Source organism: Erinaceus europaeus, chromosome 18 (assembly GCF_950295315.1).
Source record: "Erinaceus europaeus chromosome 18, mEriEur2.1, whole genome shotgun sequence".
NCBI classification, from domain to species: Eukaryota; Metazoa; Chordata; class Mammalia; order Eulipotyphla; family Erinaceidae; genus Erinaceus; species Erinaceus europaeus.
In genome coordinates this window covers 18,695,003-18,755,950 of record NC_080179.1, presented here as the reverse complement: position 1 = coordinate 18,755,950, position 60,948 = coordinate 18,695,003, and the positions used below count along the sequence as shown (strand labels likewise).

The 60,948-nt window shown below is 41.6% G+C and overlaps 1 protein-coding gene across 2 annotated transcripts; it reads left to right on the top strand.

Annotated features, from left to right (window-relative positions):
* The first annotated feature begins 1,445 nt into the window (after positions 1–1,445).
* Positions 1,446–41,591, top strand: PDK1 (pyruvate dehydrogenase kinase 1). 2 transcript variants are annotated; one of them, XM_007527209.3, is made up of 11 exons: positions 1,446–1,783; positions 5,398–5,539; positions 7,554–7,625; positions 11,746–11,930; positions 12,205–12,300; positions 13,998–14,075; positions 15,850–15,926; positions 21,591–21,689; positions 32,549–32,659; positions 37,522–37,635; positions 41,198–41,591. In XM_007527209.3, the coding sequence occupies exons 1-11, from the start codon at positions 1,582–1,584 to the stop codon at positions 41,336–41,338; spliced, it is 1,317 nt and encodes a 438-aa protein (XP_007527271.2). In that variant the 5' UTR covers positions 1,446–1,581; the 3' UTR covers positions 41,339–41,591. The 2 variants fall into 2 exon arrangements, with proteins under 2 accessions (XP_007527271.2, XP_060033693.1); XM_060177710.1 differs by lacking the exon at positions 21,591–21,689.
* Positions 41,592–60,948: the final 19,357 nt, after the last annotated feature.

The window sequence follows — 60,948 nt, the reverse complement described above, 5'->3', positions numbered from 1 at the left end:
AGGTGTTGTAGTCAGGAGGCTGTAACCATTGAAAGCTTTTCTGTGTGTCCCTACCTTCCTTCTCTCCCTCCCTCCCTCCCTCCCTCCCTCTATCTCTCTCCCTTTTTCTTTTTTTTTTTTTTTAATTTTTTAAAAATCATCTTTATTTATTTATTGGATAGAGACAGCCAGAAATTGAGAGGGAAGGGGGAAACAGTGAGGGAGATGACAGAGAGACACCTGCAACCCTGCTTCACCACTTGCAAAGCTTTCCCCCTGCAGATGGGGACCAGGGGCTGGAACCTGGGTCCTTGTGCATTGTAACATGTGCTCAACCAGGTGCGCCACCACCACTCGGCCCCTCTCTCCCTTTTTCTATTCTTTTTCTTAGAGAGAGAGAGAGAGGGAAAGTGATAGAGATATAGATAGATAGGCAGAGAGAGAGAGAGAGACCACAGCACCAAAGCTTCCTTCAATGCAGTGGGGGCCAGGCTTCAACCTGGGTCATAACATGGAAAAGTACCACACAGTCCAAGTGAGCTATTTAGCCATTATTTTAACAACAAGCCTCCCACCCAGCCAACCACGGTAACGTGCACTTAACCCTCCCTTCACGGGACATGCTAATATGTATTTGAAAATATGATATAACGCTTTAATGCCATATTGGACCCCACAGTATATTTTGTAAGAGAAGATATCTCATATCTGAAAGAGACACTACTGTGTAGCATGTGGCGTTTTTTGTTTCCAGTCACCTGGTACATGACCTAGTATGTACAGCAGGCACTCAACAGGTAGTCGTAGGATGAACTACACTTACCCAGATTGATAGGGATCAAAATATCGTTGGTGGTGTAACACACATACAAGAGACACCAATCCTGCTTTCGAACCCATCACCTCAACCTACACATGCTTCCAGGTAGTCAATGTCCTCTTTGAGGTTAATACACTAAAATACAAATACAAATACAAATACAAATAAACAAAAACAAAACATCTCATTTTTTCAGCATATTTTCACATATACCACTAACTGCTCTGTGTGTGTTTATACACAATCAGCTTCACATTCTTAGAATAGTAACTGTTTAGTCTAATTCATGACAAAGCTCTGACTTTTTCTGGGGGGAGGACGAAAGCGCCGATTAACAGTGCAGCAGCTGACACATGGGTACAATTTCTCATCTCCCCAGAGCTGCTTGCAGCACACTCTCACGCACAACTCAGGTCCCTTAGCAACAACCAGAACGAGGCCCGCAAGGTTCCGTTCACCTCTTCCCGCCCCCTCGTTGCCCAGCCTCGGTGTATGGGATCAGCAGAGAGGACCCAAGGCTGGGCTTCCAAGGCTGGGGGAGCGTGATCCGGTCCCGCCCAGCCACGCGGAGGCCGCGGCGCGCTCCCCGCCTCTCTCCTTCCGAGCCCGGGCTCCGCCCCGGCGCGGGGGGCGGGGCCGGGCGGCGGCGAGGGGGCGGCGGCCGGCGCGGTGACAGCGGCTCCCCGCCTCCGCGGCCCGCCACGTCCCTCACGTAGGCCCGGCCGCGGCGGCGCGGAGCTGCGACCTGCGCCGGAGCTGCGGCTCCTTCGGCGGGGCTCGGCATGAGGCTGGCGGGGCTGGTGCGCGGAGCCGCCTCTGCCGGGCCGGGCCCGGGGCTGCGCGGCGCCCGCTCCAGCGTCAACCGCAGCCTCACGTCGGGCTCCGGCGCGGGCGCGGCGTCCGAAGGGAACATTCCGGGCCAAGTGGACTTCTACGCGCGCTTCTCGCCGTCCCCGCTCTCCATGAAGCAGTTCCTGGACTTCGGTGAGTGCGGCCCGGGCCTCGGGCCTTGTGCGCGGCCCGGGGCGGGCGGTTGTGGCCGCCGACTCACTGGGCCAGACCCGCGTTGCTGCCCGGTTGTCTCGGGCGCACCCCCGCTCCTCCACGTCGCCTCCTCCCGCGCCGCAGGTGCTTCCTTCCTTTCTCCCAAGTGCTGGCCCGGGCAGGCCGGGTAAATAACCAGGGGTGTGTGCCTTACTGCCTGTGGCTGAAAAGCAAACCCTGGGCGGCCGAGGGCAGAACGGCCGCCGGCTCTTCAGCTCTGGGGGCGCAGATCTCCAGCTCTGGGGGTGCAGATCAACTCTGGGGGTGCAGATCTTCAGCTCTGAGAGTTCAGATCAACTCTGGGGCGCAGATCTCCAGTTCTGAGAGTTCAGATCAACTCTGGGGCGCAGATCTTCAGCTCTGGGGGTGCAGATCAACTCTGGGGCGCAGATCTTCAGCTCTGGGGGTGCAGATCAACTCTGGGGCGCAGATATTCAGCTCTGGGAGTTCAGATCAACTCTGGGGCGCAGATCTCCAGCTCTGGGAGTTCAGATCAACTCTGGGGGTGCAGATCTCCAGCTCTGGGGTGTGCAGATCTCCAGCTCTGGGGGTGCAGATCTCCAGCTCTGGGAGTTCAGATCGACTCTGGGGCGCAGATCTTCAGCTCTGGGGGTGCAGATCGACTCTGGGGCGCAGATCTTCAGCTCTGGGGTTGCAGATCGTTGCTGGCGGCCAGCGCCCCACGCCGAGTCAGGGTTAAGAGGCACCAAGTCGTGTTGCGATTCAGAGGAAAGGTGAGAAATGCGCCGTGTTTGCGTTAAGTTAATTGCATAAAACTAATGTGAGACGGGAAACAGGTTTTAACTGTCCACGGATTTCGTAGAACGCTTTCTTTGCCACAGGTGGTTCCACCAGCCTCTCATTTTTTCAACAAATTAGTCTTGAGCACGTGTGAAGTGAGTGAGGGCAAGATGTTGTGAGGTTTCATACCACCCCCACCCCCACCTTGAAGCACAATCCACTTTCTTGTTGTCCTGATAATTGCTTCCTGTTCTCTCTCTCTCTCTCTCTCTCTCTCTCTCGGAAAGATGCAACTGTTTGCAGAGGAAATCAAAGGCATTCATTTAACTTTGAGCTCTGATACGGGGTTGGGGGGTGGGTTGGGAATGGTCATTGAGGGAAAACCGTATACTAAAGTCATACAGTTGCAGCAATAAAAGTATCTTCTGCATTGAGTGCTGTAAAGCCACAAAGGGATCACATTCAGGCCAGAAAGATACCTGCTGGCAACTTTTAACTAAGAATTGTGGTTTACAGTGGCAACTGATTTTAATCACTTAAAGTCTTCAGTTGTGTTTTTTTAAGTTTTAACACAAAAATGTGTTTCTTTGATATTGTAATTACTTTTATTGACAACCTCATCGCTTTTTTCTTCTTTTTTTCTTTGTTTTGCTCTGCTTGCCTTTTTTGATAAAATAGCAAGATTATATGGTTGAGTTTTTTTTTAATATTTATTTTTCCGTTTTTGTTGCCCGTGTTGATGATTGAGTTTTTATATGCGTGGAACTGCTTGCCAGAAGACATTCCCCAGCTGTTTTTTTTTTTTTTTATTGTTCTAGTTATTATTGTTATTGATGTCCTGGTTGTTGAATAGGTCAGAGAGAAAAGGAGAGAGGAGGGCAAGATAGAGGGGGATGTGAAGCGACTCTTCTACAGGTGGGGAGCTGGAGGATGGAACCGGGATCCTTACTCCAGTCTTTGGGGCTTTGCACCACATGCGCTTAACCTGCTGCGCCACCGCCAGACTCTCTTCCTAGTTGTTCTGTTGAGCAGCTTGATGTCAAAGTGGAAGAAGGAGCAGGCTGCTTTCCAGGAATCAGACAGTTGAGTGGGAACTGCGGGTTTGGAGGGTTTTGAGGTGTGGGGGATGGAGGCTCCAGGATGGTTGGTGAACAGGCCATTGGTATTATATGCCTGAAAGCCCCCTTGCACTTTGACTGTTTGTGGTAACTAGTATAATGGTTCTCTCTAGACCCTGAATTTCCCATAAGTATGCAGAAGTTCTGGATTTCTTAGACATGCTTTCTGCCTTTTATAAGCCTAGAGTTAAATAGATTTGCGGGGGCCGGGTGGTGGTGCACGTGATTGAGCGCACATGTTACAGTGTGCAAGGACCCAGGTTTGAGCCCCCAGTCCCCACCTGCAGGGAGAAAACTTAACAAGTGGTGAAGCAATGCTGCAGACGTGTCTCTCTGTCTCTCACCCTCTCTATCCCTTCCTTCCCTTTCGATTTCTGACTGTCTCTATCCAATAAATAAATAAATAAAATTAAAAAAAAGATTTTCAGGGGGCAGGCAGAAGCACAGCATGACGGAATCCCGGTTAGAGCCCCTGGCTCCCCACCTGTGTTGGGGTGGGGGGTTAGTGTTCCCCTTCAAGGCCAAGGTCTTGAAGCAGGTCTGCAAATGTCTTTCTCTCCCCTTCTTGGTCTTCCCCTCCTCTCCCAATTTCTTTCTGTCCTATCCAAAAACAATGACAGCAATAACAATAGTAATAACAAGGGCAACAAAATGAGAAAAATGGCTTCCAGGAGCAGTGGATTTGTGGTGCAGGCACTGAGCCCCAGAGATAACCCTGGAGGAAAAAAAAAAAAAGATTTTCTTGTACAATATATCTCCATGGCTTAATTTTTTAATTGAGGGGGTTAATGCTTTACAGTGCATTCATTGACATAAACATACAATTTCATTATGTACCAGGCCCCCAAAGTTTTTCCCTCCTCCTGCCTCCTCAGAGTCCTTTGCTTTGGTGCAATATACCATGTCCAGTCCATGTTTCATTTTGGCTCTCCCTCTCCATCTCTACTTTATTAACTCCAGCTGATAAGTGAGATCATTTGGTCTTTAACATGTTATATTGCTAATCTGAAAAACTTTTAAGAGTAGTTTGGAAATTGGCCTCATTAGGTAATTGTTACACATTATAAACAAATGTGAAATCATTACATTGTAAACATGGAACTAACATTATAAACAAATGTGAAATCACTACATTGTAAACATGGAACTAACACAATATTGCATAACAATTAAAATGTATTTTGTGGGGGAAAATGAACATTATGTGTATATGTAAACATATTTATGCTCACAACTTACTCACAAAGTGTATATAGAATGAACAGCATGTTGAATTTCACCAATTATAAAATCAACTACAATAATAAGGATTTAAAAACCAAAAGTGGAAAAAAAAAAAAAAGAATTGGATTTTCTAAATGATAGCGGCAACAGGTCATAGAGGCTCTGGGGGCCTTGCTGCTAATAACTGCACCTTGATCAGGCTTGTTTGAGTTATCTGGGTTCTAAAATGGGAAATTCCAGTTTGGGTTTTAGAAACAGATGGGCAAATAACTTCATTGCTTTATAAAGTCATTGGAATATCAGGAGTTAGAAAGCCATTCAGGATGCCTCTCAACACTAGAGACTTATCTCATTCCACGCTGCCTCTTCCTCGCCCTGTTGTTAAGGTGACCTTGTCAAATAACTGCCTGCCTCTTGGCATCTGCTGTATGGTTTTTACTTACTGCCGTGTTCCACCACGTCTGCTTTCAGGATCTGTGAATGCTTGTGAAAAGACCTCCTTTATGTTTCTGCGGCAAGAGTTGCCTGTCAGATTGGCAAATATAATGAAAGAAATAAGTCTTCTTCCAGATAATCTTCTCAGGACTCCATCAGTTCAGTTGGTACAAAGCTGGTAAGAGCCCTTGCAATTTCAGTGTGCTTGTTGACTCGGGGTTGAAGCAAATACGTTTCTATTCTTTAGCAGAATTTTCTAGGGAGTAGGGAATTGTCGGCTGTTAAGTAAAACTGAGTATCACCACTGTATGGATAAAAGAAGGAAGCTAATCTTTTTTCAGATGTAATGCTAAGGGGTAGTGAAGAGGAAACTGTAAGCCCATAAGTTCTAGTTGACGTGCTTGGACACATGTGACACACAGGTACTCCCAACAGAAAAAAAAATAACATTAAAGGAAGAGAATATTTGTCTCTGATGAACAGCAGACAAGTGCTAGCATCTTGACTAAATAAGAAAAAGCGATTTTTGAATCCAAGAGAATGCTCTCTCTGAGACAGAAACCATTCTGAATCAGAGAGACGGCTCAGTCTGCAGGTGGGGAGATGGGGGTTCGAACCGGGATCCTTACGCTGGTCCTTGCGCTTTGCACCACGTGCGCTTAACCCTTTCTTTCTTTCTTTATTTTATCAGATTACTGCTCAGCTCTGGTTTATCATGGTATAGGGATTGACAGTTACTTTGCATAGCCACTATGATATCCACCTTTGCCCCCATGACATATTTTTCTGTGCAAAAAATTCATCATGACTTTTCTAACAACCCAATATTTTTTTATAAGCTGAATTTATTTATCTTGAAGTATGTCTTTGTAAATCACTAAGTTAACATCTGTAACCTATCATTTAAAAAGGAGTATCTACAAAAGTTGTTGGCCTTACATAGAAACTTTGATCTCTTCCAAAAATGATACTAGAGATTTGAGTTTGCACATATGTATGCGGACCTAGATACAACCTTTCTTGCTAATGTTACTGATTTAAATGTGTTATTTTCTTAAATACTGTACACTTAAAGCAAGAGTTGGCCAAGCTTTTGGAATTAGAAAAAAAGTTAAGCTGAAAGGCATTAATTACCCAGTCATGAATCATGGAAATCCTTTTAGGCATTATAGTTTTTGTTTTATATTGAGAGAAACTAATCAGACATTAATTTTAAAACATGATCCAAAGGAGTATATAAATCTAGTCTATAAGATAACTAACTAGATGTTCTGTAGTCTGTGTATAGTGTAGTTGGAGACACAGTTTATGTAAGAGGCATTTCTTTAGGAACTGTGATGAAATATTAAGAACATAATTTTTTTCTGAAAATTTATTCTTATTTTTGAATTTTTCATTAGAAGTAGAGTATGCTGCATTTTAAAATCTATGTCCAGTATGTCTTAGATACTCAATTATCTCTTGAATAAAGAGCCTTCTTTTTCCTGCCAGTGAAGAGAGAATGAAAGGTTAAAGCAAAAGAGTGGACACCAGAATCCCTTGACCTTGGAAAGGTTAAAGCAAAAGAGTGGACACCAGAGTCCCTTGACCTTGGAATGGTTAAAGCAAAAGAGTAGACACCAGAGTCCCTTGACCTTGGAATGCTCGAGAAAGCAATGAGGCATGTGGGTTATCAGAAACTGCATTCCAAACCAGTCTAAGGCTTTACAGATTTTGAAGATAATTTCATTGTCCCTGATCAGCTGCTAAACTAGGACCATTGCCGATAACTTGCCAATAGACAAGTGAGAGCATATCTTGGAATACTGAAAGTCACTGAATATGGTGGTGAGGTGTCTTAACTTTGGTCTTTTCTACATTTGTGATTGAGAAAGTCACTTGGACTGGACACATAGCTCACCTGGTAGGGCATGTGCCTCACCATGCATGCGACTCAGCCTCTAGCCCTGTCACCACATGGGAGATGCTGTGGTACATGTGTCTGTCTCTCTATGAATAAGCAGCCAGGAGCAGTGAAATCGGGTGTGACGCTCTGGCTTTGCAAAAGAAGGGGAAAAAAATGTTCTTCAATCATACTTCATAGCACCACTCTAAATTAAAAATTCAGAAATGTAATGAGAATTTTCACAGTAATGAACTTCCCACATATTAAAAAAAAAAACACCTATCTATCCTATTGGTTGGCATTTTAGGTATATCCAGAGCCTTCAGGAGCTTCTTGATTTTAAGGATAAAAGTGCTGAAGATGGTAAAATAATTTATGAGTAAGTACACTATTTAATTTTGTTCAGAACATGATTTTTATGTCTTTGACACAGCACATAAAGATGTAAATGTATTGAGTTTGAACCTGCTATTGGGCTACGTTAGGACAGTTGGTTAACTTTTAGTTTCCCAATGCTCTAGAACATATAACAGTATGTTTATTCATAGCTGCTTCTAAGGTAATAGCACAGGTCAGTGAAGTATGATAATGAGTTCCTGTGTGATAATCAGTGGAAATACAAACTGGTCTGCAGTTCCACATGGACAGTCGGGGCCGGGTGAGCACTAAACTGGAGAGTGCATGCTTGTACAGGGAAAAGCTGTTCAACTTTAGCTGATCATTGCCATGTAGAAATGCTACTCAGAATGTCTGATTTGTTTGTGTATTTATTATATTATTATTCCTTATTATTTTTCACCAGAGCATTACTCAGCTCTGGGTTATGGTGGTGCCGGGGACAGAACCTGGAACTTTTGGTGCCTCGGGCCTGGAAGTCGTTTTGCATAATCATTATGTTAGCTCCCCAGCCCTGTGTGTATATTTAGAGAAAAGCTACAAGTCTAGTCTTAGTTCATTAATTTATCAGTAGGTATGGGGAAAAAGGCATACCTCTGGCATGTGAACTAGAAACCTCACTTACGCAGTCCTGTCACTTTTCCTTATCCTTCACAAGTCAAGCTTTTTATTTTATATTTTATTTATTAAAAAAAAAAAGAGTTATAGAGAGAAAGGTAAAGAGAGATAGCTCTGACTTACAGTGGTGCTGGGAATTGAACTTGGGACCAGGAAGCCTCAGGTATGAAAGTCACGTAACCATTATTATACTTCCCCAGCCCATAAGTATAGATTTTTTTAAAAAAAGATTTTATTTATTTATGAGAAAGATAGGAGGAGAGAGAAAGAACTAGACATCACTCTGGCACGTGTGCTGCTGGGGATCGAACTTGGGACCTCATGCTTCAGAGTCCAAGGCTTTATCACTGCGCCCACCTGCCGGACCACAAGTATAGATTTTTAATGTAAAATCTTTCAATTTTGAAAGATGAGCAACTAAAAGAAATTAAAAACACTAACTACTTAACAGCAAAATTTCTAGTATATGTCTTGCAGTTTGTAAGATAAAATAATATAACCCAAGTTAATATAACATGCTTACCAGAATTGATAAATCCAAGTAAAATCCCTTTGGATACTGTTTTATTTTTATTTTTTTAACATTTATTTCTTTTTGTCACCCTTGTTTTATCGTAGTTATTATTGTTGTTATTGATGTCCTCGTTGCTGGATAGGATAGAGAGTAATGGAGAGAGAAGAGGAAGACAGACACCTGCTTCACCACCTGTGAATTGACTCCCCAGCAGGTGGGGAGCTGGGAGCTCAAACCAGGATCCTTATGCCGGTCCTTGCGCTTTGTGCCACCTGTGCTTAACCCGCTGCGCTACCGCCCGACTCCCTTGGCTACTTTTCTTAACTCTACCAAAATTATCGCTGGGGTCATGCTTCCAATGAGTGTTAATTAAATTATAAAGACCACAGCTTTTTTTTTTTTTTTTTTTGTCCTCAGTCTCCTACACATTTCAAAAGCTGTTTTATAGGGGGCTGGGTGGTGTTATACTCAGTTGAACACATAGTTACCATGATCAGGGATCTGGCTTCAATCCCCCAACCCCCCATCCCTAGGAGGGAAGCTTCATGAGCTGTGAAGCAGGGATGCAGGTCTCTCTCTCTCTCCCCACCCCACTTCTCCATCTCCCCCATCTCTTCCAATTTCCCTCTTTCCTCTGTCCTATCAAATAAATAAATTGAAAAATTAAAAAAAAACAATAAGGTTTACAATGGCAGTTCTCAATCTGGAAGTATTGTCAATAATTTGGGCTGTTAAGATATTGGGTTGTAAGAAAAGTCATAATGAATTTTTTAATGTCTTTTCTATGCGAAAATGTGCCATGACTTTTTACATCAGCCCTAATAATTCACTGAGGTAGTTCTTCTGCTTTGCCATGCACACACCCCTAGGTCCAAGCCTAATTCTTTTACATTGTAGAAAGGATTTTTGTCTCTACTTCTGTCTCTCTCTTTTTTTTAAAGAAAATCTATTTATTTATTCCTTCTTGTTGCCCTTGTTGTTTTATTGTTGTTGTTATTGATATCATTGTTGTTAGATAGGACAGAGAGAAATGGAGAGAGGAGGGGAAGACAGAGAGGGCCAGAGAAAGATAAACACCTGCAGACCTGCTTTATCGCTTGTGAAGCAACCCGCCCTGGAGGTGGGGAGCCTGGGGCTTGAACCAGGATCTGTCTCTCTTTCTACCTGAAAAAAGGCCAGAACAATGAAGCCCCAGTGAGGACCAAAAAAAAAAAAAAAGTGCTAAGTGCCTAGGTATGGAACAGACTTTATGGAAGTGATGACATTTAATTTTAAAAACAACTCTTGAGCAAAATAGAGTATAGTATTTAGGCAGCAAATGTGACAATGACAGATATGACAATAATTCTTCTTATTTTTTTTTTCCTCATGCAGCTTTATTCCTGCTCGTCCTGGGGTGGCCACTGCTCGCAGCAGCGGGGCGACCATGCCTGCCCTTAAGAAACAGTCCCCCAGGCAGTGGACCCCCCCCCCCCCCCAGAACGACAATAATTCTGTAAATCAGTAGTCCCTCTAAAGTGGCAAGTTTAAAAAGTACCGCTTTCTTATTCCCAGTTACCCTCTGTCATATCACCCAGTTTTTTGTCCGTGTACATAAGCACTACCTGTTTAAAAAAACAAAAAAATCTTAAGGCAGCATTAAGGTCAGGTAACCATCAAATGACAGAGTCCAGGATTTGGATCTTTTAGCCATACTTACTTAAAAGCAAAACATTATACAAGAAAATATAAAAACAAACAGTGGTCATTCATAGATGAATCTAAATATATATATATATATATATGGTGAGCAGTTAAGGAGAATAATACGGTTTGGGTTTTTAAAGAGAGCTAGGTATAATAAAAAGAGTGACTAGACATGATAACTGGTTTCTTTCTTTTGTGTTTGTATTTTGGATTAGCAGTTTGGGTTTGAAACAGATTGCTAACTAGGAATTCCAAGAATGTTTTGAGCCAGGACTCTCACTGGAGTGAGTTAATAGTGCTCAAGATGATGCACTCTGGGAAAGCACTCCTTGGAGAGAGTTCTGATGGATGCACATACAAACAAACTAGTTTTTGTTACTCTGCAGTTGACTATTTTTCTCAGTTATAAATGCACCACATGCTAATGTCTTCCACATGACAGAAATGGGATGGCTGAATGATCTCAATTTCTTCTTCTTCTTTTTTTTTTAATGGTCTACATTTTTCTTTCATCTCTTAAACTCAAGATAAATGAAATTGGAGCCATTCTCTAAACTTCTGTTATAAGCGATACTTTCTGTCTTCCATCACTAGGGGATAGTTATAGAAAACAAACAGGATTAGGGGCTCATTCATCTTTATTCTTTTCAGAGCATGTGTTCCCTAGAAGTAAACACTCAGTATTCGCTTTTTTTTTTAATTCCACTGGAGTGAGCAGATGAACTCAGCTGGTACTTGTTAAAGGGAGCCTTCACATTTTTAGGAATGTGCTTTGTGGAAGTCTTATTTTTAGAAATTTCAGAAAAATAATTGAATTTTAAAAACTTAATTTTTATCCACATCTATCCACTTTGATAGATGTGGTGTATCTTGTGATCAAAATATTTAAGTAAGTACTAGAAAACATAAACTCATGCTCCCTTTGCTGGGAATTTCTTGATGAGTATAGCTGATTAAATCTAGATTGCAGGGCTGGATGGTGGCGCACCTGCTTGAGTGCACATGTTACAGTGCGCAAGGACCCAGGTTCAAGCCCCTGGTCCTAACTTGCTGGGGGAAAGCTTCATGAGTGGTGAAGCAGGGCTGCAGGTGTCTCTCTGTCTCTCTTTCTACCATCCCCTTCCCTCTTGATTTCTGGCTTTCTCTATCCAATAAATAAATAAATAAATAAAATTAAAAAAATAATAATATGTGAGTGGTGATGTGACTAGCAGAAAGAACCACATCTCCCAATTATTTTTTTTTAAAAAATCTAGATTGCAATGTTAAATATTGGGCCATTTAGCTTTACAGATACTGTGATACGGATCAGGAACCGACACAATGATGTTATACCCACGATGGCCCAGGGTGTGATTGAATACAAGGAGAGCTTTGGCGTGGATCCTGTCACCAGCCAGAATGTTCAGTACTTTCTGGATCGTTTCTACATGAGTCGCATTTCAATTAGAATGTTACTCAATCAGCACTGTAAGTGTCTGCAAGTCAAGAGAAGTGTTAGTATATTTGAACTCTGTATAAAAGCTTCCCTTTGATGGAAACATTTAATTTGACTTTGTTGTAACTTAAAGTAAATAAACTGTCCTATTAGAAGGGATTTTATATTTGATATGGAACATGCTGCATGCCTAGGGAAGATATTTGTTCTACTATTTGGTACTGTTTAGAGAAATAGTATTCAAATCTGGAAAAGGGCATTGGCTATTTCACTTACTCTGTTTTTTCTTTTTCATTTCTTTGATAGCCTTATTGTTTGGTGGAAAAGGCAAAGGAAGCCTATCTCACCGAAAGCACATTGGGAGCATTAATCCAAACTGCAATGTTGTTGAAGTTATTAAAGGTAAATAGTCACATTTATTTGTTTCAGAAAGGATGCAAAAATCAAAGTTGTCAAATGTTACTTCTTGTTATTAAGACAACAAATTATATAATGAAACAAGATGGTTAAGGCAAGTGCTTGTAAATGAGTAATATACTCATTTAATGAGTAAAATATTCAGACTATAATTATAAAGTAAAAGCTTTGTAATAACTATATATGGGGTGACTATTATGCTGAGAGAATGCTTTGTTAGGTAAATTTTGGTGACACTGTGAGGTTATCTGTTTCACTTAAAAAAAATCCAAGTTCCTACTCACCCTTTGTAATTACCTATGCTAGGAGCTATAATTCATAATATCTAGTTTTACATTTCTCCCTTTTTTTTCTGTCTGGAACATGTGCCTACATACATACATAAATACTAGTCTTACATTGTTGCCCCTTTTTTGGAAAGTCAAGGTATTTTATATCCATCTTCTATATGTTTAAACGCACTATGTCAGGTTTAGTACACAGGGATATACAGTGAGCTTTTGAGTGATAGTATCAAAATATATCAGTTCATCCTTCTACTGATAGGAATGTAGATTTTAATATTTTTTTCTATTACAACTATACTGCAGTGATATTTTTGTATATGTGCTGACTTTTGTCAATAGTTTCATGGTGGTATTGTAGAATTAAAAGCACTTAAGGGAGCTGGGTGGTAGCCCAGCGAGTTAAGTGCACATGGCACCAAGTACAAGGAACAGCATAAGGATCCCTTTAGGGGTCTGTGGCTCCCCACCTGCAGGAGGATCACTTCACAAGTGGTGAAGCAGGTCTGGAGGTATCTGTCTTCTCCTCCTCTCTTGATTTCTCTCTGTCCTATCTGGCAATAACAACCACAGGCAACACAACAAAAAAAAAAGGGGGGGGGGGAATTGGCCTCCAGGAGCAGTGGATTCATGGTTCAGGCATCGAGCCCCAGCAACAACCCTGGTGGCAAAACAAACAAAAAACACTTAAATGCATTTCATTTTCTAATTTTTTATATCTCCCAAAACATATTAAATAGTGATGTCTATTTCTTAAACTTTCAGCTCTAAATATTTACTACGTGTATTGCAAATATTTTCTTCATCTTAAGAATATTTATCTTTGGGGGTCGGGCACAGCCGGTTAAGCGCAGCTGGCGCTAAACACAAGGACCTGCATAAGGATCCCAGTTCCAGCCCCCGGCTCCCCACCTGCAGGGGAGTCGCTTCACAGGTGGTAAAGCAGGTCTGCAGGTGTCTGTCTTCCCCTCCTCTCTCCATTTCTCTCTGTCCTATCCAACAACGAAGGACATCAACCATAACAATAATAACCACAACAAGGGCAACAAAGGGGAGGAAAATGGCCTTAAGGAGCAGTGGATTCACGGTGCAGGCACTGAGCCTCAGTGATTTCACCGTGGAGGCAAAAAAAAAAAAAAAAAGAGTACCTTTAACATTATAGTGTCATTTTTTCATATGGATGGGTTTTTTTAAAGCATATCTGTCATTTTTTAAATTTATAACTAGTCAACCTTGTCATGTCTTACAACAGCCTTGTCCAAACTAAAATTGCTTACTATATTACTTACTTCTCCTATAGAGAATTTGAAAGTTTCATTTGTTAGTACTATTATCATCTTAATTCATGAAAGAAATAAAAACTTATTTAATTCTTTTTTTTTTTTTGATTCACACTAGATGGCTATGAAAATGCTAGGCGTCTGTGTGATTTGTATTATGTTAATTCCCCAGAACTAGAACTTGAAGAACTAAATGGTAAGAGTGATGCTATCTTTTCTTTAATAAATGGTATTATAATTATCAGAGAAGAAATTGGATTCATTTTCATTCATTTTTTGTTTCAGATATAAAAATTGAAAGAAAGCAGTTACGTTAAGTGTGTGTGTTGTGTGTGTTCAGATTCTTTCTGGGAAACATTGTGGCTTTTTCTTCCCTCATCGTCCTTATTTGCAGTTGATAACATTGATTCTAATTTGTTTTTTATTTTCTGGTTAATCTAGGAAAAAATAGTCGCAAGATAATTATGCTTGTTTTTTTGTTAAGGAATTCAGTGTCTTAGTTTATCTTTTTAAATTTCTTTTTTTTAAGAAACATTTTTTTTTTCATCTTTATTTATTGGATAGAGACAGCCAGAAATTAAGAGGAAGGGGAAGACAGAGAGACGGACACAGAGAGACACACCTACAGCCCTGCTTCACCACTTGTGAAGCGTTCCCCCTGCAGGGCTCGAACCTGGGTCCTTGTGCACTGTAACATGTGCACTCAACCAGGTGTGCCACCACCTGGCCCCATCTTTTTAAAATTTCTACTTCCTGTATTGTAAATAATTTTTATTGTCAAGGAAGTAAAAAAAAAAAAAAGGAGGTATAGAAGAGGGAAGGCAGTGAGTGGGCATTTTTCATCTCCTCTCATTGCATTTTTTCTCTGTACTAGATCATTTGAGGCAATAAAGGCTCAGATGCTTCGAAAGGAAATTACTTTTCTTTCTATAGGCAGGGTAGTTTGGTCCAGGGAAAAGTATTTCCAAAGTTAAGATAACCCTTTTAGAAGAATAAAATTAAATGGACCTTTACGGAATCATATTCTAGACCTTAGCATGAGAGAGCTGTGGATGAAATTAACCAGTTGAAAATATTGACTTGCTGGTAAAGTCATGACCCATTTTTACATAGAAAACAGAAAAAAAATGTCATGACTTTTCTGACAACCCAATAGTATTACTTGGTGTTTTTGGTTAGAATAATATAACATTCAGTAAATAAGAATCATAATATACAAATAAGTAAGTTAGAAATTTGAACTGCCTTTGAGCCATTTCCAGATACTCCCTCTATGTTCCCAAGGAGCAATTTATTCAGATGTGAGTCTAGTTTATTAGCAGAATTAAAATACTAAAGCCTAGTGAGTTTTGCTGCTTTGCTGTACTGAAAGTTCTGTTTTACACACTACCTGTCCACCCCTCCTTCCCCCACGGACTCCTTTGAATGCTTCAATATAGAATTAGCATCCCTGGAAAATTGATGCTTCCTAAATATTTAATTCAAAACTGTATCCATGGGGACTCCTGAATAAAACAGCATTCTACTAGGGTAAAATAGATGTTTAAATGGCTTTAAAATAGATACTGACATAATCAGATTCTGAAATTTATAGACTTTAACATTTCTTTTTGGAAAGTAAAAATTTGATGTTAAGCTTAGGTGTTTACAAAACTCAGCATCGGGGTCGTAGCTCGGTGGTAGACCATTTGGCTGCAAAACTAAATATCACGATGAACATTGGGGTGACTGCTGGTCATAGTGTTATGCAGGCTTGTAAGAAAGACTATAGAGCTGGTGTTTTCACTCTTCTTTCTAAGTCTCTGTGAGAATGGGATTCAAGCACTAATATGGTGAGGGACTGGTGTGGTATCTGCCCCTAGATAATACTTTCCTCCATAGTAAATGTTTTCATCACTACCCAATTTATTCTTTAATATGCCTTAAGCCCATCTCTCTGTACTTTTATATTTTTCTCTTCTGCTCTGTAGCAAAATCACCAGGACAACCAATACAAGTGGTTTATGTGCCATCCCATCTCTATCACATGGTGTTTGAACTTTTCAAGGTTTGTAAAATAGTATTACATAACCTTTATGAGTTTTCTTTTTCGGGGATTAGGAGTCTGCTCTGAAAGTTGCTTGTGTAGCTCAGTTTCATTAAAAGTGTCATTTCAGGTTCACTGTCGTGTCTTACTGCTGGAGACCAGTTTTTTGTCAGCATTGGTGGTGGTGGTGGTGGGAGCCCTTTGACATACTAGTATGCTCACACTGTGGAATCGGGAAGACCTGGGTTTGAATTCCACTTCTTCTGTTTGATATGTATTGATCTTGGTCACGCCATTCACTCAGCTTCTCTGAGCCTTCGTTCCCCCTCCCGTTAAACAAAGGTGACACTGTTCCGTTATTATGTAGTGTAGTGACCGTACATTATAGGTGGTCCATAAAATTATTTTCCTGTTCATACAAGAAGGATTCAAAAGGATGATTATTTATTTATTTTATATTTATTTATTTACTTTCCCTTTGGTTGCCCTTGTTATTTTTTATTATTGCTATAGTTATTGTTGTTGTTATTGATGTCGTTGTTGTTGGATAGGACAGAGAGAAATGGAGAGAGGAGGGGAAGACAGAGGGGGAGAGAAAGACAGACACCTGCAGGCCTCTTTCACCACCTGTGAAGCGACTCCCCTGCAGGTGGGGAGCCGGGGGCTCGAACTGGGATCTTTACGTCCATCCGTGGCTTAGCGCCACCTGCGCTTAACCTCCTGTGCTACTGCCTGCCTCCCCAAAAGGATGATTATTACCTTTCCACCTTTAAAAGTTCAGATTTCCACTGTTCAGTGTTCCTCCTTCTCCTTACTCCTCTCCGTCCTCTTCCCCGTCCTCCTCCTCCTCCTCCTCCTCCTCCTCCTCCTTTTTCGTCTTCTTTTTGATGTTGCTGTCACAAGGGCCCCACTGCTCTGGAATTACTTTTTCAGATAGAAGCAGAATCAGGGAGAAAGTTAGCACAGTACTGAAGCTTCTCCTGGTATAGTGGATTCTTGGTTTGAGAATATGACAGCAGCTGGGTTACCCAGGTAGAGCTAGCTTAGTGGGCCAACACTTTTTTTTTTTTTTGGAGTAATTTATTTATAATGACTTATAAAGCTTCCATTGTTGTATTTGATTTCTACAACAAATTTTGAAAGCTAAATAAAGTTAGGTAGTTAATTTATTTTCTTGACAATATTTGTTGGTAGACAGGAAAGTGAGGCATGAGGAGTGGAACAGGTCCCTGTGGCTGAAAGTTACTCCCCAAATCAAGTCTGTAGTTTCTCTGGCTTTCATTGAATTTCTTCAGCCAGCAGCAAACAAGAGCTAGATTTCATCCTGATAATGAAGAAAACTGCACTGCTGGGGCTCGGCAGTGGCACAGCCAGCTGGCTGAGCACACACATCATTACTATGCGCAGGGACCTGGATTTGAGCTCCCCACCTGCAGGGGGGATGCTTCAGAAGCAGTGAAGCAGGTCTGCAGGTGTCTCTCTCTCCCTCCCTCTCAGTTTCTCTCAGTCTCATTAAATAGAAAGAAAAAGCCACTAGGAATGGTGGATTGGTAGTGGTAGCACCAAACCCCAGTGATAACCCTAGTTGCAGTAAAAAAAAATAAAAGGGGGGGAGGGGGCTGGGTGATAGCCAGGTTAAGTGTACACAATATGAAGTATAAGAACCCGCACAGAGATCCTGGTTCAAGCCCCCGACTCCTCACCTACAGGGGCCTCACTTCAAGTGAGGTGAGCAAGTCTGCAGGTGTCTTATCTTTTTCTCTGTCTTCTCCCTCCCCTTCTAATTTCTCTCTGTCCTATCCAAAAAAAAAAAAAAAAGGCTGCCAGGAGCAGTGGATTTGTAGTTCAGGCACTGAGCCCTAGCCATAACGCTGGAGATAAGAAAAGAAAAAGGAAGAAAGAAAAGAAAAATACAATGAACCACAGAGAAACTGACTAAATTTTTTTTTTTTTAGAACAGCAAGGGTTTGAGAGTACTCTTTTAAAACAAAGAAAGGGAAAACACATAGTGTGAAGGACTTGCTGTGGTTAATTGCAGCAGAGCCAAGGACTCTAAAAAGGGGACACAGGAGGGTGTATGTGAGGGTTTTGGGGACCCACTTCAAGACAGTGGAGGAAGACTTGCAGCTGGTCAGAGGAGCGCCACACAGCCGCATCATGGGGAGAGAAGCTATTCATGTGGCAGCTGCCTTGGAAATCATAAAAATCCCCCACTAACGTGATCTAAAGGGGAAAAAATGCCTCAAAAACAAAAGAATGCTCTTTTATTCTAAAAACCACATGAATGTATTTAATACCTTAGAAAAATCTCCCTGAATAGCAAAATAAGTAGGAACACTTAAAGGATTAAAACTTTCCCCTAGGGAGTCGGGCTGTAGCACAGCAGGTCACAAAGCACAAGGACCCATGTAAGGATCCCGGTTTGAGCCCCGGCTCCCCACCTGCAGGGGAGTCTCTTCACAAGTGGTGAAGCAGGTCTGCAGGTGTCTATCTCTTCCCCTGTCTGTCTTCCCCCTCCTCTCTCCATTTCTCTCTGTCCTATCCAACAACGATGACAACGATAATAACAATAAAACAACAAGGACAACAAAAGGGAATAAATAATAATAAAATATTTAGAAAATAAAAATAAAAACAACTTTCCCCTTGAAATTTTAGTTACATAAAGATCCTGTAACCCATGTTGCTTAATAAAAGAGTGTTCTTGTATTGCACAACAGCTTTTCCATTATGTTAAGAGTAACAACCTTCGGGAGTTGGGCAGTAGCGCAGCGGGTTAAGTGCACGTAGCACAAAGTGCAAAAACTGGCCTAAGGATCCGGATTCTAATCCCCAGCTCCCCACTTGCAAAGGGGTCCCTTCACAGGCGGTGAAACAGGTCTGCAGGTATCTGTCTTTCTCTCCCCCTCTCTGTCTTCCCCTCATCTCTCAATTTCTCTCTGTCCTATCCAACAACGACATCATTCATAACTACAACAATAAAAAATAAATAAACAAGGGCAACAAAAGGGAATAAATAATAAATAATAAAAAAAAGAGTAACAACCTTCACATAGAACCTAATTGTAAATGGCCTTTGGTAGAGGTGACCAAAGCTCCTTCTTGGGGATTAATACCACTGAGTGGTGTACCAGTGCCATACACCCATATTTCTAAATTCAGTTCTGGTTTTGCCTTTTTAATTTGATCTAGTCTTATGAATTTGTACATGTCATTTTAGGGCATAACATAGTGTATACTCTGTTTCCTTTAAAAATTTACTGGGGCCAGGCGGTGGCGCAGTGGGCTAAGCGCAAGGACTGGAGTATAGATCCTGGTTCAAGTCCCCGGCTCTCCATCTGCAGGGGTGGGGGGGTCACTTCACAAGCGGTGAAGCAGGTCTGCAGGTGTCTATCTTTTCCCCTTTCTGTCTTCCCCATCTCTCTTGATTTCTCCCTGTCCAACAATGACAACAGCAATAACAACAGTAACGATAACAATAAAGGCAACAGCAATGGAAAAAATGGCCTCCAGGAGCTGTGGATTCCTTGTGCAGGCACCAAACCCCAGTGATAACCCTGGAGGCAAAAAAAAGAAAAAACCTTATCAAAATAGAGCAGGATAAATAGTATAATGGTTATGCAAACAGACTCACACCTGAGGCTATGAGGTCCCCCAGTTCAATTCCCTGTACTACCATAAGCCCCAGCTGGGCAGTATTAAACAAAAAGTTAATCAAAACAGTTTTTCAATGTAAAACACCTTAGTTTTTTTCCACTAATGGTAAATTTGATTCTTTTACGTATCATGATAATTATTGTTGTTAATATTCAGTACAGGTGTCATGCAGTGGTGCACCTGGTTTAGTGCACGTTACCTTGCGCAAGGACATATATTCAAGCCCGAGGTCCACATCTGCAGGTAGGAAGCTTCACAAGTGGTGAAGCAGTGCTGCAGGTCTCTCTCTCTCTCTCTCTCTTTGCTCCAGGGTTATTCTGGGGCTTGGTGCCTGCACTATGAATCCACTGCTCCTGTGGCCATTTTTTTTCAGCCCTTTTTTGGGGGGTGGATAGGACAGAGAGAAATTGAGATAGAGAGGGAAAGAGACAGAGAGACACCTGCAATAGACCTGCTTTACTGCTTATCAGGCAATGTCCCTTCCCCTCTTCCCCTTCACATGGATCCTTGTGCCAGTCCTTACGCTTTATATTATGTGTGATTAACCTGGTGTGCCACTGTGTGGCCCCACTCTTTTTTTTTTTGTCTCCAGGGTTATCGGTGCCTGCACTACAAATCCACTGCTCCTGGAGGCTATTTTTTCCTTTTTGTTGTCCTTGTTTATCATTGTTGTTGTTATTATTGTTGTTGTGATTGCTGTTATTGTTGGTAGATAGGACAGAGAAAAATTGAGAGAGGAGGGGAAGATAGAGGAGGAGAGAAAGACCTGCTTCACTGCTGTGAAGTGACCCCCTCCGCAGGTGGGGAGCCAGGACCTCGAAGTGGAAACCTTATGCTGGTCCATGTGTTTTGTGCCGTGTGCATTTAACCCTCTGCACTACTGCCCGGCCCCCTCTTTTTAAAAAATTTTATTTATTTATTAGATAAAGACAGCCAGAAAGGGACGGGGGGTGGTAGGGAAGGGAGAGAGACACCTGGAACACTGCTTCATCACTCGCAAAGCTTCCTCCTGCAGGTGGGGACTGGGGACTTAAACCTGGGTCTATGCGCATTGGCGACGTGCGCTCAACCAGGTGCACCACCACTCGGCCTCTCTCTCTCCCTCTCTATCCTTCTTCCCTCACAATTTTCTCTGTCTTATCAAAATAAATAAATAAATAAGAAATATATTCAATACAATTTGATTTTTCTTAAAATAATAATAGTTAAAATGGTTCTAAGTAAGATTTCATATAATATTCATCACTTACAGAAATTACACAAGTATTTTGATAGAGATTTCATTTATCATGGAAACTAGTTCTAAAAGTGTCAGAAAGGGGTTTGATGTGGCATACCTATTTAAGTGCACATATTACTATGTACAAGGACCTGGGGTTAAGCCCCTGGTTCTACCTGCAGAGGGAAGCTTTACGAGTGGTGAAGCAGTGCTGCAGATGTCTCTCTTTTTCCTTCTCTATCTCTTACTCATCTATCAAATAAAAATAAATAAAAACAATTTTAAAAAAAGTATCAAAAAGTCTGGTTTTGAGAAAATATGTAGAATTTAGTTGGGATTTTTATTTATTCCTTTTTGTTGCCCTTGTTGTTTATTCTTGTGTCATTGTTGTTGGACAGGACAGAGAGAAATGGAGAGAGGAGGGGAAGACAGAGGGGGAGAGAAAGACAGACACCTACAGTCCTGCTTCACCACTTGTGAAGCGACTCCCCTGCAGGTGGGGAGCTGGGGGCTCGAACTGGGATCCTTACGCCAGTCCTTGTGCTTTGTGCCACCTGCACTCAACCCGCTGCGCTGCCGCCCGACTTAGTTGGGATTTTTAAATCAAAGTATCTCTCAAGTCTTCCAAAAGTGACTAGTAATGTTGTTTTTTTTTTTAAATATGGCTACAAGAATGATAATTCTTTAGTGAGTTTCTGTTGAATTGAAATTTTGTTCTAAATAATAGAGCAGATGTATGTGAGTACTGTAATCACTTTCTCCCTTTTCCTCCCAAGTTGTAGTTGTAGTATGACCCTAATATGTTTCAGAATGCAATGAGAGCAACGATGGAGCACTGCGCTGACAGAGGTGTTCACCCACCTGTTCAAGTCCATGTCACACTGGGGCATGAGGATTTGACTGTGAAGGTAAATGTCTCTCTCTCTTTCTTTCTTTTTCTTTTTTCTTTTAAAATCAGTATACAGGTATGCACATAATTACTATATGGCATCAATTATACTGTTCTTAGTTTTAAAAATTCCTTTTTTTTTTTTTTTGCCTTCAGGGTTATTGCTGGGGCTCGGTGCCTGCACTACGAATCCACTGCTCCTAGAGACCATTTTTCCCATTTTGTTGCCCATGTTGTAGTTGTCATTGTTGTCATAGCTGTTGTTGTTTTTGGACAGGACAGAGAGAAATCGAGAGAGGAGGGGAAGACAGAGAGGAGGAGAGAAAGACACCTGCAGACCTGCTTCACCGCTTGTGAAGAGACCTCCTGCAGGTGGGGAGCCGGGGACTCGAACCGGAATCCTTATGCCAGCCCTTGCACTTTGCACCATGTGCGCTTAACCCGCTGTGATACCACCCAGCTCCCCAAAATTTCTATTCTATTGTTTAATTTATTCAGCAGTTTATAGAATTAAGTCAGTTTTTGTTCTGCTCCTTAATCCAGATGATTCAAGTTAAAGTAAATCTTAGAGACAATTTATCAGTAATCACAAATATTGACTTGGATATCAGCTTCTCAGTATAGTCTATAATGTTTAGGTATTTGCAATGTTATGTAGATAGTATATAATTAAAAGAAATGGTTGTCATCAGGACTTCATTGCTCTGTGGCCCGGCCAGTGGGGCGGTGAACAGGGGCTAGGAACCTCGGGACCAAGAATGACAGGCACAAGAGACATGAAAGAATGACAGCAAGACAGGATTCTGATCAAGCTGCAAAATTTTATTGTGTTCACAGGCATTATAAGGCTTTGGGGAAGGGGGGAAGTGCTGGAGGAGGAGAGGAGGGGGAGCAATCATCAAAAGTGGAATGTTCCTTGCAACATACAATGGCCGAAACCATGTTTGTTACCACAACTATGTGTTGTGTCACTTGATTTCTGATAAATGGTCTACCTGAAGGGAAATGGTCTGCCCAGGGGGAAATGAAAACTTGTCTCGAGGGCTTCCATTGTTTCAAAGCTTATCAAGCAGAGAAATGGCTCCTGGCAGCTCTGGGCCAGCTTATTCAGACTGAAAGAGACAGAGAGAGAAATGGAAAGATTTGACAGCATCTAAGCTTCCCCCAGTGCTGGGGGACCAGGTAGGAACCTAGGACTCATGTATGGCAAAGTGATGCCCAGCTGAGCTATCTTACTGGCCCTCATTTTTCATTTTAAAACACCTTCATTTAAAAGATTGCTTTTTGGGAGTCACACGTGGCGTGAGGCACAAGGACTGGCGTAAGGATCTCAGTTCTAGCCAATGGCTCCCCACCTACAGGGGCGTCGCTTCACAGGCGGTGAAGCAGGTCTGCAGGTGTCTATCTTTCTCTTCGCTCTCTGTCTTCCCCTCCTCTCTCTATTTCTCTCTGTCCTATCTATCATCAACAACATCAATAACAACAACAATAATAAAAAAGACAACAAGGGCAACAAAAGGGAATAAATATATATTTTTAAAAAAATAATCTTTATCTTAAAAAAAAAGATTCTTTCTTTTCCACTTCAGTTAGGAGCTCAGGCCATTTTATTTTCAGTTTTGCAGATAAAAAAGTGCTTGTAGGCCCAATGAACTTTTATATCTGAGGCCCCCAGGGTTTCAGGCTCTGTGTCTGGCCCTACCCTGTGCTCTGAGTCCATCCCCTGCTCCCAACTATGTTTCTTATAAAACCTTAAATCTCTGAAAACAAACAAGAAACTAAACAGTGATTAGCTCACAGTGAGTAAATGCCACAGGACTGAATCCCAGTGCCAAGTCTTTTCCAATACATTATTCAGTTCCAACACATTATTCAGATAACCTAGTTCCTTAGGAAGATGATGGTGTTTCTACTTTTTTAAGAATAATTTTAAATATGTCACTTTGAGTATGATCTGTTCCTTTGTGAATCTCTTCGAGATTATACTTGGAGTTTGATGAGCTTCTATTTCATCACAGTTGTGTGTGTGGATGTGTGTGTATGTACACGCACACATATGAGAGAGAGAGAGAGAGAGAGAAAGTGATATATAACATAGGTCTTCATTACTCCAGGCTGACTTTTTAGGAAAGAAAGATGAGAGAGGAAAGATACTAAGCACAGTGCCAAAGCTTCCTCCAGTGGAGTGAAGAACCAATGTAACCTGGGTTGTGTGCATGACAAAACAGGCACCTTCCCAGCTAAGCTATCTCGCCACCTTTTCAAATATTCTTTTTTATTTTTTAATTTTTTTATCTTTATTTATTTATTGGCTAGAGACAGCCAGAAATCGAGAGGGAAGGGCGTGATAGGGAGACAGAGAGACACCTGCAACACTGCTTCACCTGCAAAGCATTCTCCCTGCAGGTGGGGCTGGGAGCTCAAACCTGGGTCCTTGTGCACTCAACCAGGTACGCTACCACACGGCCCCGTGTTCAAATTTTCTTTCTGCCCCTGCTCAGTTCTCTCCTCTGGAACTCTCAATACGCACATGTTAGTACACTTGATGGAATTACATACATATCTGAGGCCCTGTTTGTTTTTCTCCTGTTTCCTTTGCTTTTCAGGCTCTAGTTTCAGTTGATGATGTCTTCTCTGTTGCCAGTTCTTTCTTACATGGTAAAATCAACTGTTGAGCTTTTCTGGTGAAATTGGACATCTCAGTTACGATACTTCTCAGTTCTTTTAACTTTCCACGTGGTGGTCATACATAATGCTATTTATTGGTTTGTTTGTTTTTGCCTGTGTGTGTGTGTGTGTGCGTGTGCGTGTGCGTGTGTGCGTGTGCGTGTGCGTGTGTGTGTGTGTGCGTGTGCGTGCATGCACGCATGTGCAGGGTGGTGGGGGTGATGGTGACTTTTAGGAACAGAATCTGGGACAGGGACGGGAAATAGCTCACCTGATAGGGTAAACACTTTACCATACGTGAGTACTTGGGTTTGGACTCCTAGTCACCATAGCAAACACCATACAAAGGGACAGCTTCACAAAGCTTTGGAGAGGTGCTGTCACAGAGCTTTCTTCACTGTCTCTTTCCCTCTTTGTCTCTCCCTCTACCTGCACAAGAAGAAAAGAGTCTGCAGGGAGCAGTGGAAGCAGGTAGGCATGGAGCCTCAGAGAGAGCTTCTGCTTTGCCAGGCCTGCAACCCACGTTTGAGCCTCTGCAACGCAACCTGGCACGACAGCAGTGGCAGAATTATCGGCGTGGTGGTGCCTCTTCCTTTCTCCTTTCTTTCTCTTTCTTCTGAGAAAGTTGATCCAGAGCCAGTGATGTTATATAGATGACCAAAAAATAAATTGAATTTTGGTTTAATTCCAGAGTTCTGGACCAAGTTGATTCTGACAATACTCGCCTTTTCTCTTGGTGATGAAGGAGAAACTTTTTGGTTCTCTTTTCTCTCCTAGTTCCCCAGGTACCACCGCTGCTCTTCCTTCTTAACACTTACTCCAAGTCCCATTCCTTCAATATGCACCTAGTCATAGGTGTCAAGGCTTTATTGTTTGTTTTGACTGGAGCTTTGAAAGATCATTTCTTCAATTCTGTTTTTGAAGTTTCTAATGATATGACTTGATTTAGATTTTTTTTTAAATCTTTCTACTAATTGGGCTGAGCCCTTTAGCATGTCTGCTGCTGCCTTGATACCTTCTTCTATACTGTTTCTTTTTCCGATGGTCATATTAGGGGAATCTTCAGCTTTATGGAATGATCCACTGATTTTTAAATCTCTGACCTTTGTCTTGTCATATATTCTCGTTTTAAAAATTGCCAAGTTCTTCTACTGAATTCTTATTTTCATCATCTTACTATACATTTCCCATAATCTCTTCATTTCTTTGTGTGTGTGTGTGTGTTTCACTCTTGACTATTCATTTAAGAGTGAGACACAAATAATTATGTGGCAATACTATCTGTTTGCTAAAAACAATAAGTAACGTGAATGTGTCACTTTTTCTTCAGCTCAGATGCCAGTGTGTGTCTATTTTTGACTGGTTATGTGTCAGCTATTTGTTCATTAAAATTTACTTGACTGGGAGTTGGGCGGTAGCACAACGGGTTAAGCACACTGGCACGAAGCGCAAGGACCAACGTAAAGATCCCAGTTGAAGCCCCCGGCTCCCCACCTGCAGGGGAGTCGCTTCACAGGCGGTGAAGCAGGTCTGCAGGTGTCTTTCTCTCCCCCTCTCTGTTTTCCCCTCTTCTCTCCATTTCTCTCTGTCCTAACAACGATGACATCAATAAAAGCAACAATAGTTACTACAACAATAATAAAAAACAACCAGGGCAACAAAAGGAAAAACAAATAAATGTAAACAAAAAAAATTACTTGACTATGTCCCCTGTTTCTTCTGTGCTGGGGCTTTACTTTTGCTGTAACATGGTATTGCTTGTCCTTGTTTCTGTGCTCCGGCATGCTGCCTGCAGCTGCTTTCCATTACTCAAGGTTAGTAGTCACTATGGCTCAGGAGCCAGAAGACATATAGACTCAGCAGACTCATTCATTGTTGCTGGGCAGGCTTTGCTTAGGGACTCTGTTTGATATAGAGAAAGATTCGTGATGACTCAGCGAGGTTCCACTCCTAAGCATATACCCCAAAGGACTGAAGACAGATGCTCATACAAAACTTATATGCATGTTCATAATAGCTTTTTCCCCCTCTTTTTTGTCTTTTTTTTTTTAAAAAGAGAAATTGAGAGAGGGAGAGACACTTGTAGTACCGACTTTAGGGCTCATGGAGTATTGTACCCTCACCCCCTTTCTGCAGGTGGAGAGTAGAAGCTTGAATCCATGCCCTTGGCATTGTAAAGTATGTGCTTAACCAGGTCATGATAGCATTTTTTACAATATCCAAAAAAAAAAAAAAAGGTGGAAATCACCCAAATGCCATCAAAGGAGTAAAGTACTGGCATATGTTATACCACTGAAAACATTATGCTCAGTGAAAGGAACCTGTCACAAAAGGCCACACGTGATTCTTTTTGTAAAAAACAGCCAGAGTGGTCAAATTTCCATATGTAAAAAGACAAGTACCCTGGTGGTTATTTAGGAGAGTAATCACTGAGGAGTTCACAGTTTGTTTTTCAGATAATGAAAATATTTTAAAATTGTGCTTATATTTATATATATCTGGGACATATTAAAAGCCATGCAGTTGTATACTTGTAAGTGGCTTAATTATTTTGATGCGAATAATATTTTAATAATGACATTAAACTTGAGGGCTGCTTAAAGGTTTGAACAGCAGTAAAAGCCCTGGCTGTCTGGATATTCCTCCTGTGACTCCTCCTCATATCCCAGGTGGTGTTTTTCCATCTACTCTTTGCGTGTTAAATGTTTGTTTTAATCTCCTCAGATGTTTCATTCCCATCATTTATTTTTCAGTCTTTGATGTCAAGATTTGGATTCCCCACTCCATTGCTTTTAGCTTGTGCAGGGTATCGGCATTCTTCACTGTTCCTCCCTCTGTTAAAAATCTTGTACAAGGCTGTTTTTTTCTGTAGTGCAACTCATATAACTACTCTTTCAGCTTTAGTGGTTGGTGTATATTGAATAAACAAGAGTTACAGACACATCTTTAAACTAAAATGCAAATGTGTTGACTCACGAACTTGACAATGCAAAGCTCTTTGTGCCACCAAGATTAATCACTGGAGCTCAGTGCCTGCACAATGAATCTACCACATTGATGACCTTTTATTTATTTATTTTTTTAAATCTTCATTTGATAGAACAGAGAGAAAACGAGGGAAGGGCAAGGCAGATAGGGAAAGAGAAAAAGACACCTGCAGCACTGCGTTGCTGTTTGTGAAGCTTACCCCCGCCAGTGGGGAGGGGGTGGGGTTTGAACCTGGGTCTTTGTGTTTGGTAATGTGTGTGTTTAGCTGGTGTGCTGCCAGGCAGATGCATCTCCTCCACCCCACCCCCCTTCTCTCTCTGTTACCAGAGCAGTACTTTGTTCTTTCTGGCTTATGTTGGTGCCAGGGATTGAACCTGGGACCTTTGGTGCCTCAGGCGTACAATCCTTTTGCATAATTATTTTGCTAGTTCTCCAGCTCCAACCACACAGAGTTCTTGTGTAAGAAATTTTGGGAGCTCTGAGTGAGTTCTAGGTTAGTAAGTATTCTGGCTTCAGAACTGTTGCCAATTTGGTTATGGTTCATTTCACATGGATTAGCTCAGAGTTCATTGAAATGGAGAGCAAGCAATTAGACTTGGCATGTTTGGACTAGGTAACAGTTGAGAAATAGTCATTTCAAAAAAAAAAAGAGAAATAGTCATTTCATGCACTGAAGAGAAAAATGTTGGAAACAAAATTTTGCTGACTTCTCTTCCTCAGTCCTGCTGTTGGTGTGAGTCCCACCACTGCCCAATTTTTTTATAGTCACTTTCCTTTTTTCTTGGTAGTGTAGATATGTATTCCCGTGACTATAGAATTTTCCTTAAGATTGTCTTGACCAGAGGTGTTTTTTTGTTTGTTTGTTTTTTTGTTTTTAAAACCAGAGCACTACTCAGTTCTGGTTTATGGTGGTGCAGGGGATTGAACCTGTGACTTTGGAGCCTCAGGCATGAGAGTCTCTTTGCAAAACCATTATGCTGTCTACCCCTGGATCAGAGGTTTTTAAGTCTGATTTACTCATCTCTCTTCCAGAGAGGCAGCCCTATTGTAAGTACATACAGACCAAATGCATCACTCCCATTAGCATCTCCTCTTTTCTTAAAGAACTCAGGTTTTCTGGTATAGTATCTGCTCCAGCTGTCTTGGAAATTCTTTTAACTGTTCAACAACATCTGCTGGTTTGTTGTGTTTGGACTACAAAGTAGAGAAAATTAAGGTTTTCAGCTGTATGTTTGGTTTTGTTTTTTCTCTCTTCATCTCTGACAAGATACTTCTGTGAGCCCTACTCCACTAGGGAAAGAGAGAGACAGGCTGGGAGTATGGATCGACCTGTCAATGCCCATGTTCAGCAGGGAAGCAATTACAGAAGCCAGATCTTTCACCTTCTGCATCCCATAATGACCCTGGGGTTAAAGAATAGGAAAGCTGGGAGTCGGGCAGTAGCGCAGCGGGCCAAGCGCACGTGGTGCGAAGCCCAAGGACCAGCTACGGTTTGAGCCAGCCCTCGGCTCCCCACATGCAGGGGAGTCGCTCCACAGGCCGGGAAGCAGGTCTGCAGGTGTCTGTCTTTCTCTCCCCCTCTGTCTTCCCCTCCTCTCTCCATCCTATCTAACAATGACGACATCAGTAACTACAACAACAACAAATACACAAGGGCAACCAAAGGGAAAATAAATAAATAAATAAATATATTTTAAAAGCAACTTCTGTGAGTCACTGCTGCACTCTCTGCTCCGTTCCACTCCTTTTCTCACCAGCCGATGACCCATGGGGCCGTGTTACCTTCTGTTTTATACCTGTGGGTTTCTATCGTTTTTCTGTTGAAGTGGTTCAGGACAAGCAGGAAATATTTGTTTATTTACTTCTGCCTTTTAAAAATCTTAAAATATCCCAAAATGATGTTTGCTTGCTTATCAGTATCTCTAAAGCATCCATGCTTCTTACCACTCATGCTACTAGCACAGGTGAAGCAGAAAATCAGAGGTTGGATAAATAAAAAAGTCGATGAATTTCTGGAAATACTCTGGGCTCTTTATTCGTTTACTGAGATCAACCTCTTTACGGGGCTTCAAATTCACAGCTAAGAATAATTTCAAGCGTTATATTGCAAGCAAGTTCTTAATGTCCTTTTATCATCTTACATTGCAATTACCTAATTGTGACTAGATCAGAGTCAAGTTTCCAAGTGACATTTCAGTGTATGTATTTATTTTAAAAATTAAAATAGTTATGTAATTTCTGTTACGAAAATTATATATGTACACACAAAATTTTAAGACTGAAAACTCAAGATATATAAACTATTTGGCCTGTTGACTTTTTAACATACTATACTATAGAAATGATCCCTGAAAGTCTTAAACCTGTTGACTTTATAAGACATACCATTCAATACTATGTTTCTACATAGATATGTTAAAAGCAGATTTGTTTTTGACAATTATGTGAATATTATAGATAGTAAAATCACTTTTTAAAATATTTATCTTCCCTTTTGTTGCCCTTTATTGTTGTTGTTATTGATGTTGTTGTTATTTGTTGGGTAGAACAGAGAGAAATGGAGAAAGAAGGGGAAGACAGAGAGGGGGAGAGAAGGATAGACACCTGCAGACCTGCTTTACCACCTGTGAAGCGACTCCCTTGCAGGTGAGGAGCCCAAGGCTTCAACCGGGATCCTCATGCTGGTCCTTGCACTTCGCGCCATGTGCACTTAACTTGCTGCGCTACTGCCCAATTTAAAAGTAAAATCACTTTTAAATTTGTGACAAAGATAAATGATTGTAGTAGGCCAGAATATACGTTGTACAATAACTAGGGAAATAAGTCCATATTACCCAGGAGGGAAAATAGAATGAAAATCATTTGTAAATAAATTACTAAATAATTTCATCTGTCTTAGTATTTGAGTTTGGAAATGATGTAAGAACAGTAGACCTGTAAATAAGAACTATAAACTCATCAGGAAATTAATTATCTTGCAATCTTTGCTGTAAAATTGCCTCTAGATGATACTCTAAAACATTGTGTAGTGGCTTCACTTTTTCTTCATGAGAATTACACGTTTTTTTCCCTTTCTGATTGATAGGACAGAGAGAAATTGAGAGAGGAGGGGCACAACAAGACAGAGAAAGATACACACCTGCAGACCTGTTTCACTGCTCATGAAGCTTCTCCCCGTAGGTGGGGAGGAGAGTCCGAACCCAGGTTCTTGTACATTGTAATGTGTGCGCTCAGCCATGTGTGCCACTGCCCAGGCCTCCCCTCATTGTTTGCTTAATAAAAGTAATTGTGAATAATATTCAAAAATTAAAAAGCCAAGAGAAGGAACTATTGGAATTCCAAAGAGAATAAAAATTACATATCATTGCAAGTCTTTGTTAATATAATTCTATTAGAAACGTCTCTTTTTCTTTCTTCTATTACCAGAGCGCCGCTGAGCTCTGGCTTTTATGGTGGTGTGAGGGATTGAACCTGAGACCTTGAAGCCTCAAGCATGAAAGTCTCTTTGCAGAACTATTATGTTATCTCCCTCACCTTTTGGAAATGTTTCTTCAAAACTTTTTGCTACTTACCAATATTTTATGTCCATCTCACATACCACTACATACACATTTCTAGGTAACACTCAGTGGCTAAATAGTGTTCTGTTAGAGAATGTATGCTTACTTTAGTAGCTCTCTATTTTGCTTATAGCTCAGTTTTGGTTATTGTACACAGTACTGTGATGGGTATTCCCATGCATACTTTATATACAGTGTTGAATCAGAGTACATGTAATTTTAGTCTGGTTGCCAAACTGTCCACTAGGAAGGAATAAACACGTTTGTTGTTGCATCCTTGATATTTCAAGCTTGTGCTTCTCTCTGTGCTCCACTTACTGTCAGTCTGACTTCAGTAAATAGAAACATAATGCTGAGTTTCTGTCCTGCTGCAGTTGGTTCTGTATTGAGGTCTACATAATAGAAGAGCCGTTTCAAGTCTGCCAGTGAGGGAAATACTTGCATTTTGACTGAGAGTTTGGGGTCTACATTTTTAAATTTTTAATTAAAATTTTTTTATTTTCCCTTTTGTTGCCTTTGTTTTTTTAATTGTTGTTATTGATTTCATTGTTGTTAGATAGGACAGAGAGAAATGGAGAGAGGAGGGGAAGACGGGGGCGGGAAGAAAGACACCTGCAGACCTCCTTTACTGCCTGTGAAGTGACTCCCCTGCAGGTGGGGAGCCAGGGGTTCGAACCAGAATCCTTACGCCGATCCTTGTGCTTCGCACCATGGGCACTTAACCTGCTGCACTATCGCCTGACTCCCACCCCCCCTTTTTTTTTTTTTGAAATATACTGCCTCACAATATCCCTAAGAAACATAGTGACAAAGAAACAGTGATCTCCTATTGGAGGTTATAAGTCAGGTTCAGTGAGATGGCATCTCTCTCCTAGGCTCTCAGCACTAAAACTGAGCATAAACTCTGGCTTGACTTCTGGGACAGTGCCACACCAGAGAGAGCAGAAGAAAAAAAAAATGTAGGAATTTGGGAGGGGCAGGTAGAAAAGATAAAAACTGGCCACGGTGGACCTCCACTCTCCTCACGTACACAGCATCCATGTTTGTCGGCCTCGGCATCTGCTTGCTTTCCATGGAGGCAGGGCTGTTGGACAAGATTGCATATGTGTAGAGGTTCAGCTTTCTGTCTCTTTAAAATGTGCGGCCAGACCATGCCCATCACCAGAGGGTCAAGGTCCCTCCCCCAGCCTCCTGGACCTTCTGCACCCTCTCAGTATCCCCTTTGGTAGCCTCATTACTGTGGTCAGAGTCTGAGGGTTGTTTTTGTTTGACTTTGCCTGTTCCTATGCTTCCCCCCCCCTTTATTGGGGGATTAATGTTTTACAGTCTCCAGTAAATACAATAGTTTGTACATGCATGACATTTCTCAGTTTTCCATATAACAATACAACCCCCACTAGGTCCTCTGTCATCCTGTTATAGGATCTGTACTCTTCCCCCACCCACCCCAGAGTCTTTCACTTGGGTGCAATGCACCAACTCCAGTCTGGGTTCTGCTTAGTGTTTTCTCTTCTGATCTTGTTTTTCAACTTCTGCCTGTGACTGAGTGTGGTCTTCATTTTGAAATGTAGTGCTTTTCAGCTAGCATTCCACACTAAACTCTGGAATTTCTGTTGGTATTCTGGAAATTGGTCATAGAACCTGATCCTTTCTCTCATCTCAGATGAGTGATCGAGGAGGTGGTGTTCCTCTGAGGAAAATCGACAGACTCTTCAACTACATGTACTCCACCGCGCCCAGGCCTCGTGTGGAGACCTCCCGAGCAGCACCCCTGGTAGGTAAACTAGTGATGATGAAGCATGTTTCTGTGAGACACCAGAAAATAAATCCCCTGGCCCAAATAAACCAGTGAAGCCAGTGTGTAGGGTCCAGCGCAGAGAAGAAGAAACGCTATCAGGGGGGCAGGCACTGTCCCCTTCATGGAAATAACCTGCGACTTATTTTCACTTGAACAGAACACAGCAGGTAGGGCTGGTGAGAGCTCACTTGGTCAGAGTGCTGCTTTGCTATGCGTATGACCCAGCTTCAAGCATAGCTCCCACCTCACTGAAGGCAGCTTCAGTGCTGAGGTCTCTTTCACTCTCTTTCTCTACCTTTCTGTCTCTAGCCAAACAAACAAACCCAAGATCCAGAGTATTGTTTCAGAGTTCCTGTTAACAAGCTCCATAGTAGTTTTCTTAGGATAAGCCACAGTTTGATAAGTCGTTTCTAGTATAAAGACTGAATGGCCCGTTTGACTAGTATTTCATCAACACTGCTTTACTTTCAGTGTTGTTGTTTTTTTTTTTCCCCCCTCATGTATTTGTTAATAGGAATATCTCATATTTAGACTCAGAAATAAAACTTAAGTACTGACCAGTTTGATCATCAACTGGAAAACAACTCAGATATAATTGCTTTGATAGGGAGTCGGGCGGTAGCGCAGTGGGTTAAGCGCAGGTGGCGCAAAGCGCAAGGACCGGCGTAAGGATCCAGGTTCCAGCCCCCGGCTCCCCACCTGCAGGGGAGTCGCTTCACAGGTGGTGAAGCAGGTCTGCAGGTGTCTATCTTTCTCTCCCCCCTCTGTTTTCCCCTCCTCTCTCCATTTCTACTGTCCTATCCAATAACAACCACATCAATAACAACAACAATAATAACTACAACAACAATAAAAAAAAGACAACAAGGGCAACAAAAAGGAAAATAAATAAATAAAATTAAAAAATTAATAATTGCTTTGATAACATTTTTATTCCTCATAGCCACCCCTTTTAAGTTTAAGATTAATTAATTAATTTTTGCCCTGCAAGCCCTACCCCCAGAACAGATGAGTGACCCCTGAGTGCTGCCCCACCATCCTGGGGCTCCCCCAGTGCCATCCAGCTCCGTGTGTTGCCAGGGCCTTCTTTACATTACGGCTGTGCTCTTGGTCTTCCAGGTGATCTATTTCCCAGCTCCTAAAGATGCTTACAGTCCAACACATAGTAAATGCCATGTAAGCACTGAGGATGCAAAGCTTATATGAATTTTTAAGCCCATGAAGGCTTGACATGATGCAGACTTTCATGCGCATCTGCAGAGGCTTACCAGGGCAAAGACTGTTACTAGCTGTGCCGTAGCCTTCTTCCCAATGTCATGAACACTTTGCAAGTGGCCTCAGTAAGCAAACACTGGGGAAACAGTGCGGGTCATCCTATTTCTACATGCCCCATTCAGAGAAAACCATCTACATTTACTCCCAGACCTCCTTTTCACCAGTCACACAGTTTTTGTTTGTTTTTGTTGTTTTTGCCTCCAGGATTATTGCTGGGGCTCGGTGCCTGCACTATGAATCCACTGCTCCTGGAGGCTGTTTTTTCCCATTTTGTTGCCCTTGTTGTTGTTTTTGTTGTTGTTGTTGTTGCCATTGATGTTGTTGTTGGATAGGACAGAGAGAAATGGAGAGAGGAGGGGAAGACAGAGGGGGGAGAGAAAGATAGACACCTGCAGACCTGCTTCACCACCTGTGAAGCGACTCCCCTACAGGTGGGGAGCCGGGGGCTTGAATCGGGATCCTTACGCCGGTCCTTGTGCTTTATGCTACGTGCGCTTAACCCACTGCGCTACCGCCCGAATCTCCACCAGTCACACAGTTTTATCCTTTTAGCTCCAGGGCCAATGAGTGTATTTGCCACTCCTCACGAGTCCATGTAGGTGTACCACCTCCAGCTCTACCCACTGGGAGGATTTATTTGCATGCCCATCTTTTAGGCTCACTTGGGAGCGAGGGGTGGTATAGTGACAGGGCTGTCTACCCTGTTTGCGTGCTGACATACTGTTAGCATTGGTGGGCCAGGACATTGCTGCTCTTCTTCCCTGGTAACTATCTAGTAGGGAGTCTTAGGAGATCAGAGACTGTGGGTCCCGAGCCATCTGCTCATGCACTTTCCTTGGGGCATTTCTAGGACTAATTAACTTATCAGTCTCAGTCCCACTGGGCAAGAAGAATTAGCTCACACGAATAATGACGAGGAATATTTATTCAAGAAAGGTGTGTGTGTGTTTTTTGCCTCCAGGGTTGTCACTGTTCCTGGCGGCCATCTTTTTTCCATTGTTGTTGCTGTTATTATTGTTGTGGTTGCTGCTGCTGTTGTTGGATAGGACGAGAGAAATTGAGAGGGGAGAAGACAGAGAGGAATAGAGAAAGATAGATAACCTGCAGACCTGCTTCACCACTTGTGAAGCTACTGGCCTGCAGGTGGGGAGGTGGGGCTCTAACTGGGATCCTTGAGAGCGGGTCCTTACACTTCACACTATGATCACTTAACCCGGCACACTATCACCCAACCCCGCAAGTAAAGGCTTTCATTCAAAGACACAAATTAATATGAGAAGCTGGGGCTAGCAGCAATAGAATTGCCATCATTCTGAATCAACAGGATAAAGAGAAGTTAGCCAGCCTGAGATGGGTAAGTAGTAAGGTAGCTGCTGACTCTCCTGGCCCAGCCTGCCCAGGGGAAGCAACCTCTGTGTGAAGGAAGCAGTGGAGAGAATAACCTGGGTTCTTACTGAGGTCCACACCTCTCAGACGCATTGGAAACTGAAGGTGTGGGAAATCATGGATGCTCTCCATTCAATAGCCAGGAGAAATGTGGAGGATGGATGATTGCTTTGGAAGAGCCAATAGAAACTTGGTTAGAGAACTCTAGTAACATATGGTGAGTCTGGAACCTGGGGTGGTCAGTTGGTTAGTGGTTAGCACTCTAATTTCCAAATCCCTATAAACTCTTAAATAAAGTTTTATATGCAGTGCCATAAGAAATCTCACTTGGTAATAAATGTTTTGCATTTATCTAAATGTTTCGCTTTGTATTAGAAATTGGTAGGATTTTTCTGGGTAAAGAAGGTCATCACCCCATGGCTGTCAAAATCGTTCACCTGGATATGCAAGTCCCAGGTTCAAGCCCAGCCCCTGAGGCACTGAAGAAGCTTCAGTGTCATAATTACTTCCACACTCTGCATCTCTGTTCCTATCTAAAAAAGAATAAGTTCAAGGAGTCGGGCAGTAGCACACAGACTGGCATAAGGATCCCGGTTGGAGCCCCTGGCTCCCCACCTGCAGGGGAATCGCTTCACAGGTGGTGAAGCAGGCCTGCAGGTGTCTATCTTTCTCTCCTCCTCTCTGTCTTCCCCTCTTCTCTCCATTTCTCTCTGTCCTGTCTAACAGCGACGACAGCAATAAAAAGTGACATGCCGTGTTTGAGTAACTGAACATGAGGAGATTTAGTTCTGCTGGACTAGAAAGTGGGAGGTAGGGCTGGTGAAATGGTTCATTTGGATAGTGCACTGCTAGCTATGTATGTGGTCCAGGTTTGAGGCTGGCCCCCCACCACACTGAAGGAAGCTCCAGTGCTTGGTGGTGTCTGTCTCTCTTCATATGAGGGAAAAAGTCTTATTGGATCTAGACAAGTCTTTTTAAAAGCCTGAATAATATTTTTTCTGTCTCTAAGGCATGGATTGATGAGGTTGAAGGATGGGGTGGGATGTGCTTTGAAGATGCCTTTTTTTTTTTTTTTTTGATAGGACAGAGAAAAACGGGAGGGAGGGGAAAGGAAGATAGACTGAGAGACAACTGCAGACCTACTTCACTGCTTGTGGTGGGGAGTCAGGCTTGAACCAGGATCCTTGCTTGTGTCTTTGCGCTTTGTACGGTGTATGTTGAACCCAGTGTGCCACCGCCCAGCCCCCTGGAGATTTCTAAACAAAGGCAGTAAACTGTCACTGAAAATTAGGAAAGAAGTCCTGTCACAGGTCTCTCCTGATGCAGAACACAGGCAGGAAATATATGTTATGAATTCATGAGACCTATCTGTTGTGTTGCACTGAGAGGTTTTTCGCTCATTTTATAAGTCATTTTTCTTATATTTCATAGGACAGAGAGAAATTAGGAGCGGGGAAGATAGGGAGGAAGACAGAGAGACACCTGCAGCACTGCTTCACCACTTGTTAAGCTTCCCCCCTGCAGGTGGGGACCAGGGCTTGAACCTGGGTCCTTGTGCATCGTCACATACACAATCAACCTGATGTTCCGGCACCTAACCCCCTACTGAGGCTTTTTTTTCCCCCTTTTTTCTTCCTACTGTTGCTTCTAAAAGAATGTGTTATATGCCATCACCTAAAGCTTTATTTATTTATTGGATAGAGACAGCCAGAAATCAAGAGGAAGAGAGACAAAGAGACATCTGCAACACTGCTTCACCACTCACAAAGCTTTCCCCCTGCAAGTGGGGACTGGGGGCTCGAACCTACCCAAAGCTTTATGTGGATACTCTGGGGCAGACCAGTGAAGATAAGCAACATGTTTTTTCCAAGCCCCCTCCCCTCCCCATCAGGTCATTTTACAGGGGAAAAAAAATCAAGAGTTTGAAATGACTTGAAGAAAGTCATGTGATGTAAGCTAAACTTATATTCGATCCATTCTTTAGCACAATCATTAATAATACTTAGATATTCACTAATCTCTTAGATGCAGACTCAGGTTTGAACTCTTGATAGTTCTTATAAGTACCGCGCGCTAACCGATTACTCCACTACTCGAACAGCTGATAGTTCTTATTTTAACTAGGAAAGTATTTCACTGTGTGGCTTTCTAAGTCAAATTCATGTTTCTCACCACAGGCTGGGTTTGGCTATGGATTGCCGATATCCCGTCTTTATGCACAGTACTTCCAAGGAGACCTAAAGCTGTATTCCCTAGAAGGCTATGGGACAGATGCTATTATCTACATTAAGGTAAAAACTATAGACTTCTTGACTTAGTGATACTTATTTGAACATAAGAAAAAATGCCAGTATTTAACTAATAAAATGTTCTTCTGCCTCTATACTATTAAGCTATCAGAACACACACGCGCACACACGCACACACACACACATGCTTTCTGTAGGATCTCATCTGTTTTGACACACTATCTCTTTGATGGTGGGGGAGTATTCTTAATTGAAATGGTCAAGACTATGGGTATTAAAAGAAAAAAATGGGCAAAAGTCGGGAATCACAAGTTTTATATCTTACAAATTTAATTTTGACACGAAGTACATGAGTATTTGCTCACTAATTTTTTGAAAACAGTCAACACTTCATGGATCAGCAGATTGAATTTTTAATTACCTTCTTTCTAGACATTCTCTGTACTTACAGTGTACCATGCTGGTTTCATTGAACAAAGAAACCACCAAGTGTATAATCCTTTTGGATTTTAATGCATTCTTTTAAAGATGTCTGTCAACTGATTTGACAGAATTATTTTTTTTCTTTATTGGGGGATTAATGTTTTACAGTCAACAGTAAATACAGTTATTTGTACATGCATAACAGTTCCCAATTTTCCACATAACAGTACAACCCCCACTAGGTCCTCCTCTGCCATCATGTTCCAGGACCTGAGCCCTCCCTCCCCCCTACCCACCCAGAGTCTTACTTTGGTGCAAGACTCTATGATTTGACAGAATTTTTTTTGTGACCTTCCTTCATGAGTCTTCCAAAGTATTCATCTTTTTGTAAGTGTATTAAACAGACGTGGGAAGAAATACCCATGACTCTTGATTTGCATTCCTCTTACTTATTGGGAGCATAAGCATCTAGTTCACTAGTCTGGGATGTCCCATGCACTTATGGAAAGATTTTATAACAGTGGAAAGCCAAGGACTCCCAGCAATCCTCTGAATTAAACTCAAGTTGGTTTGTGACATTACTTTCTTGTGCTGGCCACTAGATGGCACCAGTTCTATAGAAAATGCTCGTGACTTTGAGAAAAAAAAACTACTGTCTCTGAAAAGGTTACATTCTTAAATTTCTTAATAATTACTTTTATTCTTTAACCTAAATTACCAAGAACTTAAAAGGGCAATGTTTATTGATTATCAAAAGTGTGACTCTTTTGACCCAGCCTCTTCTTTAGCACCTCTAGATGAAGAGGCTCTAGCAGTTCTGACATACTTAAGAGGATATAGAAGTGAAGTATTTTTAGTTCCATTTTGGAAAAGTAGAAGGCAGTAAGTTTTTTTTTTTTAAATTTTTATTTATAAAATGGAAATACTGACAAGATTATAGGATAAGAGGGGTACATTTCCACACAGTGCCCACCCCCAGAGCTCCATATTCAGTCCTCTCCCTTGATAGCTTCCCTATTCTTTTTTTTCTTTTGATCTTTATTTATTATTTTTTTGGATAGAGACAGCCAGAAATTGAGAGGAAGAGGGAGACAGAGAGACACCTGCAGCCCTGCTTCACCACTTGTGAAGCTTTTCCCCTGCAGGTGGGGACCAGGGGCTTGAACCAGGGTCTTTGTGCACTGTAACATGTGTGCTCAACCAGGTGCGCCACCACCTGGCCCCTCCCTATTTTTTTTTTTTACTATTTATTTATTCCCTTTTTGTTGCCCTTATTGGTTTTTTATTGTTGTTGTTATTGATGTTGTCATTGTTGTTGGATAGGACAGAGAGAAATGGAGAGAGGAGGGGAAGACGGGAGGGGCGGAGAAAGATAGACACCTGCAGACCTGCTTTACCACCTTTGAAGTGACTCCCCTGCAGGTGGGGAGCTGGGGTTCGAACTGGGATCCTTATGCTGGTCCTTGTGCTTTGTGCCACCCATGCTTAACCTGCTGCGCTACCGCCCAACTTCCACCATCCCTATTCTTCATCCCTCTGGGAATATGGACCTAGGATCATTGTGGGGTACAGAAGGTGGAAGGTCTGGTTTATGTAATTGCTTCTCCGTTGAACATGGGCATTGGCAGGTCAATCCAAACTTCCAGCCTGTCTCTCTTTTCTTAGTGGGGCAGGGGTCGGGGAAGGTCGGGCTCCAAGACACATGGTGGGGTCGTCTGCCCAGGGAAGTCTGGTTGGCATCATGGTATCATCTGGAACCTGGTGGCTGAAAAAGAGTTAAGGTATAAAGCAGAACAAATTGTTGATTTAATTATGAACCTAAAGGCAAGAATATTGCAGATAAAGATTTTGGGGGTCTCCATTTTTAGAAAAAGCTAGTAGGTCTATTTTAGGTATATTCCAGAGGGCCTATGACTTTACTAGTTTTATCCTGAGCCTGACATCTAATATACAGGTGGGCCCAGGTTACTGTCTGGGGAGATGGTGTCATAGTTGGGAAAAGGACTAGAAAGCTGGATCAGGGCAGAGAGTAGCTCCCAAATAAGGGGAAAGTGTATACATATTGTTGACTGTAAACCCCATCAGTTTGATCTGGGGCCCATATTCCACACAGGAGCCTGTGTAACCTCTGCCTCCCTATGGGTCTGAGCTCACATTCTGTGGTCATGTCTAGAACCATTCCAGGCTGCACTAATTTCAGGACCCATCATCCTCGGGTGATTGGTAGAATACGTTACCTCCCTTCGGAGAATGGAACATTCCCTGTCATGATTGATCCACATTGAGGGCAAGGTCCTATAGGGACCCACATCCATTATGTTGTTCCTTATGGAGATGACCAGTGACAGTGGTGAGAGGGATCTGTTAGAGGTCTAGGCCCACCATGGAAGACAGTAAGTCTTAAAGAATTATTAAAATCTTCACCAAAGATCTTCCTAACCTTAATTCAGAACTATTCTAACTCAAAGAAGATACCAAGAAGCAGAACTTATCAGAATTTTTTTTTGACCGTTACTTATCAGAATTTATGAAATGGAAGTAGAAATAGTAAGTCAATGGTGATAGTATCAGAAACATGAAATTATGCATGACACAGAATCTGCATATGCTATGACTAAAACTGGTGGTTCTCGTAGCAGGAGCAACAAGCACAGAAACAACCCAGAGCCAAGAACTGTTCTGACAAAAAGTCCAGGCGCCTTGCCATGGCTTGATATTTATTGATAATTATGCATTATGATTTTTTAAAGCTATAGTAGTTACTGAAAAAACATTTTGTCTAATAATTAAATTGCATAAATACTCAGACTTTTGTATATGTTAAGGTACATATGCATGTCTGTTTTATGCTTTTATACATAACTGATGTTTTTAGTGGACCAACTTCTACTCTGGGCCATGTTTGTGTGCAGTTTCAAACCAGTGACTTCCAGTCTGACCGTAGAATTACTGCAAGCAACAAAGCTAACATGTATACCAGGTTGTACCAGAAAGAGATGGTAAACAACACATTTCAGATATGTACACTGTTTTTAAATGCATGTTGATGGTAGTATGATTAATAAAAGGAAAATCTGAAAAGTCTTGTTCAATTTGTAGTAACCTCTTCCCTGTTGGAGGTTTCTCACATACTGAACTCAAAAAAAAAAAATGCTAGACTTGGCTTTGCTTTCTTTTGTAGGCTTTGTCAACAGAATCCATAGAAAGACTCCCTGTGTACAACAAAGCAGCCTGGAAGCACTACAACACCAACCATGAGGCTGATGACTGGTGTGTGCCCAGCAGGGAGCCAAAAGACATGACAACCTTCCGCACTGCCTAGGTAGACTGAAGACACCTGGGAGGTCCAGATGGGACTGTTGTATTAAATTCGACGGGGACGATGTTTCAGAACTACCAAATACTTTCTTTCTTTTTGTGTGTGTCTTTCTTGCAGCTGTTTGGGTAGAATAAATGGAAAGTGAGGAAATAGAGTCCTTGCTCATAAATTCCATTTATGTTGTCTAGACCTGAGAGATGAAATTGTACCTGTAGACACTTGTATTTTCACAACTAATTGAACATTTTTAAACCTGTAGGTTTAGTCTCGTTTCCTCTTTATGGTAAATTTCAGAACCACGAACGTCTTTGGGATTCTACAAAAAGCTGTTTGATTTTTTGTTTTTTTAAAGAATACTGTTACACCTGCTAGAAACATCTTCCACGTTCTTAACAATACTCCTTAGACTGCTTTTTGACTGCTTCATTTCCTTCCTTTTCTTTTGCTGATTTTCTTCCCCTCCCCACCTTCCCTTCTCTCTATTTCCTTCTTTCCTTCTTTCCTTCCATTTTTCCTTCCTTCCTGACGGAGTTCTTTCATACTTTATTTAGGAAGTGGTCTTCAGGCTTCCCTAGCGACTTCTTGTAGGTGAAGCAGAAAAGAGTCGTCTGATTCAAGTATAGAACCACCCACCTGACGACCCAGTTTTCTTGCAAAGAATCATGATGACTAGTATTCCCTATCGACTGAGGCTCAGAATTGGGCATTCTCCAGTGGATGTGCTTTGAGATAGATACAAGGGGCAATTCTAACGTTAAAACCAAATTTCACAGCTGTTAAAATTCCAGAGAGGAAATCGAAAAAGCGTCTAGTCTCCAAAACTGAACTATTTCTTGTTGCAGTTACCTAGAGGAACATTTGAGAGATTGTTTTTCCAGAGCCCGGGAGTCTCAACTTGCCCCCGCCCATCCCCCTGGCACTCCCCACCCCTCACCCCTGCAGTGCCAGTATCTTAGATATTTGTAATTCTACCACTCGTGGGTGACTTTTTCCTTTTTTTTCCATCCTTTTTATTTCAGATAGGGGCAAAGAGAGGGAGACACCACAGCATAGCTTCACCATCCGTGAATCTTTTCTAGTGTCATCTGTGGTATTCTTGGTGCTACCATGTGGTGCTGGGGCTTGAACCCAGAGCTTTGTACAAGGTAAGGTCTGTGCCCTACTGAGTGAGCTATTACCTGGCCTCAGGGAACTCAGAAAATTTCCTAGGTGAGTTGACGCCTCACTTTACTAAGGAACAACTCCTTTTATTTGAGTGATAACAACCACATTTGCTAAAGTAGCAAAGAGATCTTTATGTTTTGGGTTTCTCCTGTTGAGTGGAAGGGCATTTAAACTTTAGAAGAGAGGGCACTGAATCTCATGATGCAGCTACACGTACAATTAGAAGAGAGGTAGAATGACTGTGAGGAGGTAGTCAGGTAACCAAAACATGTAAACCAGAAACACCCAAGTCTCGTTAAAGAAAATGCATTTTATTACAAATACCTAAACTTTATTATGAAGGAGAAGTCAAGCTGGGCTTATCACAGCAATCCTTTGCATCCACAGGGTAGTTTTTAGTTTGCAGATATTTGCTATTTTATGATAAATGTGCTTTAAAGCAGAGAAGTAGAGAACTGGTAGTATTTTCCTAGCTTCAAGACTCACTGCCCAGATGGAGCCCAAGCCCACGCTTTATCTACCAATCACTCTTTCAGCCACTGTGTCCAGGAGACCACGAAGGTAGGAGACTGTGCTCTCGGTTATACTTCATCTCCTAAGGTGTCAGGAAAGTGCACTGAACATGAAGTTCAAAGTACGGCTGAAAATGTCTAATGAACAGCTTCAATACTTAGAAGGGGGATCTGTTGATCCAGAAAACACGTTAAGTCGAAACACCTCCTTACTGGAAGGATGTTGTACACTTAACAATACTATATAAATCTGTAAATTGGGAGGGGTGTTCAAGGGCAGGCAGTCAGTCCTTATGTGAGAGGTGATGACACAGACTCAGGGAGTTGTGTTTGCTCCAGAATTCATAGCTAACCTGACCAATACTGGACAAAGAGATCTGTCACCTAACCTGTCACTCCAGCATGGATTTTTTTGAGAAACAGTAGGTGTTCTCATGTTACATTCTTTAGCTATGAATTACAGTTTTTGTAATTTAAATCAAAATTTGAATCAAAATACTCTCTTTCCTAAATGAAACATTTTAATAAATGACATAAGCTTAATATTTTTTACTTATGGAACACTCCCTCTGCTGCACCCCAAATGAAAGATTTCCCCTTTTTATTTATGAACCAAGAAATGATGTTTTCAGAGAAAAAGGGAAATTTCCCTTTTACTCCTTTTAAAGATTCCTTACCTTGCTATTGTGGTAATGGAGAGAAAGTTATATACAAAAATATTGGGGGGGTGGACTTGTTCCTACTTAATTTTAAATCGTTGTGCTACTTGAAGTTTTTATATTCCTACACTGTTTTGCCTACTAGCATTTATACGATGTGGCATAAATATAAAAATCACTAAAAGGTAAGTGAATAAGTAGATTTTTTTCTAAATATTTATTTAATTTATTCCCTTTGGTTGCCATTGTTGTTTTATTGTTGTAGTTATTATTGTTGTCGTTGTTGTTGTTGGATAGGACAGAGAAATGGAGAGAGGAGGGGGAAGACAGGGGGAGAGAAAGATAGACACCTGAAGACCTGCTTCACGGCTTGTGAAGCGACTCCCCTGCAGGTGGGGAGCCAGGGCTCGAACCGGGATCCTTATGCTGGTCCTTGTGCTTTGCACCACCTGCGCTTAACCTGCTGCACTACAGCCTGACTCCCGATTTTTTTTTTTTTTTTAATAATCGCACCTTTAATAAATGTGCCATCATTTGCAAAAACTTTCCCAGCCAATGTTTATAACAATGGTGGGGTTTAAATAATATCATATTTAATTCTGATAACTTTGTCACACTGAATTTTTTTTTTTACAAGAAGATCTTGAAGTGGTAGTCTACCATTTCATTATATAACTTTTTTGTGTATATGGCAATAAGCTGAAAACTGGCATCAGGTCTTACTTTATAATAGAGTCAATTTAGGTTTTTGTAAATATGATTTTTGTCTTTTAAATAAAAGACATTAAGAATAATTTTTAAAACTTCAGTAAGAATCAACATTCTATAAAGACTCAAAAAGTTTTAGCTGAGAGTCGGGCGGTAGCACAGCAGGGTAAGTGCACTTGGCGCCAAGTGCAAGGTCCTGCGCAAGGATCCTGGTTCAAAGCCCCCAGCTCCCTACCTGCAGGGGAGTTGCTTCACAGGCGGTAAAGCAGGTCTGCAGGTGTCTTTCTCTCCCCCTGTCTTCCCCCTCCTCTCTCCATTTCTCTCTGTCCTATCCAACAACAACAACAACAATAACTACAATAAAAAACAAGGGCAACAAAAGGGAAAATAAATAAATAAATAAATAAATAAATATGAAAAAATAAAAAAAAAAGTTTTAGCTACGTGACCTGCACTGAATCTCACTGTCTTCAACAGAGAGTGTTTAGGACTAGCTTTCCATTGTGTTTGCTCTCATGGAGACTGTAGAAGGCAGAGTCTGGATGGTTTGTGTTACCCTAGATTTTCATTGAAACACCTAACAGGGACTGACTTATTACATAAATAAAGATTTTTTAATGTGGTTTAAATTAAATTACATAAATAAATTAAATTACATAAATTACATAAATAAAGATTTTTTAATGTGGTTTTGAAAGACTGTATCTAATGTGCTTGTTAAGTAACTTTCCACTATATAAGTAACTGTAGACAGCCTTCTGTACCAGCTGAAAAATCTAAAGTGCTCTAGTAAAAAAATAGGTTGGCATTTTATTCCTGGTTGATAGGATATTACCATCATGTCCCTCCCCTTTTTTATTAGTCATGGGAATGGGAGGAGATAGATAGAACCAGAGCACATGTAATACTGAAGTTTGAGCTCTGGACTGAGTGCTTCAGAGTCCAACTTTTATCCCACAGCCTCCTTGGTTCCAATGCCCCCTTTTTTTTTTGTTAAGGTCAACAGGTTCCACAACAAATCCACAGGCAAAGAACTAGGAAACTAAGCTATTAAATATATTGTGGTTCTTCTGTCATCCAGTTACTGACTAATCAAAGGGAACAAAAAATCATTTAAGCATTGTCAGTGTAAGTCTTCAATTGTTGACATAAATGTAAAGCTGTTTTTCAAGTTATTTTGTTGTGTGGTTTACAGCTCAGTTGTTGGCACATGAGTGCAATTTCTCATCTCCCCATAGTGGATATCTGCAAAACACTGCCCCCCCCCCCCCAACATAGGACCTTTTTTTACCATCTTGCTCCAGGACTCCATGTATGAGCCAGTGTTGAATGAGGGTTTTTTTGTTTGTTTGTTTTGTTTTGTGGCAGGAACTTTTCATCATAGATGAGCACTCTGACCCCCAAAACTCATTTTCATATAGTCAAGCCAAATATACATGAAGAAATACTATAATTGTTGCAGTCTGAATGTTTTTTTTTTTTTCCCTCCAGGGTTATTGCTGGGCTCCGTGCCTGCACCATGAATCCACCGCTCCTGGAGGCCATTTTTCCCCTTTTTTGTTGCCCTAGTTGTTGCAGCCGCATTGCGACTATTATTGCCATTGTTGGCAATGTTGTTTTTTGTTGTTGGATAGGACAGAGAGAAATGGAGAGAGGAGGGGAAGACAGAGAGGGGGAGAGAAAGATAGACACCTGCAGACCTGCTTCACCGCCTGTGGAGCGACTCCCCTGCAGGTGGGGAGCCGGGGGCTCGAACCGGGATCCTTACACCGGTCCCTGCGCTTTGCGCCACGTGCGCTTAACCCACTGCGCCACCGCCCGACCCCCTGAATGGTTTTATATGTGTCACAACACATATTTTCTTAGTTCTGACACTTTAAAAGTGCATTTTCACTCTCCTGTTTGTAAATAATTAGAAATATGTCACACTGCCCAATTTTTGTATTCTTCACATTTGTTTAGCAAATGCTAGACAGAGACTTTTATCAACAAAAAAGAACGTTGCCAATGCTTGCTGCAAAACTTCAGGTTCTTTTTTTTCTTTTTTTTTTAACCTTGGAAAAATGTACTTGCATTTGGGGAATAGTGGCAGCTATCTCTGAAACTTTCATTTTAATCTTGTCTTGATTCAGGTGTTTGTTTGTTTGTGTTTTTTTTTTGAAGTCTAGAAGATGTCACATGGATGTCACATGGGAGCATATTATTGGAAATTTTAGTTTTGAATTGAAATACTAGGATTTATTTCCAAATAATTAAAACTGCTAAAATTCTATGCAAAAAGAGCTTCAGGTCCAAGGCAACAAAGGTTCCAGGCTTGATCCCCAGCCCAGCACCATCATAAGCCAGAAGTGAGCAGTGCTCTGATACAAATAAATGAATAAAAGCTAAAATCTTTTAGGAAATAACTTATGAGGCCAGAGTAATTTTTAGTTGAACTCTATCAAAAGCCACATCACTCATTTGGAAAATATCTAATTTACCTCAAAAATGGAAGGCCATCAGATTGCATACATGAATTGAATGTTCTTTACTGATAATGTTACTTCATTATATTACAGTACAGAAAGTTACCTGGACTAATATTAACTTTATTTTCATCTATTTACTCGCAATTTTCCAAAATACACCCAGCATGTAGTAAGCACTGAAATGGAGTTTCCATAATTGCATAATAAATTTAACAATATTGTGTCCTTTCTCAAAATGTGACCTCAAAAATGAATCAAAACGGGCTGCGAGGTAGCGCCCCTGTTTAAGTGCAGAGTGCGAAATGGTGACCAGCACAAGGATCCCTGTTCAGTCCCTTCCCCACCTGCAGAGATGTCACTTCACAAGTGGTGAAGTAGGTCTGCAGGTGTCTGTCTCCTCCCCTCTCTCAATTTCTCTGTCCTAGCCAACAAAAATAATAGCAACAGCAACAACAATGGAAAAAGATGGCCACCGGGAACAGTGGAGTCGTAATGCAGGCACGAAACTCCAGCAATAACCCTGGAAGCAAAAAAAAAAAAAAACAATGCAGAATTATGGGTTGTGACAAACACATTAAAAACTACCAAATAATGAACACAGGGGAGTCGGGTGTAGTGCAGCGGGTTAAACGCACGTGGCGCAAAGCGCAAGGACCGGCCTAACGACCCGGGTTCGAGCTCCCGGCTCCCTACCTGTAGGGGAGTTGCTTCACAAGCAGTGATGCAGGTCTTTCTCTCCCCCTCTCTGTCTTCCCCTCCTCTCTTCATTTCTCTATATCATATCTAACAACAGTGACATCAATAACAACAATAAAAAACAAGGGCAACAAAAGGGAAAATAAATATAAAAAATATTTTTAAAATAGTGAACATAGGGAAGCACATATATAATTTTAAGTTAGTGTTTCTGTATTCTTTGAAAAAACACAGTTATAGTGCTATATCATATGACATTTTCACTATTTTTTTCACAAGACACTGCACATGAACATTCCCATTAACAGTGTATGTATAAAAGTTTATATTTCTGTACCTTCATGTCAATATTGTTTCTGTTCTTTTATCTGAAGGCCATTCCCACCCCCATATGAGGTGAAAGCTCTTTGCTGTTATTGCATTTCTCTAATAATAAAATGATTTTGAGCATTTATTCATAAAAAAAAAAAAACTACCAAAAATTAGGATGACCAAACTTGCTAAAGCTGTGGGTTGGTTAAGTATAAAGAAGTTTTTTTTTTTCTCTATTTCCTTTTGTTGCCCTTGTTTTATCGTTGTAGTTATTATTATTGATGTTGTTGTTGTTGGAGAGGGAGAGAGAAAGACAGGCACCTGCGGACCTGCTTCACCACTTGTGAAGTGACTCCCCTGCAGATGGGGTGCCAGTGGCTCAAACCAGGCTCTTTATGCCTGTCCTTAGTGCCACGTGTGCTTAACCTGCTGCGCTACCGCCCGACTCCCATGTATAAAGAAGTTTTTTTTTTTTTTAAATCACAGGGTAGGTAAATGCACAGTTGGTAGCAAACAGTGTTGATCAAAGTAATACTTCCAGAAAAACCTCTAGCAAGGACTAATCAGGAAGAAATAAAAAGATCCAAATGAAAAATATATAAACAACAATTACAAATAAAAATTGTAAATAAGAATATCATTAACTTCAGGACAAAAGTTAGGAAGTATGGAAGAAATATATTTATTCCTTAATGATAATCCTGGTGGCAAAAAGCTTCACCTTCCTTGGTTTCAAAAATGATACCACAAAATTACAGTAATCAGAACATTGTGGTAGGAGCCACTGAGATAGCTCCCCAGAGAAATTACATTGCTTTACCTTGTGTTTAACTCACCTTTGAGCTCCCAGTACACCACAGTGTTCAAGGAAACTCTGATGCTATGATGTCTCCCCCCCATCTGTAAAAGTTGGCCTGTAGCAGTGACGCACTAGAGATGACAACAAAAACAGCAAAACATTATAGTAAATGTGGATCAATGGCATAGAAGTGAGAGTTAAATAATAAATCCTTCAATATATGAAGAGTTAATTAACAGAGAAACCAAGAGCATTAAGTGGAGCTAGAAAAGTCTTTTCAGTAAGTGATGCTGGGAAAACTGTAGAGTCACATGCAAATGAATGAAACTGAACACTGATATTACACACACAAGTTAATTCAAACTGTATTAAAAACTTGGTTATTTCAGAGCATGAAATACATAGAAGACATTACAAATACATTGCACAATATCGACTTCACTGATATCTTGGGGACTCAACTGCATAGACAAGGGAAGCAAAAGTAAAAGTGATTATATTAAATTTAAAAACTTCTGCACGATCAAAGAAACTTAAGGCAAAAGACATCCTACTGTATTGGAAGAGATATGCAATATACATCTAACAAAGGAATAATAGTCAAGATATGTAAAGAAATCAGAATAACCTATTAAAATGAGGATAAGTGCTGAACAGACACATGGAAAATGCCCATTAAACATGAGACTACCTGGTTCCATTTCAAATGGTGCACTCTAACTAAGTTACAGGCCCTAGGTATAGGCCAGGGCCTAGAAGACTGGGTACATGTACACGTGTATCCATAAGTTAGGGGCAACCATATGCCTCAAAGTTAAAGTGCTCAATAGTCTGCTGTGATTAGACTTAATAAGCTCAGCAAACAAAGACAAATATTTACTACTTAGACCTAGACACTCCCCTTCCCTGCCCTCCACTTCCCTTAATTACTTAATCTACTCAATTAACTACACAAGAAGTGAGATCTGACAGCAGCAGCATTCATGTCATCCCCTTGATAAGTTTTACAAGTAAAATTGTATACAATTGGTGAGATATACTGGTAAAAGTATATATATCAACTAAAGTTATTGTCCCTTAGGACAACCTCTATTAGAATCATCAAACAAGTAAGATGCAGTAAAACTTAAGGTTAACTTAGATCCCACTTAAACCCTAGGTCTATTCCATCCCTAACTTGAGCCAGATGAGCCCAACACCAGTTTGGATACAACAAATGACACTGTCTTTACAGCTGAGGGAGAGTCTAACCTTGTCAGGTAAAGAAAGGACCACAGGGAGTTGGGCAGTATCGCAAGAGCAAGGATCCTGGTTTGAGCCCCGGCTCCCCACCTACAGGGAAGTCGCTTCACAAGCAGGTCTGCAGGTGTCTATCTTTCTCTAGCCTTCTCTGTCTTCCCCATCTCTCTCCATTTCTCTCTGTCCTATCCAACAATGACGACATCAATAATAACGATAACTACAACAACAATAAAAAACAAGGGCAACAAAAGGGAAAATAAAATTTTTTTTGACAATTTAAATTTTATTATTTATTTTATTTTTTTTTATTTAAGAAAGGATTAATTAACAAAACCATAGGGTAGGAGGGGTACAATTCCACACAATTCCCACCACCCAATCTCCATATCCCACCCCCTCCCCCGATAGCTTTCCCATTCTCTATCCCACTGGGAGCATGGACCCAGGGTCATTGAGGGTTGCAGAAGGTAGAAGGTCTGGCTTCTGTAATTGCTTCCTCGCTGAACATGGGCGTTGACTGGTTGGTCCATGCTCCCAGTCTGCCTCTCTCTTTCCCTAGTAGGGTGGGTCTCTGGGGAAGCTGAGCTCCAGGACACATTGGTGGGGTCTTCAATCCAGGGAAGCCTGGCTAGTATCCTGATGGCATCTGGAACCTGGTGACTGAAAAGAGAGTTAACATACAAAGCCAAACAAATTGTTGAGCAATCATGGACCCAAAGCTTGGAATAGTGGAGAGGAAGTGTTAGGGAGGTACTCACTGCAAACTCTAGTGTATTTCTGCTTTCTTACTTTGGTGCCATACTCCAAACTCAGTCAATTTCTGCTTTGCGTTTCTACTCCTTTTTTTTTTTTTTACATGCATAACATTCCCCAGATTCCCATTTAACAATACAACCCCCACTATTTCATTCATCATTTTTCATGGACCTGTATCCTCCCCACCTACCTACCCACCCCAGAGTCTTTTACTTTGGTGTAATACTCCAATTCCATTTCAGGTTCGACTTGTGTTTTCTTTTCTAATCTTGTTTTTCAACTTCGGCCTGAGAAAGATCTGTGTACACATATGTTCTTGGCAGCACAATTTGTAATAGCCAAAACCTGGAAGCAACCCAGGTGTCCAACAACAGATGAGTGGCTGAGAAAGTTGTGGTATATATACACAATAGAATACTACTCAGCTGTAAAAAATGGTGACTTCACCGTTTTTAGCCGATCTTGGATGGACCTTGAAAAAATCATGTTGAGTGAAATAAGTCAGAAACAGAAGGATGAATAAATTTTTTTAAAAAAAAGGACTACAGAAGCTGGGTAAGGTAAGGTCAAGAGACTTGCTCACTTTAACAATGGCCTTTTTGGTCAGTACCAGGCCATCCCGTCATTTGTGGCTCTAGTCTGGTTTTCTACCACTATGTCGCTTCCCTTGCCCAACTTTTTATTTATTTATTTTTTTAACTCTGTTTGCCTCTTTCTCTCTGGCTTTCCTCACTTTGAGTCATTTAAGGTGAAAATTTAAATACTATGATACTTCAGAGTTTCTAGTTTATAGCTACCAATAAGATTGTAGTCTTTAGGGGCTGGGTGGTGGTACACCTGGTAGAGTGCACACATTATAGTCCACAAGGACCTGGGTTCAAGCCACTGGTCCACACCTGCAGAGGGTGTTTCACAAGTGGTGAAACAGTGCTCTAGGTATCTCTTTCTCCCTCTCTCTATTTTCCTTTCCTTTTCAATTTCTATATATACAACACACAAGATATAGTCATTGTCTACAGTGACAGTTTCATTGACGCACAGAAGAAAATCTTAATTTCATAATATTATCTAAGAGGCCTTGTTGAATCACCTCAGGATACAAATAATATCAGAGATGATTTCATTTAGTGTCATATCTTTGCCTAAGATGTTACTGGTGTGGTATTTTGGCACAATAAAAGCACATTGTTTTTTAACATATCTGCACTGATTTTTTTTTTCCTCATCCATTGATGACCCTTGCCTTAGGATTTATTATACTGGGATTGCTTATGAGTTTTCTGAAGTCGGATATTATTATTATCATTATTATTAATTGGTCATCATTGGGGTTTTACTGCACTAGGTCAACTTTTTTCAGATAAAAAGGGTAGGGAAGACATTATTATTGCATAATAATGGTTATGCAAAGAGACTCTCATGCCTAAGGCTCCAAAGTCCCAGGTTTAATCCCCCGCACCACCATAAACCAGAGCTGAACAGTGTTAGGGTTAAAAAATAATAATAAAATGACAGAGACAATGCTGGGAGTACGCAAAAGACTCTCATGCCTTGGGACCTATGGTTTCAAGGGCCCAGTTTCAGTTCCCTGCACCCCCATACCCAGAACTAAGCAGTGCTCTGGTCTTTCTATATATTTTTTCTCTTACTAAAATGAAATAAATAAATGCCTCCCAAAAAAATAAAAAGAGGGGAGGGGCCCAAAGTTATCCTGTAACACTGAAACTTTCTTCAAAGTATTAAAGGCCAAAACTTGAACTTGGGTTGTGACCATGACAAAATAAGTGTATCAATCTTTTTTTTTATGTTCTTTTTTTTTTTTATGTTCTATACATTTTTATTTACTATTATTTATTTTTTACCAAAGCACTGCTCAGTTCTGGCTTGTGGTATTGGGAATTGAACCCAGGACTTCTGGAGACTTGGGCATGAAAGGCTTTTTGCTGTTGAACTATCTTTTGGGTATTAACATTTTAAAAGAAGGAGAAGTAGCTGGGGAAATAGAAAAAATACATGCATATGCATTCTTATGATCACTGCAGTTTATTTACAATAACCCAGCTATGAAAAACTTGAATAGTTTACGTTCAATAATCTGTAAATAAATCTAATAAAATCAGAGGTTTAGAAAGGTAAAAAGAAAACGAATTCTTCAGTGTTACATTTAGCAATATTTTAGATTCATGATTAAGAAGTCTATAAGTCAGCAGCAACAAATGCTGGAGAGGCTGTGGGGACAGAGGAACCCTTTTACATTGCTGGTGGGAATGTAAATTGGTACAGCCTCTGTGGAGAGCAGTCTGGAAAACTCTCAGAAGGCTAGACATGGACCTTCCATATGATCCAGTAATTCCTCTCCTGGGGTTATACCCCAAGGACTCCATAACACCCAACCAAAAAGAGGTGTGTACTCCTATGTTCATAGCAGCACAATTCATAATAGCTAAAACCTGGAAGCAACCCAGGTGCCCAACAACAGATGAGTGGCTGAGAAAGCTGTGGTATATATACACAATGGAATACTATGCAGCTATCAAGAACAATGAACCCACCTTCTCTGACCCATCTTGGACAGAGCTAGAAGGAATTATGTTAAGTGAGCTAAGTCAGAAAGATAAAGATGAGTGGGATGATCCCACTCATCAACAGAAGTTGAGTAAGAAGATCTGAAAGGGAAACTAAAAGCAGGACCTGACCAAATTGTAAGTAGGGCACCAAAGTAAAAACCCTGTGGTCAGGGGTAGACATGCAGCTTCCTGGAACAGTGGAGGGTGGGAGTGGGTGGGAGGGATGGGGCACAGTCTTTTGGTGGTGGGAATGGTGTTTATGTACACTCCTAGCAAAATGTAGACATATAAATCACTAGTTAATTACTATGAGAGGGGGAAAATCAATTGTATGTCTCAAAGTTTTTCAAAACACAAACTGAATCTTTTTAATATATAGGCTGTGTATTTGATATGCGGACTCTCTCCAAAGCCTAGACCAAATAGATTAGAAGCATCCACTAGCACAGCTATATACAAGATACTGGGTACTGTACAGCAAACCATAACAAAAGGACTTTTCAAAGTTAACCCAATTAGCAAATAATGTGATGATAACATTAACTATCGATTGTCTTTTTGAACCATAAGACAGCAGGAACCTCACATTTCCACTATAGAGCCCCTACTTCCCCCAGTCCTGGAGCCCTTGGATAGGGCCCACTTTCCCATATGCCTCTCCCAATCCATATCAAATAATATTGCATCCGCCGACCACAACCTAACCAACGCAACGATTGCCACCTCAACATGCTTCACCTCAGACTGTGTCCAGAGACTTCACGTGTGGAATGACAACCCTTCAACTTCATTACTTGGGTGAGACCTTTCCTTTTATAGTACACTCTAGTTTCATTTCAGGTGGTTCACTTTCTAACAAAGTCCCAAAACCTAGATATACACCAGTTTCTGTGAGAGAGAGCTTATGTTCACACGTATCCATAAACTACTGCAAAATATATACCTGAAAGCAGATGTACACTAGAGTTTGCAGTGAGTACCTCCCTAACACTTCCTCTCCACTATTCCAAGCTTTGGGTCCATGATTGCTCAACAATTTGTTTGGCTTTGTATGTTAACTCTCTTTTCAATCACCAGGTTCCAGATGTCATCAGGATGCTAGCCAGGCTTCCCTGGATTGAAGACCCCACCAATGTGTCCTGGAGCTCAGCTTCCCCAGAGACCCACCCTACTAGGGAAAGAGAGAGGCAGACTGGGAGCATGGACCGACCAGTCAACGCCCATGTTCAGCGGGGAAGCAATTACAGAAGCCAGACCTTCTACCTTCTGCAACCCTCAATGACCCTGGGTCCATGCTCCCAGTGGGATAGAGAATGGGAAAGCTATCGGGGGAGGGGGTGGGATATGGAGATTGGGTGGTGGGAATTGTGTGGAATTGTACCCCTCCTACCCTATGGTTTTGTTAATTAATCCTTTCTTAAATAAAAAAAATTTAAAAAAAGAAGTCTATAAGTGTAAAGTGTAAAATCCATTCTTTTTTTATTGTTGTAGTTATTATTGATGTCGTTGTTGTTGGATAGGACAGAGAGAAATGGAGAGAGGAGGGGAAGACAAAGAGGGAGAGAAAAATAGACACCTGCAGACCTGCTTCACCACCTGTGAAGTGACTTCCCAGCAGGTGGGGAGCCGGGGGGCTCCAACCGGGATCCTTAGCGGGTCCTCGCGCCCTACACCACGTGTGCTTAACCTGCTGCGCTACAACCCGACTCCCAGAATCCATTCTTTAAATGTATTTTCAAATTATTGATAAGATCTTCAGCTTGTACGTGATGCTCTCATTAAATGTTTTCTTTCTCTTTAAAACAACAGGAAGGAAAACCAGAAATCAAATCTCAACTATGTTGAAATAGCTTTTTTGCACAATATGCTAATAATTACAGAAATTAAATTTATAATTTAAAAGTTCTAACAAAGAATCTCTGGGCCCAGATGGCTTCACTGGAGAATTCTCCCAAACATTTAAAAGAATTGGCATCAGAAGTCAGGCGGTAGTGCAGTGGGTTAAGCGCAGGTGGCGCAAAGCACAAGGAGCAGCATAAGGATCCCGGTTCGAGCCCTCGACTCCCCACCTGAAGGGGAGTCACTTCACAAGTGATAAAGCAGGTCTACAGGTATCTTTCTCTCCCCCTGTCTGTTTTCCCCTCCTCTCTCCATTTCTCTCTGTCCTATCCAACAACGATGACATCAACAATAACAGCAATAATAACTACAATGACAATAAAAAACAAGGACAACAAAAGGACATATAAATAAAAAATAAATAGCAACAAAGAAAAGTTGTCTCCTCTTAGTACTCTGGGAAGCAGAACCTGAGTTAAGGCAAAATATTTATCCAGGGCATAACTAGAACTAAAATATCATTGAATTGGAAACAGTATTAGGAAGAGCTTCAGCCCATGATGCTTAGTGTTGACTCAGGCACTCACACCCTCTCCCCCAACCAGGACTGAAGCAGCCATTAGATTGGCTCTGCCCATCGTTGTATGTTAGAGTGGTCTTGGGGGCGGGCCGTGGCACACCTGCTGGGTGCACTTAGTGCTAAGCTTAAGGGCCCAGGCTCCGGCCCCGCCCCCTCGCCAGCAACAAAAACTGTGGCCTTGGCAAGAAAGTTAAAAACAGCCTGAAGACAACACCAGGCAGCGATAATCATTTTTGAAGGGAACCCTGAGCAACAATGTCCTGGAAGATTTCCTCAGAGGAAATATGTGGAGAGTGCTGACAGAAGGAAGGTTTCTGTTTGCCATCTTATTTTACTTGTTTGTTTGTTTGCTTTTGTTATTTTGTTGGCTTTTGCCTTCTTTAGCTATCAGACTGCTGTTTTTTTAAAAAAAAAAGATGATTTTAGAATCCTGATTTTGGGAAAGCACGTGCTTTGGTCATGAGCTGGAACTGTAGCAGTCCCTGGATCCCAACACACTAGGGGAAGCTTTGGTGTTGTGGTGTTTCCTTTATGATTTGTTTTGTTTTGTTTTTCTGTTTGGAAAAAAATCCACCCTCCCAGGTTCAAGCCTGGCCCACATACTGAAGTAAACTTCAATGTTGTGGTGTCCTTATCTGTTTTTTTTTTCTTTATTTCCTTTTGTTGCCCTTGTTATATTATTGTAGTAGTTATTGTTGATGTTGTTGTTGTTGGATAGGACAGAGAGAAATGGAGAAAGGAAGGGAAGACAGAGGGGGAGAGAAAGACAGACACCTGCAGACTTGCTTCACCACTTGTGAAGTGACTTCCCTGCAGGTGGGGAGCCGGGGCTTGAACCGGGATCCATATGCCGGTTCTTGCGCTTAGCGCCACGTGCGCTTAACTCGCTGCGCTACCACCCGACTCCCCTCCTTATCTGTTTTTTAAAAAATATATATATTTTTTATGCCATCAGGATTAATGCTGGGGCTCAGTGCCAGTACTATTTCCATTGCTCCCAGCTGCCACTTTTTTCCCTTTCTATTTTATTGAACAGGGCAGAGAAATTGAGACACCTGCAGTCCTGCTTTGCTGCTTCTGAGGACTCCCCCTTGTTGGTGGGGAGTGGGACTCAAACACGGTACTGTGTATATGGTAATATGTGTGCTTAACTGGGTGTGTCATGCCCGGCTGAATTTTCTGCTTTGTCTTTCTATCTGAAAAAGTCAGCTAGAGTGGTTAAAACCCAGTGATGACAATAATTATACATATATCATCTTTCTGAAAAATGTTTCTTACATAATAAGAACCTATTGATTTTTCTTTCATGCTTAGTAGTTTTGAACAGAAAAAAAAACACCTTTTGTTTTATTTGGGCAAGCAGACGGGTGTGCAATTTCTGAACTTCTGGGACTGTCTGCTTAGTCGCAGCAGACCTGGTGACTTTGAGCACATTGAAGTGCACAGTCTTGTTCCCACTGCCACGATGTCTTCAGTCTGGACATCTCTGATGCACGGGTTTGGGTAAACAAGGCTGTCTTCTTGACGTGGTTATACTTTTGAGTGGATGACAAATGGGCCTCTGCATCTTCATCTTGGACATCACGCCATACAGAATCAACCCCTGGATGATGTCATTACTTAACTCTAGTAAAGGCCATCACTTGTCAAGGTAGGTATCCTCTATCCTTCTTGGGTATTTTTTTTTTCCTCCAGGGTTATTGCCAGGGTTCGGTGCCTGCACAATGAATCACCGCTCCTGGAGACCATTTTTTCCCCTTTTGTTCCTCTTGTTTGTTTGTTTTTTTTTAATCGTTGTTGTGGTCATTATTATTGTTGTTGCTGTCCTTGGATAGGACAGAGAGAAATAGAGAGAGGAGGGGAGACAGAGGGGGGAGAGAAAGATAGACACCTGCAGACCTGCTTCACCGCTTTGAAGCGACTTCCCTGCAGGTGGGGACCTGGGGGCTCGAACCGGGATCCTTGCACCTTGGTCTTTGTGCTTTGCACCATGTGCACTTAACCCGCTGCACTACCGCCGGACTCCCCGAACTTCTTTTTCAAGTTAGAAGGAGTTGGCCACTGTGACCAAGTGTTTCTCCCAGAAATGACTGTGTAAAAGCAAAACCACAGATCTATTTCTCCAATATTCTCAAAGCAACAAAGAGAACCTGCAAGTGCTTCAGAGTTGCCACAGGAATCCAAGCCCAGGCATAGTCACGTGATTGTGCAGATACTTTCGGGTGCAGACACACTTGGGTAAAACCTTGTCTGAAAGAACAGTATCAAAACCTGCACCCAGACAAGCTACTGAAACCATCTGTGAATTGTCATGGGCTCTGCACTCCTTTTGCTCTTCAGTTCTTACAGTTTCTGTTCAATATTCAGGGTTTTTTCTCCCCCCGTTTTCTTTCTGCAGTACAGATCATACAAAACATTATATTCCTTACAGAAATACTGTTGTGGAACATAAAATAGCCTATTTGCAACAGCTGGTGGGGTTTATAAAAACCAGCAGAGCCTGCTATCAAGAATTATAAGCGTGCTTGTGTTTAAAGTAAGCGCTGACATCTAAGAGGCAATAGAACACAAAACCTGCTTCTATTTAACTCATAAAATAACAATTTCATGATAACCATAAACAGTGAGTAGGTGATCTGGTAAATTCAGGTACCCGGCCATATTTTCTCCGCCCTCCTCTGGACACAAGGTGCAGCTAGTCATCTTGTTACTACATTGCACTCATCTCCACCGCACTCCATCCTTTTTTCTCTTTTACCACTGCTCCTTACTTTCCTTACAACGCCCCCACTGATGGTACCAAGGGTGATATGCTTGGTATTTTTTTGGTAGTTGTCCTATGTTACAGATGCTTCCTGAAAAAGAAAATATTGTCTCTTTAAAAAAAGGTGTCAGGGGAGTCTAGTGGTAGCGCAGTGGCTTAAGCGCACTTGGCGCAAAGGGCAAGAACCCGCGTGAGGAGCTCCCAGCTCCCCACCTGCAGGGGAGTCGCTTCACAGGTGGTGAAGCAGGTCTGCAGGTGTCTGTCTTTCTCTCCTCCTCTCTGTCTTCCCCTCCTCTCTCCATTTCTCTCTGTTCTATCCAACAACGACATAAATAACAACAACAGTAAAAACAAGGGCAACAAAAAGGAAATAAATAAATACGTTTTTTAAAAAGTGTCAGTCAGTGGCACACCTGGTTAAGCGCACACAGTACTAAGTGCAAGGACCCACACAAGGATCTGGGTTCAAACCCCTGACTCTTCACCTGCAGGGAGAACACTTTATAAGTGGTGAAGCAGGTCTGAAGGTCTTTTTCCTTTCCTCTCCATCTCCCCCTCCTCTCAATTTCTTTTTGCCGTATCCAATAAAATGGGAAAAATGGCAAAAATGGCTGCTGGGGGCAGTGGATTCATACAGCCTGCACTGAGCCCCAGTGATAACCCTGAAGGAAAAAAACAAAAAGACATTTTAGTAGTGACTTTTTAATGGCTTACAAGATAATAATATTACAGGCTCCAAAGGACATGAAAACACTAGTTAAGTGGACATACGCAGCCCTGTGTGGATAGCTGTCCTAGTGACAATAATCAAGTAATGGAAGCAGCCTGAATGCTCATCGACAGATGACTGGGTCAGAGAAGTCCGGGGGCATGTATTTAATGGAACACTGCTCTGCAATTAAAAAAAAAAAGATGGCATTGTGGTTCGGGCGGTGGCGCAGTGGGTTAAGCGCATGTGGCGCAAAGCACAAGGACCGGCGTAAGGATCCCGGTTCGAGCCCCCGGCTCCCCACCTGCAGGGGAGTCGCTTCACGGGAGGTGAAGCAGGTCTGCAGGTGTCTATCTTTCTCTCCTCCTCTCTGTCCTTCTGCTCCTCTCTCCATTTCTCTCCGTCCTATCCAACAACGAACAACATCAACCATGGCAATGATAATAACCACAATGAGGCTATAACAAGGGCAACAAAAGGGGGAAAAAATGGCCTCCAGGAGCGGTAGATTCATGGTGCAGGCACCGAGCCCAGCAATAACACTGGAGGAAAAAAAAAAAAACAAAAGATGGCATTGTGTCCTTCTGGACAGAATGAATGTGTCTCAAAGTTGTGCTGTGTCGCACCTCTTGACTACGTCTGTGTTAAGACCTTGACTTTATTAAATAGTATTGCTAAAGAAATTGGGAAAATTTAAGTGTCCAACCTATATTTGTTTTTTGCTACCAAGATGATCCCTGGGGTTATGTGCCTGCACGACTCCTTTTCCCTCCTTTAGATAGAGGATGAGAGAGAGAACAAAGGGAAGGTGTAGAGGGAGAGAGATAGAGAGACAGCGCTAGCCCTTTCACGTGGTGCACCCATGTGGTGTCTGGGGGCTTGAACCCATCTTCACAAATGGTAAAGTATGTACTCTAATAGGTGAGCTGTCTCCCAGCTCTTAAATACCAAACCTTTAATCTCAAGAGATTGTTTGCTTTTTTTTTTTTAATTTAATTTATTTATTTTCCCTTTTGTTGCCCTTGTTGTCTATTTTTGTTGTAGTTATTATTATTGTTGTTAATGATGTCGTCCTTAGATAGGACAGAGAGAAATGAAGAAAGGAGGGGAAGACAGAAAGGGGGAGAGAAAGATAGACACCTGCAGACCTGCCTTCACCGCCTGTGAAGTGACTCCCTTGTAGGTGGGGAGCCGGGGGCTCGAGTTGGGATCCTTAGGCCAGTCCCTGCGCTTGGCAAGTGAATTAAAATAAATAAAAACATTCAAATAACAGGCATACTTGAAAGAGAAGCTTTGGAAGGAGGCTGCACTAGTCAGACTGTGGGAGCGAGTCTTGAGGAGCTTTGTACTCATTTACAATGAGGTCCTATTTGGAATGTTGTAACATTTATGATCGGCAAGTACTTATCATAATGTGAATAAAAATATATGATCTCTCACTTGGGACTTATTGACATCAGGAGTTATAAAGGTGACTTACAACTAGCAAGAACTCATTATCTTTAAATGCTGCCAATTGAAAAATAACAGATAATACCTCACCTTGTTTCATTCCTTTTGTCAAATCCTGGAATTATTAAAAATCAGTGTCCAGAGGGTCAAAATTAGGCCCCAGGAAGACTATATGTATAAGCGTCTACCGTCAGTACTAGCCATCTATCTAGCAAGGCAGGCCAGGAACTGAGCCCCTCCTGTGGAGGGCTGTGCTCAGCCTGCCTTCAGCCCCCAGATCCTGGAATTTGTTAACCAAACACTGAGCTTTTTTCGGAGATCCAATTGAGACACTTTGCTTGGTCTGTCTTCCTGGGGGTGGGCCAGGGAAGGCTAAGGGGTAGGTC

Coding starts and splice junctions, on each gene's coding strand:
- PDK1 (XM_007527209.3), top strand. CDS start 1,582: ATGAGGCTGGCGGGGCTGGTGCGCGGAGCCGCCTCTGCCGGGCCGGGC. Junction 14,076..15,849: donor AGAACTTGAAGAACTAAATG/GTAAGAGTGATG, acceptor TCTGCTCTGTAG/CAAAATCACCAGGACAACCA. Junction 32,660..37,521: donor CCTCCCGAGCAGCACCCCTG/GTAGGTAAACTA, acceptor TTCTCACCACAG/GCTGGGTTTGGCTATGGATT.